General features: G+C 44.5%; 2 protein-coding genes across 4 annotated transcripts; one reads left to right on the plus strand and one right to left on the minus strand.

Moving 5' to 3' along the window:
• The first annotated feature begins 2,026 nt into the window (after positions 1-2,026).
• Positions 2,027-23,411, plus strand: Serinc3 (serine incorporator 3). The gene is made up of 10 exons (XM_051186776.1): positions 2,027-2,179; positions 7,494-7,655; positions 8,982-9,175; positions 11,694-11,773; positions 13,336-13,473; positions 14,485-14,654; positions 17,501-17,591; positions 18,155-18,335; positions 21,512-21,736; positions 22,463-23,411. Exons 1-10 carry the CDS (start codon positions 2,141-2,143, stop codon positions 22,599-22,601), a joined length of 1,419 nt encoding a protein of 472 aa, XP_051042733.1. The 5' UTR covers positions 2,027-2,140; the 3' UTR covers positions 22,602-23,411.
• Positions 23,412-27,123: 3,712 nt separating this feature from the next.
• Positions 27,124-45,913, minus strand: Ttpal (alpha tocopherol transfer protein like). Of its 3 annotated transcripts, none has more exons than XM_051186794.1 (5): positions 45,798-45,913; positions 40,203-40,668; positions 35,844-36,037; positions 33,729-33,839; positions 27,124-30,886 (listed from the first exon to the last, which is right to left on the minus strand). In XM_051186794.1, exons 2-5 carry the CDS (start codon positions 40,648-40,650, stop codon positions 30,608-30,610), a joined length of 1,032 nt encoding a protein of 343 aa, XP_051042751.1. In that variant the 5' UTR covers positions 40,651-40,668; positions 45,798-45,913; the 3' UTR covers positions 27,124-30,607. The 3 variants fall into 3 exon arrangements, with proteins under 3 accessions (XP_051042751.1, XP_051042760.1, XP_051042743.1); XM_051186803.1 differs by having other exon boundaries at positions 35,862-36,037; positions 40,203-40,665; positions 45,798-45,900; XM_051186786.1 differs by having other exon boundaries at positions 40,203-40,665; positions 45,798-45,900.
• Positions 45,914-62,108: the final 16,195 nt, after the last annotated feature.

Below are 62,108 nucleotides of genomic sequence, written 5' to 3' on the forward strand. Positions count from 1 at the left end.
GAAGCCCTGGCTATTTTAGAGTTTCCTCTGTAGACCAGACTGGGCTTGAAGTCACTTCTGCCCCTACCCAGTGCTGGGATTAAAGGTGTGCACCACCACATCCAGTGTGACCTTGAATTTCTGATCTTCTTGCCTCTATAGCCCAAGCAATGGGGTTTTAGGTGTAGGCCACCAGGCCTGGTTTATGTGGTGGTGGAGTTCAAACCCAGGGCCAAGCACTCTACCCAGTAAGCTTCACTCCCCAGCCCTTGAATATACTTTTACTGAAAAAAATATCCTGTTGCATTTCATAGTACTCACTGAATGAAACGAGGTCATGAGCACTCCAAGGTATGGTTGAGAAGGTTTTTATTGTAGATATGAGGGAGAGAACAGCCACAGGCATCTGGAAGAGTTAGAAATGGAAGAGAAAGTAGTGGCCAGCAGATTGAACCAGCCTTGAGAGGAGTGGGGGGGGGTGAGAAGAGCTGGGGAGACCTCGGGTCCTGGGAGAGCCTGGAGGCCTGCCTGCTTTGGTATAGCAATAGGTACCACTGTTGGCTTTCTTTTGGACCTGCACTCATCACATCACAACAGGGAGCTTTTGTTCTGGTTCTGTCAGCTTCCTCTTAACTGGGTCACAATTCTGAGTTGTTGATGTAAAATCATGGCCCTTCTTTTAAGGAAATAGTTTATTTTGAGCCAATGTGACCATGCCCTAGGACATGGGTTCATCATGTATCCCTGAATGGTGTCATCAGTTCCTCTTTGGAAGAGAGAGTCATGTGAACTAATCTCTTTCTTCTCTCTCAGCAGCCTGGCCTAGAACTCATTATACAGCTCAGGCTAGCCTTGACATTTTATCCTGTCTCATTCTCTCCAGTACTGGGGTTACTGGCATGCACCACCAATTCTGTTTCTGGCTGCAACAACATCCATCTCCTCCTTCAGATACAAGGTCACACTGTAGCCCAGGCTTGCCTGGAACTCTTTTGGAGACAGGGTTTCTCTGTATTGCTTTGGAGCCTGTCCTGGAATTCGCTCTGTAGACCAGGCTGGCCTCGAACTCAAGAGACATTGGCCTGTCTCTGCCTTCCGAGTGCTGGGATTAAAGGCATGCGCCACCAACAGCCAGCCTTGCCTGGAACTCTTTATGTAGCCTAGGATAGCCTTGAATCTAGTGATGGAATTACAGGTCCTCAGTGCTTATCGCGTGACCCAACATAGCTTGTTTACCTCAGACCTTACAAATATTCCACCTCTTCATAATCATGAAAGACCCCAAGAGTTCGGAGTCTGTCAGGGAGAGACCCTTGCCCCAAGAGACAAAACCAGACCACTGGATGCAAGCGCAAGAGGCTGTTTAGCTCACACAGGTACCTGTGGACGTTTCAGTCTCTCGGGGAACTGAGCGTGCTGTGGTTAAAACATATGCAGTTTATATAGGGTTGGGGTGGCAAGAAGCAGGCTTACAGAAGCAGAAGCATGGTTACACGGATTTCATTGTTCCAAGGACAGAGTTGTTTATTCAGGTTGGGCACAAAGAATACAAAGAATTCAGTTATGATTATCTCAGCATCCCAGATACCATCCTGCTGACCTTGCTTTGGTCCAAGCTGCAGACCACAGATATCTGGTTGGCGTCAGATGAGAGCAACACCTGGTTCCCTCCTGTACTTTTCCCATAACTTGACCTTGGCAAGTTGGCAAGAGCAGTTCAAACAGGCAATATGCATACTGGGGGTCTTTCAATCACAATGTACCTCCCAGCCACAATTAAGCAGTCTGTAGGATGTTTAATACGGACACAGATTTTTCAGAGAACTTCAGTTCGCAGGGGAATATGCTATTTCTCTCCCTGCGCCTTTGTGCCCACTCAGTTCGCCACTGTCCCCCAACGAAGCCTGAGCTGCAAACCCTGAACCCTTTGTGGCCCTTGCCACTCCAAAGCCGTAGCCCCGCCTTCCTGTCTAGCGCTCGGTCCCGCCTTCCTCCTCCTCAGCCAATGAGTCAGTGGCCCGTGGGCGTGGCCACTAGCTAAGAAGGGCGGGCCTTGTTTCCGGCTTGAGAAATCGTCGCGTTCCTGAGGCGACGCCTGGGCCGGCAGTTAGCCACCTGCAGGCAGCCGCTCGGAGCGGTGTGTCTCGGCCCCAGCGTCACCATGGGGGCCGTGCTAGGCGTCTTCTCCCTGGCCAGCTGGGTGAGTCCCGAGCCCTTGGTCCTCCGGAGCCTTGAGCGCGCGGGGATTGGCTGCCCCAAGGCGGGCCCGACCCTCTCCGAGGCCCGCAGAGAGCAGCAGGCAGGCCCGGGCTGCTCGTGGCGTCCAGGCCCCGGTAGGCGTCGGGCAAGGCCGGGGTGCGGCGGCTCGCCTGCCTTTCGGTGTGGGCGGAGGGTCGCGGGGAGCCGGGCAGCCATTGTTTACAATTTCGACGCCCCGCCCCCGCGCGCCTTCCGGACCCCGGGTTCCGGCGGAGTGGGAGGAGGAGGGCGGCGCTGAGCTGCTGAGGCGGGGGTTCGTGAGTGGTTTGGAGGTGGCGTCGTGAAATTTAGGGTCACTGGAGTGATCTTTTTTTCCACAACTCGGCATATGCCAGAGTTCTGCAGAGTTGGATGGAATTTTAAGTCAGCCCCGCTGCACCTCGGGTGCAAAAGGGACTGCTGGCTGTGGCCATTTATTTAATTAGTAGCGCTGCGGCCTAAACATTTTGGGATTATCCTAGCATTTCTCTCCTCTAGAGCTGTTGTGAGGAGAAAGTGAAATTATTAGTCTGTCACTTCGTCGTTGTTAAACCATTTTTAAAAAGTTAAATTTAGGGTCAGGGAAAGCGACTACACCGAATAACCAATCTGTTGCCTCAGAGGAACATGGTACCTTGAACCAGTTCCTAATTGTTTATTATTCCCGAACTGATGTAATGAACCAAGGATTCCGTCTCTGCTTCGTGTCAGTGGCATGTTTTAGTGGGTAATGACGCAGATATTTTGTTCATTTTTCCCTGGACATCATCATTTCAAGTTTAGATTTTGTGTGAAATGATGCAATCCAGGCATTTATATGTTTTTTTCCAGTGTGGGGTTAGTAACAAGAGTTGAATGAGGGATAAGAATAATAGCAAATTAAAGGCTGTAGAGAGCTAGGCATGACAGATCATTTGTTATCTTAGCACTTAAGAGACCCTGTCTCAAAACAATCAGGAAGGTGCAAATACAGCTGTGGGTTTAATCTCCCAACTGCCAGCATCTCCCATGCACCCATCCCCCAAAGTGGGCAGGTCATTAAGGAGCCAAATCATGAAGATACCTATTATTTTATTTTTTTTAAGTATTGTTTTTATCTTTTTTTGTATTTAAGATTTAAGATTGAACCCAGGACCTTGTTTATGCTAACCGCATCTCTGAGTGTCCCTTAAGTTACACTCAGTCCGCATGCTGGCCTCTCACTCAGAATCCTGATTTAGCCACCAAAGTACTGGGATTACAGGTGTGTGCTACAACCCCTAGCAAAGGATTTTAGCCTTTACTTTTTTTTTTTTTTCCCCACTTCATAGCCCAGGTTGGCCTTGAATTTGCAGTAATCCTTCTACCTCTGCCTACCTAGTGCTGGAATTCTAGGTGTGAGCTCCCACAACTGGCCTACCTTTTAACAAAATGCATCAATTTGTCGTTATTTGGGGGACAGGGATTTCACTTTTTACCCCCAGTGCTGGGATTACAGATGTGCACTACCTTGCCTGGTTTTTCTTTGTTTGCTGAAAGGAGCATATGTGTAAGCCTAAGTTCTTAGTGATGAGTAACTCAGGCAGGTGATTAGATCTTGCTTTTTGGACAGCTGACTAAGGTAAAGAGGAATAGGCAAAGGGAGATCTTAGTGTGAAGACAGAGTTTTTTTGTCTTTTGAAAACCTAAATGGGTTGATAATGTGATTTTGTTTTACACCAGCATGAGAACTGGTTCTTCCCTAGCTTCAAAACATCTCTTTAAATGGGGGTTTATGGCCTCCTCATTTTCTAGAAGTTGCTCTTTTAAGTCAGGTGAGGGAAGCTCAGAGACTTGATTTTTTTTTTTGGCTTGAGCAACAGAAAGAGTTGACTTGCCCTTTTTTGAAACAGGGGAAAGACAGAGCATATAGTAGACAGGCAGATTGCACGGAGTTAACCAATTTCCTACTATGCAGAGGTGTAAAGTACAACACTAGAAGTGGCCTCCCCTCTAGGTGTTTATGACCTAGAGAAGTAAATTTATGTAGTGGTTTGCTGGAACTCTATAGCAAAGTACCATACACAGGACTTGAGCAGCAGCAATGAGTGGGAGTGACAGATCCAATATTATGGTATGTCAGGGTTGTTGCCTTCTGAATTTGATGGGAGAATATGTGTTTCTGCCCTTTTGGTTTGCTGGTAGTCTATACTTTCTTTGGCTTGTAAATTTGGGCTTGGGGCCGATAATACCCAGGATGTGAACAATCCATTGAAGACAGAAAAGGACAATAGAGAGTTTATTAGATAGATGCACTGTAGTGTAGCTGCTGCAGGCAAGACAATAGAACCAGTTTGCCATTCATTTTAAGGGGCTCAAATCTGGCAGACAGTTTCATTGTAGTGGTGGTGCCCTGGGTGCTGTATGAGGTTCATTTCTTGATAGGTAGACAGAATTTTTGTTATTCCCTAGGAATTAAATTTTACAGGGTAGTTTGTTTGAATTATCTGTGTAGAGTAAACAGATTACTGGGGGTCAAGCTTCCAGCCAAGTCCGAACCTCTCATTAAAGAGTGGAATAGACTGGACATAGTGCACATGCTTTTAATCCTAGTACCCTGGAGGCAGAGGTGAGCAGATCTATGACATCCAGGCTAGTCCAGCCTGGTTTATAGAGCACGTTCCAGGACAGGCAGGGCTACATAGAGAAACTATGTCTTAAAAAGAGAGAGTTTGTGGAATGGAATTTGTTTTGTTTTTCAAGACAGAGTTACTCTGTAGAAACTGGCTGTTCCCTGGCTGTCCTGGAACTTGTTCTGTAGACCAGCTGGCCTCTAATTTACAGAGAGATCTGCCTGCCTCTGCTTCCTTTGGGCTGTGATTAAAGACATTTGCTCCTACCACCCATCAGGAATGGTTTTTTTTTTTTTTTTTTAACAGTGATATTTGGATGCCCTAAAATAAATTGCAGCCAAAGCTTGTTAAGATTAACTCTTTCTGCTTCTGCTCAGAGGCAGGAGGGTCCATGCTCTCAGCTCAGCCTACTTATAGGCAAAAGTACCTTTGTTCTGAGATTAGAGTAGTTCCACACAGTTCTGTCTTTGTTATTATTCGGGCACCTGTACTGGCCATTCCTAAGAGCACCACCTGTGCATATTCACTACATTCCCTTTTAAAAGGGCCCTGCTGACCTCCCATCCTTTCTTCCCTCTCTCCCTCCCTGTCTCTCCTTTCTCCCACTGCCCTTGGCCCCAGAGGCCTTCTCCCCCGTCCCCCTTTCCCTTTCTATAATCCTTTTCCCCTAATAAGAAACCCTGTGCTTGAACTCTGTCATTCGTTCCCTGCTTTTTAAAAATTACAACAGTCTAAATCTTCATCTAGCTTTAAACCTGTGTTGCAGATCAGTATCTGAACTTATTTTTTTTTTTTTTTTTTTGTGTGTGTGTGTGTTTTGTTTTGTTTTTCCAGACAGGGTTTCTCTGTTTAGCTGTCCTGGAACTACCTCTGTAGACCAGGCTGTCTTCGAACTCAGAGATCCTCTTGTCTCTGGAGTGGCAGTTTCAAAGGTTGTGAGCCACCTCTGTTTGGCTGTTTTATTTTTGAGATAACCCTGGAATGGAATTTGCTTTGTAGACCAGTGTGGCCTGTCAATCATGCCTGATCAAAATACCTGAATTACATAATGGCTAGATTTGTTCTATAATTTTTCTCTTTTTTCCCCCTCCCCCCCAGGATTTTTCAAGACAGGGTTTCTCTGTGGCTTTGGAGGCTGTCCTAGAACTAGGTCTTTTAGACCAGGCTGGTCTCAAACTCACAGAGATCCATCTGCCTCTGCCTCCCAGGTGCTGGGATTAAAGGCTGATGAGTCCTTTCTAAGTCAGGAATTATGCTGGTTATTTTATATTTCAGACATGTTATTCTTCACACAGTAACCTTGTTCAGATAAGTGGCAATAGGCTCATTTTACATCTTAGAGAACTAGATTTTTAAGTTAGCTTGCTCTAATGAAAATGCCTGATACATCAGTGAAAGTTACAAAGATGATTGTAGAGACTCTTGTCATAAGACTAGAGTTATTCATTGTTTTTGGTTTTGTACTTCAGTGTTTTAGATTATTATGTGTAGAGTATTTTGCCTACATTTATGTATGTACATCACCTGTATGCCTGGTACCCACAAATCAGAAGAGGGGGTTGGATTCTTTAGAATTGGTTGTAAGCTACTAAGTGGGTACTGGGAACTGAATTCCAGTTCCCTGCAAGAGCAACAAGTGCTCTTAATTGCTAGGCCATCTCTCCAGTGCTGGTTATCTTCTGTTTTATAGTTGTTTATCAATCTATATTAACCTATTATACTGTGATTCGATAACCTCAAGTATCAAGGCAAGTCAAGAGTTTCTTTCTTACTAAGCATATAATGTCTTGTTTTTGTTGTGAGGTCTTGTTGAGACAGGGTCTTTCACTATGTAGTCTTGGCTGACCTGGAACTCAGTATGTAGACTACACTGATCTCAAGTTCATAGAGATCTACCTACCTCTACCTCACAAGTACTGGAATTAAAGGTATGAGCCACCATGCCTGATGATTACTGTACTAATCATCATTTGGGAGCTAAGTTTCTCAGTAAACAAAAAGTAGAGTTATATTTGTGTTTTTCTTACATTGTTTTCACACAAAATATGCTATCTGTGAATATAACATTTTGAAAATTTGTCATGTTTCAGGCATTGTGTGGCGGGCTCATTTATTAGGAGGGTCCATTTTACAGAAAGAAAACAAGGGTTAGATACATAATTTGCTAAAGTGGCAGAAATTATATAGACTCTAAAGCCTTTGCATTTTTGCTTTGTCTTGTATTGTTTTATGTTTTGAGGCAGACTTCCTATGTAGTCCTGGCTGGCTTCAAACTTGATGCTCTTCTATTAGCCTCTTGAATACTGAGATTGTACATGTGAGTTTCTATGCCTTGCTTTTTTCTTAATTTGTAGCTTTTGTATTCTGGAACTCATGATCCTTCTGCCTCTGCCCTCTAAGTGCTGGGATTATAGGCATATGCTATATTAAACAGGATTCTGTTAAAACTACCAAACCCCTGTTTGCCTCAACAATAGTAAAGGATCTCTTTCCCGCCTCCCCCTCAGACAGGGTTTCTCTGTGTTGCTTTGGATCCTGTTCTGGAATTCTCTCTGTAGACCAGGCTGGCCTCCAACTCAGATATCCGCCTGCCTCTGCAGCCTGAATGCTGGGATTAAAAAGCATGCGTCACCACCTCTCTGGCTAATGAAGGATCTCTTTGGGCCCATGAAATTATTCTTACAGGTCCCATGCCTCTGTAGTGGTGCATCATGTCTGCTCTGCGGTTGCTGTCCCTTCAGCAAGAATTCCACTGTAACTCGACTCATCTATGCTTCCATTCTCATCCTTGGTACTATTGTGTCTTGCATCATGATGACAGATGGCATACAAACTCAGCTAAAGAAGGTAAGTAGAAGTTACAGCATCTTACCATGTGGTCATTTTTTCATTACTTTTTATATTTTACAATACTTATACTGTTATATTCAATCAAGATCATTAAAATATTTTTTAAAGATTTATTTTCTGTGAATGAGTATTTATTTTCCCTACATGTATGTATGTGCTCAAATATGTGTCATACCTGTAGAGTTCAGAAGACCTGTGTTATGTCCCCTAGAACTGGAGTTATGGATGGTTAAGAGCCACCATATGCATGCTGGGATCTGAACCCCAGTCCTCCACGAGAGGAAACCTTGAATTATCTCTTCAGTCCCAGTAATTTAGGGCTTTTGACATTGTTATTATTATAATTATGACTATAAGATAAGGCTTCTTGTAGCCTAGACTGGCCTTGAACTCTTGATACTCTTGCTTTTACCTCACAAGTACTGAGATTCCAGGTTTGTGCCACCACACTTGGCTTAAATTATCTTTGGATGAAATCAGGACAGAATATGAGGTATTAGTCCTCTTGCAGACATAGAAGTCAGAATGAGCATTGCTGGACTCTAGTCTAACAACCCAGAGGAAACAGAATTTAGAGAATTTTTTTTTTTCCTTGTTTGTGTAGGCTTTAAACTATTATATTTTCCTTTGGAAAGAATTTGTTGTTGCTGAAAGATTTTTTTTTTTTTTTTTTTGAGAAAATTGAAATAGCCTCTGGAATGTGGATTAATTGAGGACTGAACCCATAGCTGTGTTCTCCCACTGAGCTACCCTGTCTTCAGAGAAGGGCTTACTAAAGGGCTAATCTTAAATTCACTATGTAGTCCAGGTTGGCTTGGAACTTGTGGTTATCTTACTGTGGCCTCCCAGACTTTGGGATTACAGGCTTAACTGTCATAACCAGTCAGCTTTAAAGTGAGTGAGTGAGTGTGTGTGTGTGTGTGTGTGTGTGTGTCTGTGTGTGGGTTTCTTTTGCTGAGAAGAGACACTGATCACAATACTACTTTTTGGTTTTTAGACGGGATTTCTTGTGTGGCTTTGGAGAGTCCGTCATGGAATTTGTTCTGTAGACCAGGCTGGCCTCAAACTCACAGAGATCCTCCTGCCTCTGCCTCCTGAGTGCTGGGATTAAAGGCATGTGCCATCACCGTGTGGCCAGCTTTTGTTTTGTAAATGTGAGTTGTTTATTTTCTTAGGTAGTAAGATTGTAGTCTATTGGAGAAAGAGAAATTTCAGTTCTCAGTCTTAAAATTGCTGACCGGGTCTCTTATAAATCCTGCTTCTGGAGTAAGATAAGTATTGCTGTACTGTTGATATGCTCATGGCATATCCTTGCCTCCTCAGGTTCCTGGATTCTGTGAAGGCGGATTTCAAATCAAGATGCCTGATACAAAGGCAGAGAAAGATTGTGATGTGCTGGTCGGTTTCAAAGCTGTGTATCGGATCAACTTTGCTGTGGCCATCTTTTTCTTTGCCTTCTTTTTGCTCATGTTAAAAGTAAAAACAAGTAAAGATCCCAGAGCAGCAATACACAATGGGTATGTTAGATTGATTTTTCAATGTTCATGGTTCTTCACCTTCAGCCATTTGAATGGAAGCAGTGGAATATTTAAACAGTGGATAGATGTATACATGAAAGATTATTTATACGTTTTTTTGTTTGTTTGTTTTGACAGGGTTTCTCTGTGTAGACTTGGCTGTCCTAGAACTTACTCTGTAGACCAGGCTGGCCTCGAACTCACAGATATCTTCCTGCCTCTGCCTCCTGAGTGCTGGGATTAAAGGCACGTGCCACAACTGCCCTGCCTATTTATTGTAATTTTTTGGTAGCTTTCTTTCAGGTGCCTGTAGTACCTTGTAAAATAGACATGATGCTTAGACATATTTTTTTTCATTTATAGATAAGCGTGTACACTTGAGATACATACCGTCATACATACACGAGCACACACATAGTATACAAGAAAGATAGAACAGTAAAAAAAATTTTTAAAAAAGGAAAAAGAGATTCTGATTCATTTTTTTGTTTGTTTGTTTTTTGTTTTTGTTGTTGTTTTTGGTTTTTTGAGACAGGGTTTCTCTGTGACTTTGGAGGCTGTCCTGGAACTAGCTCTTGTAGATAGGCTGGTCTTGAACTTAGAGATCTTCTGCCTCCTGAGTGCTGGGGTCAAAGGTGTTCGCCACCGCTGCCCAGCGGGCTTCTGATTTATATATTCTTTTGCTTTCCCCTTCTGACCACAGTTAGTCTTTCACATAAATTTCTTATTTGGAAGCTGATAGGAACTTTGTAAATATTGTATTTGTTATTGATTTCATAACTAATTTTAGAGAAGCTAATATTTTGATTTTGCCTAAGATGTTTTTACTGGGAAAGGTTGAAGGTAGGATTGAAGTTATGTATGTTCAGTTCTCAAAGCTTGATACTTTTTCTGTCATGCAAGCACATTAGTTGGTTGGTTGCTTTGGTTATTTGAGACAGGGTTTTATAAGCCAGGCTGGCCTGATCCTTGTATCTCTACCTCCCTACTAGGATTTCCAGTTTGTGTCACCATACTCAGCTCAAGATACTAGGAAAGGTTATAGACTGAAAGTCAGATTTGGTTCTAGCCTTTTTGCTAATGAGCTCTGTGATTATAGACAAAGTATTTGTGTCCTAGTTTGGTTTTTTTGTTTTGTTTTTCAATGTCTATTTTTATTTTATGTGCATTGGTATTTTGCCTGCATGTATGTCTGTGTAAGGGTGTTGGATCCCCTGGAACTGGAGTTACAGACAGTTGTGAGTTGCCATGTGGGTGCTTGGAATTGAACTTGGGTCCTGAAGAACAGTTAGTCAGTGTTCTTAACCCACTGAGCCATCTCTCCAGCCCCTTGTGTCCTATTTTGTAAATGGAGGATTGGGGGATAATTTCTTCCTTAAATGTAATGATTAGTGACTCTCCATGTAGCTAACACTGTTAGAACTTACAGAAAAAGCATTAACTTTATGTGCTAAAAGTAAGAAAACTCTGAAGTTTACTTATGAATGTAAACGACTTATCTTGCATGCTAATTGTTAGGTTACTGATCTTCTAGCTGCCTTCTCTCACAGTAATCATTCCACTCCACCCCACACCCAGCTCTCACTAGAGTTGATAAGCAACACGTGCTGTGACCTTGCAGTTTACGGAATTCAATTTCCTCCTTCCCACTTGCAGTTACTAGCAAAGCACACCACCCTTGAATTACATGTTTATTTTTATCTAGTGCCATCCTGCCTTGTGACAACTAGCCCCTGTGCTTGGTCACACACACATACTGTGTATTGAAGCAACTCCTCCAAATTCCCCAATAACCCACTACCTGCCAAGAATTTTTCCTTAAGGGTCTCATAGTATGATGTTGTAACTCTTCATATTCTCAGGGAACTGAAGGGAATTGAAGGTCTTTTCCCTTTAGGACCCCCATCTTGCTCTCCATGATAGCTGTCTTTATGACTACCTATGGCTATGATGGTAACTCTAATAATAAAACTTATATGAAGGGTTAATTAGTCTCAGCTTTCTTTTTATTGGACCAATATAACATTGTTTATTGGTTTTTGGCAGTGGTGGTGAGAATGAACCCTAGGCCTTGCATGTCCTGGGCAACCATTCTACTGCTGAGCTAATCCCCTCCCTAAACAGGGTCTCTGTATCTCTGGCTGTCCTGGAATTTACTCTGTAGACCAAGGCTGGCCTCTAACTCACAGAGGTCTGCCTGCCTCTGCACTCTTTTTTGCTTTTTCTTTATTTGGTTTACTGAAGCAGGGTTTTGTTTTATTCTGTAGCCCATGCTGGCCTGGAATTAAGTATCTTCATGCTTCAACTGTAGAGTAACTGTCACATGTCACAAAGGCTTGGTTTAATATATTTTGTATGAAATATTGAGTGGAGAAGACTTGGGTCTAATGAAGAAACAAGCCTAGTTATTTATGTTTCGAATGCTATTTAGGCTTTATTTTTATAATCAGAAATGCATTTTCTCAGTGTAAAAATAAAAGTTAGCATTTCTCCTAAGTCTGCTTTTGTATTTTAATAGGTTTTGGTTCTTCAAAATTGCTGCTATTATTGGTATCATGGTTGGATCTTTCTACATCCCTGGGGGCCATTTTACTTCAGGTATGATTTACTGCTGAGGGGTTGACTTGTACAACTCTGTGATGATTAAGAGCTGCATTTCCATTAGTGATTTTATATAACTGGCCTTTAAGACATGGTGTCCAGTTGAATGATTACATATTAGGACAACAATGGATTAAAACCAGGAGTTATTTAGACCACTTCTCAGCTTTTCTGGAACTGTGTGTTAATTTTGTGCTATTTCATAGTTTGTCTTTTCATTTGGTGAGAAAAAGTCATCAGAGAGCTTGTCAACATGAGGATCTAACACTCATGCTGCCTTTTCCCTGTTTTAATTTCCTTCTGTAACATGGCAACAATTGACATCTGACAGTTTCCTATGTGGTTTGCCCCATTCTTCTAAAAGTAAAGGGAACTTCTGTTTTGGTTTTTTGTTTGTTTGTTTGTTTTCTGAAACAGGGTTTCTCTGGGTAGCCCTGGCTGTCCTGGAACTCACTCTGTAGACCAGGTTACTCTGGAACTTACACTGTAAATTAGGCCTCTGTCTCTGAGTGTTGGGATTACAAGCATACTCCACCACTGCCCCCCTTAGGAAAAGTCTTGTGAAGTTATGTGAGGTTTAGTGAAGTGATTGAATGATACCATCTTGTCCTAACTTATTTATTTTGTGTCTGCCTGGACATTCCTCAGCCTTCCATTCCCCAGAAGCCAAATCTACCTTGGCAGTGCATTTGGACTATTCGTGATCCTGACCATGGTTCAGATATATTAACTAAAATAATTTTGTTTGTGAAAGCTAAAACAAAACTAAATAATTAGAGGAAGTGTAAATAGAAAACAATTGTCATGTGGTATCTGGAAAATATTACTAAGCTCTACAAAAAGACAAATGTTACTCTGACCCCACTCAAACATAGTAATTGTGGGTTTTGTCTTTTTTTTTTGGGGGGGGGGTTGAGACAGTGTTTCTCTGTGTAGCTTTGGAGACTGTCCTGGAACTAGCTCTGTAGACCAGGCTAGACTCAAATTCACAGAGATGGCCTGCCTCTGCCTCCCAAGTGCTGGCGTTTTTGTTTTAAAAAACAGTATACCTCTGAGCTTGACCACCAGAAGACATTTTGGAAGTATTAGCCTACTCTTGATCTGGTCCTTTTTAAAAGGACTTGTACTATTAACTGGTTGTTGGTAACTGTCTCTTATGGATCATTTCACTAGGCTCCCTTTGATACAAACTAAAACAAGTTTTAGAAGGTTTCAGGGTAAAAGGCACTGGCCACAAAGCCTGATGATTAGCCTGAGTTAGACCCCTGTGTCTTACCATGATGGAAGGAGGGGATTGTCTCAAAGAAATTATTCTCATATCTGTTGCACACATGTTCAGTACACACATGTAAAATGCTTCTAAAGGCATGAAATGCAGCTGGCATTCTTCAAAGAACACTTGTAAGTTTGAGATGATGATAATAATCATACTGTATTATTGCTGTAGACAGAATGTCTTTACTGCCTCTCCCTTACTGGAGTTGAAGTCTGCTCACTAAGTTTGATAGTCATTCTGAGATGCTCTTATGGTGAAGAATATTTGTTGTTTTTGTTTGCAGTCTGGTTTGGTGTTGGCATGTTTGGGGCCACTTTCTTCATCTTCATCCAGCTGGTGCTCTTGGTAGGCATGGCTCACTCTTGGAATGAATCATGGGTAAATCGAATGGAAGAAGGAAACCCAAGGTTATGGTATGCTGGTAAGTGTCTACACTCACTTCTGACAGTCATACTGTTGCTTTAAGTAGGGAGTATAATAAAATCTCCAGTTTTAAATATACAAACTCAATGTAAGGCTTCTTTGTAAAAATTGTGTGTGTGAGAGGGTGTGTTGTACCTGCATTTGTATCTGTGCACCACATTTATGCAGTGCCTATGGAGGCCAGAAGAGGGCATCAGATTTTCCTGGGACTCAAACCCATGTCCTGTAGAAGCACAGCCAGAAATGCTCTCCAACCCCTATAAGCTGGTTTGTCAGTTAATTAGGAATTGTGTGTGCTGCTGGAAGGTGAGCAAAGAACATATTCAGTCACTGGACTCTCTCAGTTTATAATGTAACTATCTCTGCTGAGATGCTAAGCAAGCATTTTCAGATTCAAGTTCAATTATACCGCTAATTGATTATCTATGTGAATGGAAAGGAACTGTTTTCCCAGACTAGGGAGATTATCTCATTATTTCTGATGGGAGCCAGGTTTAAGTAGCCAGTGGCTGCAGAATAAAATTGTCTCAAATAGAGCCTGTTTTGTTTGCTCAGATGTCATCCCTGGCATTAAGTTATTACCTTGTAGAGCTCTGTGTACCTCAAGCTAGCCTTTAGCTTGTCAAATGCTAGTTTTACAGATGTTTACCCATCACATCTGGCCCTGAACTGTGCCATTCAAAGACTAGGAATCATCTAGAAAGGCTAGTGTACATATTTAATATTTAATTTAGAGATTATTGAAACTGGAATCACCAAATGTTTTTAATTGAAACCATGAAACCCAGGTTAGGTAATCCAGGTTGTGAGTTTATTTATTTAAAAGTGGACTTTGGAATTTAATGGTGGATCATTTTAAAACAATATGAACCTTGGGGCATCTCTGATTTTCCTACAGCTTATTACTCACCATAGGAATGAATTAAATATATAGCATAGAAGGAAATTGATCTTAATTCTAGCCATTTATTCAGATGGTGGACATTCATACAGTTTTCCTCTCCTCCAGCTTTGCTGTCTTTTACAAGCTTGTTTTATATCCTGTCAATCATCTTTGCCGTGCTGCTGTACATCTTCTATACCAAACCAGATGGCTGCACAGAAAATAAGGTCTTCATCAGCCTTAACCTGATTTTTTGTGTTGCAGTTTCTGTTGTATCCATTCTCCCAAAAATTCAGGTATGATGGTTTTCTGTTTTCTCTTGTGAAAACTTAGAATTAATGCTAGCTAAGCTTAAATTCCAGGCAGTGTTTTAATGAATTTATCCGTATTTAGCTGCTTAACTATTTCTCCAATTATGATTATCTTTGAAATTATAACTTAGTAATCAGGTTTGTGCTATTGAGTACACATATATTTTTCTTGATTCTTTTTTTAATTTTGTATTTTGATGCTCTCACATTATAGCTCTAACTGGCCTAGAACTTATCAGGTAGTCTAGACCTTGAACTTTGGGATGTCCTTGATGGCATGTATTACCATGCATGGTTTAGTTCCTGTATCATGATGACATTTATTTCTGATCATTAAAACCTAGGTAACTTGGGGGTGGTAAGATGTCTCATTGATAAAGGTACTTGTTCCTGAACTTGGTACCCAAATTCTATCCCAAGGACCCATAGGGTGGACCTGGAGAACTGACTCCTGCATGTTGTCCTCTGACTTCACAATACACTGTGGCACACATGCCCCTACACATACGTAAGAAATAAATTTAAACAAAACCTAAAAAACTAGATAATTTGTAGCTTGGTGTGATGATCTACATCAACAATTCTAGGAAGTTTGCGGTCAGCCTGTTCTAAGTTGTTCCAGGCTAGCCAGCGCCATGTAGTGAGACTCTGGCTCAAAGAACTAAAACCAAAGAATTAAAAACTTAAGAGTCTTAAATGTGAAAAGAACATGTGTTTTTTCATTGTTTGGCTTTTTAAGTCAGGGTCTCCTGTAGCCCAGGCTGGCTTTGGACTCCATTTTCCTCTTGCTAGTACTGGAATTACAGGCATGACCCACCAACCGGGCTCAGCTTTCATTCTAAGAGTAAATGGGGAGACAACTTAGTGGATAAAGCACCAAGCATAGGGACCGGAGTTTAGCTCCCCAAAGCTCATGTAAAATGTTGGGCATGGAGCCAGGTAGTGGTGGTGCACTACTTTGACCCCAGCACTCAGGAGGCAGAGGCAGAGGCAGGCGGATCTCTATGAGTTTGAGACTAGCCTGGTCCTAAAGAGCTAGTTCCAGGACTTCCTCCAAAGCCACAGAGAAGCCCTATCTCAATAAACAACAAACAAACAGGGCTGGGATGGCAGTTGTGTCTGTAATCTCAGTGTTCCTACTGTGAGATGAGGTAGAGACATGAGAATCCATAGAAACCTGTGGTAGCTAGCCTGGGAGACGTAATGGTGAAGATGCAGAAAACAAGGCAGCGATTGATAGCCAAACACCTCAATTACTATGCCCTTAAAACACTTACCAAGCCATCACCTGTCCTTATTCACACACATGCACACTCATACATAGACACAACATCACACTTTTTTACAAAATGATAAATTAAGTCTAGTGAGATGGCTCAGCAGCTGGCAGCAAATACTGCTCTTCCAGGACATTCAGTTCAGTCCCCAGCAGCCACATCAGGTGGCTCATCACCTCCAAGGTCACCCACACATCCAGACACATAAGCACACATGATTGAAAAAAAAGTCAGAAACAAAAGTGAGAGGACTAGCCTAAATCTAGGAGGCTGAGGTAGGAAGTTTTCTGCAATTGAAGGCCAGTCTGGCTACTAGATGACTAAACCAAAGGAAGAAGAAAAAAGAATTTAAGAGAATTATTTTAAATGTGAGGAAACTCAAGTGAGTATTATTGGATATGCCTGTAATCCCAGATAGCCTTGCTTTGTTTTTTCTTAAAGTGAGAAAATGGCTGGGTTTGTGGTACATCCCTGCAGTCCCAGCTGCTTAGAAGACTGAAGTGTGATAATCCCTTAAGGAATTAGAGGCTAGTCTAGAAAACCATAGTGTGGCACTTTCTCAGGAGAACATGAAGTGTCTCAGATGGCTCAGGTGATAAGGGTGCTTGCCACATGACCCCAGTGCCATCCCTGGAACTCATAGTGTAGGATCATACTTGAGTTCCCCCTTCCACAACACACACAGAATAAATAAATAGTAATGTTTTAAAGAAAGCATAATGGGCTGGGGTATCGGTTGGTTGGTTGGTAGAAGCTTGCACGGTCTGCACAAAGCCTTGAGTTTGATCTCAGCACCAAGCACACCCATAACGCCAGCATTCAGGAAGTGGAGGCAGAAGGATCAGTTGATGAAGGCCATCATCTTTGGTATCTACTGAGTTTAGGCCAGCCTTGGACTACATGAGATCCTTTCTCAAAAAAGGGGGAAAAATTGTTAACTCACATTTAATTACTAACTGGTCTTGGTGTGTCTTTAGTCCTACAATGCTGGAAACTGGAGCAGGATTGAGTTGGGGAAACAGTATCTAGACAAAAAGAATTAAAAACAAAACAGAAGTTTCCAAGAAGTGCTGGGGTCACTTAGTTGTTTTGTGGTAGAGCTGAGTGGACTTCACTTCATATAAAAATATAGAGTCTAGAAACTGAAGGCCTTTGTGTGATATAAAGGAGTTTTTAAAATTGTGAAATGCTTTGCAAATTATTAGTAGATACATCTCTTTTCTTATTTTCTTTTCAAGTCAGGACTTCTCTGTGTAGCAGCCATGATAGTCCTGGAACTATCTCCTTAGACCAGGCTGGCCCTGAACTCACAGAGGCCCTGCCTCTGTCTCTGAAGTGCTGGGATTAAAGGTGTGCACCACCACAGCCTGGCTGCATCGTCTTTCTTATTTTGTAGACTAACTGAAACTGAAGGGTTATCTGTCATCTTTTAACTGTCAGGAAGAATAAGGTTTTCAATTTCTAGCAATTCAGTGCATCCCTGGGAGGCATGCAGACTTCAAGACAGTCATTCCTTACAGATCATATGGCATTGTTTTTGTTTTGATTTCACAGGAACATCAGCCTCGTTCTGGCCTCCTGTCGTCCTCCATCATCACTTTGTACACCCTTTACCTCACATGGTCAGCCATGACCAATGAACCTGGTAAGGGAGTGTCATACTCAATCATAGAAGTGCTCCTGTGGTGGGTATACAAACTGAAGCTAGATTAGATGGGAAACAAACAATAAAACAAATTGTAGGCTTAAGTAACAAATAAAGCTTGGGATATGCTCCTGTTTGGAAAATGTGAGCAGTCTATTAAACTTCACAAAACCAATGTAGTCACAATAGACATTTATAAAACTTGAAATAACTAGTCAGGCATTGGTGGCGCAAGACTTTTTTAATCCTAGCACTTGGGAGGCAGAGGCAGGAGGATCTCTGTGAGTGAGGACAGCCTAGACTACAGAGCTAGTTCCAGGACAGGCTCCAAAGAAATACAGAGAAACCCTGTCTTGAAAAGCATCCCCTTCCAAAAAAAAAAAAAAACACTTGAGATAACTAATTTTTCTAAAGCTAGATCATTGGGTAAGATGCAAATACAGTATTGATTACTGGGTTTCAGGTTCTTCTAAGCTTAACTTTCCTGTGTTTTACAACACACCTCTGTTCGTTGGAACAAGAGTGAGCCCTAACTAATGGTAACAAAACATTTCCATTTTCAGACCGTTCCTGCAACCCCTCTCTTATGAGCATCATTACACACTTAACGTCACCCACTGTGTCTCCAGCAAATTCAACTACTCTTGCTCCTGCTCCTGTTCCACCATCACAGAATGGACACTCTATGAATTTGGATGATTTTGGGGGCCTAACTATCTTTGTTATCTGCCTTATCTATTCTAGGTAAGTTCTAGGTAGGCGGTACTTAATAGAAGATTCTCATGAAAGCGAATAATATGGGGTTTTGGGGGGGGTTGGGAGTTGATTTTTCGATATGGGTTTCTTTGTGTTGCTTTGGAGCCTGTCCTGAAACTTGCTCTGTAGACCAGGCTGGCTTTGAACTCGTAGAGATCTGTCTGCTTCTGCCTTGTAAGTGCTGGGATTAAAGGTGTGCGCCACCAACACCTAGCTTATATGTTATTTTTAAACCATGGTAAAGAATTAAAACAATGCAGCTCCTTTTAATGAAAAGTCCTTTGGATGTCTTTGCTTACCCAGGTGAGTATATTTCTTAAAGTTCAGAAAAATCCAGTCAGGCTTGGTAGCACTTGCCTTTAATTCCAGCACTCGGGAGGCAGAGGCAGGTGGATCTCTGAGTCAACAGAGCGAGTTCCAGGACAGCCAAGGCTACACAGAGAAACCCTGTCTTGAAAATTGGAAAAATAAAATACACTAAAAAGAAAGTTCAGAAAATCCTCTCATAATTCCTCCTGCTTTTATGGAGGTACCTCCTTTTTACATAAGGATAAAAATCTTAACTTGACTTTAGATGGGCTGGAAATTGGAATCTTGAGAATTATCTTTTAGGAAAAGAAAATATAATAACTTGGCAGAAAGTGTTGGTCAGAGTATATGGTACTTGTCTAAGTCTCTTTTCCTCATTTATATTAAGTAAAATGATAAGTTTATTAGTCCCTAGTACAAAATCACAGATAAAACTTCATTTGTACCCATCTTCCACTTCTTTAATTTTCCCACATAATAGCATGTATTAGATTAGTCATTTTAAAGTAAGAAATGTTCAAAATTAGCCAAGATAAATTTTATTTTTGCAAGTTGGCAAAATAAGAGTGACCACATATAAGTCAGGCAGTGGTGGTGTACACCTTTAATTCCGGCACAGAGGCATAGGCAGGCAGATTTCTGTGAGTTCCAGACCAGCCTGGTCTTCAACCAACAAAACAAAAAGAGCAACCACCTTTTCAATCTGCTTTTACCATGGATATCATTTTGTTTGGTATATGGTATTTTAGTTATTTGTTGTTGTAGTTTAAGTAGCCTTCCACTTTATGTACAGACTTTATTTTTTAAAAACATTTTATTTGTGTATATTTATTGAGGGAGCAACAGTTGCACCATGGTTAATGATGAAAAGTTGTTAATGGACAAGTTGTGGGACATGTATCTCTTCTTCTACTATGTGAGTCCTGGGCATTGAACTGAGGTTATTTGGCTTTGCAGCAGGCTTTTTTGTTGTTGTCTATTTTTTGTTTTTTTGAGACAAGGTTTCTCTGTAGTGTTGGAACCTGTCCTGGAACTCATGTTGTAGACCAGGCTGGCCTTCAGCGCACAGAGATCCTCCTGCCTCTGTCTCCCAAGCGCTGGGATCAAAGGTGTGCACCACTAATGCCCTGTTGGCCCTGATTTTTTTTTTTTTTTTTTTTTTTTTTTAATATTGCCTAGGGTAGGGATTGTTATGCTGGCTGGCTACTTTTAGGCCTCTTGTTGAGACAGGAGTTCATGTCCAAGCCAACTTCACACTTGCTGTGTAGCTGAAGATGAGCTAGAATTGGTCCTCTCTAGCCTTCACCTCTGAAGTGGGTAGGTGTGTGCCCAAGCAATGCCCAGAGGTCAAAGGACAACTTTCAGGAGCTAGGTCTCTCCTTCCCACTCTTAATTCCAAGGGTTGGATTCAGGTTGTCAGGATTTATATGCTGAGCTTTTTTGTTTTGTTTTATTTTTTCTGAGACAAGGTTTCTCTGTGTAGCCCTGGCTTTCCTGGAACTTGCTTTTAGACAAGGCTGGCCTGGAATTCAATTAGATCCTGCCACTCTGCCTCTCAGTTTTGGGGACTAAAGGCATGCACCATCACACCCAGCCTATTGATATATTTATTGATCCTTTTTTTTGGGGGGGGGCAAAGTCTTGTACCTAGTGTGACCTTGAATTCTGCATTTTTCTCCTGAGTGGTAGTATTAGAGTGTGTGCCACCACTCTGAACACATTTGTTTTATTATCTTGAATGACTTTGTTTTATGTGTATATGTTTCTGCTCCCAATCCTATGTCAGCCTTCTGAGTGTTAGCATTATTGGTCCACCATGTTGTAACTTCGTCTGTAGAGATAGGTGGTACCTTTTGTATATAGGACCTTGCTGAAATCAGTTACTGGTTATCTCTTTCTTGTCTAATTGTTATGGATAGAACATACGGTACAACGTAAAATAGTAAATTGAACAGTGGGATCTTTGCTGTATTGTTGATTTTTTTTAGGGGGAACAGTTTTTGTCTTTCACCACTAAGTATGGTATTTGCTGGTTCTTTTCCCACTGGATTCCTATCATTTAAAAATATCTATATTCCTACTTTGATCATTTTCCTTTTTTTTTTCCCCCCCCTCCCTCTGAGGCAGCCTTGGCTGTGCTTGAACTTACTCTGAACACCAGACTGGCTGGAACTCATAGAGATCTGCCTGCCTCTCTGCCTCTTAAGTGTCTTGAGTGCTGGCACTTGAGTATTTTCCTCTTGAAAATGACTGAATTTTGTCATGTGCTTTGTTGATATGATCATGTAGTTTCTGTCCTTTCTCTGTGTTTTTTTCTTTAATCATTAACTCCTTCTTTTGAGCATCTGCAGTGCTGGAAATCCAGAAGGACTATAGCTGATGTTAAGGAGTTCTCTGAACAAGCAGGCAAGGCAGGATTGACAAATGCTGGGGCAGGGCACCTAGAAAGCAGTGGGAAGTGGGAGGAAGCTTCTCACCCAGCCCAGGGAGGGGTGATGTCAGGGAAGAATTTCAGGAGGCCATGGCACTGAGACAGGAGTGAAGGATGAGTAAGTTAGTTAGATAGAGGTATGTGGTATATTATTACACGCATAGCAGAGGCACTTAATGCAGTAGTAGACGAGAGACTGGGCAGTGAGCTTCTAGAATTGAGTCATGGAATTAATAGCAACTACTAAGAATACTGTCCTGTAATTCATAGGCAGCAGGTTATAACTTTGGACAGGGCTTTCAGCAGGTTTTCTTTGTCCAAAGTAGGAACATCCCAGAAATAACCTACATATATGTGGGCCAACGGCATCATTTCATCTAAAATGGCTCCCTTTTGATGTGATTTTCATGGGATTACTTTCCAGCATCCGTACTTCAAGCAATAGCCAAGTTAACAAGCTGACCCTCTCTGGGAGTGACAGTGTTATCCTTGGCGATAACACCAATGGAGCCAGTGATGAAGAAGATGGACAGCCTCGTCGGGCTGTGGACAACGAGAAGGACGGGGTGCAGTATAGCTACTCCTTATTCCACTGGATGCTGTGCTGTGCTTCCTTGTACATCATGATGACCATAACCAGCTGGTACAGGTAGGAGGCATAGGCAAAGATAGACAATACCCAGTCAGCCCTTGGGAATGCCTATAAATCTGTGTGGATCATCCTTATTGCAGAGCCCTTCTCTCTCAGAGGATGAAGCTGTCTGTATTCAGTGTCCTTTTGTGGAGTCCTTTTTGTTTCAGATGGTCTAGCTTCAAACTTCCCATTGTTGTGGTTCTGCCACAGCCACCTAACTCCTGGGATTAAGAGCATGTGCCAACATGCCCTTCTTGAAATAGAACCCAGGAGGAATTCTTTGCAGCCAAATTATTAGTAGCTTTTCTAGATGAGTTATTCAAGAAAGGAATCATAACATAAAGCCACTCAGCCTGACATTGATAATTTTCTTCCTGTGCTTTTAAAGAGGTCATATTAAAGTATTCTGGTCAGAGTAATAATGTCTTAAACAGGAACCATTTCAGGGAGGCTGTTTCCATTTTGCTGCTGATTAGAGTAATTCAGACAGAACATAAGAACCTCGCTGAAAGAATAGTTAGGCCTTTCATGTTAGTAAGAAGGAAAATGCTATTTGAGAGGCAGTCTGTTGGCCATAGTAAGTGAAAATAGCTTCTCAAGTCCCTACTAGGACCATGCTAGAGTTAATGGTAGAAGCTAAGTCTCCTTGGGGGTTTCTTGGCATTGGCCAGGGTAAGTGGAATGGGAGGGATCCATATTTGCAATGTTAAACTTTTCCCCCTCCTATTCTTGTTTTCTTAGTCCCGATGCCAAGTTCCAGAAAGTATCCAGCAATTGGCTAGCTGTGTGGGTCAAAATGGGCTCCAGCTGGGTGTGCCTCTTCCTTTACCTCTGGACACTTGTGGCTCCACTCATTCTCACAGGTCGGGACTTCAGCTGAGCTTCAGAGTGCCAAGGACATTGCTAAAGCTGACAGCCTCCTTTGCTGAAAACTCGTATCCCTTCCACCTTTCATCAACTAAACAATTAAGTGAACGCTTTGCAAATTTGGCTGTATTCATGTTTATATCAAAAGGCAAGACTGAATAATGCTTGATGCAAAATCTGAGCTTTCATATATCTATCTATATACATATATATACACACACATGTTTTTTGTTTATTTGTAAGGCTATAGCACAAAGGGAGCGGTTTAGTGTTTTAACGTGAACTACAGCTGTGCTGTGAAGAGAGTTATAAAGACCTGTAGATTCCTACAGCTTCTGTTTCAAATGGAAGTTAGAAGATTGTTGGATAGTTGAGGCTATCTTTAATATATTTCTATTGCAGTCTCCTTAAAAACCAAAAAAGGAATGCAATAACCCACAGTTCCCATGGTAAAGGTGTTTGCTGAGTGACATAGGCACACTGTTTCTTGCATAGGCTCTTCAGAGGTGTAGCATCCTGGTTTTTGGCAAGGAATTATGTGTTGGCCCTTCCCCAGAAACTGGTGCTGATAAGGCTGAGAGAAGGCTATTGAGTTCCTTTACTTACTTTTTATACTACTCTAATGTTGCTTGATAGAAGTCTGTGGCTTTGTCAGATATGTCATCCCAGTAAATGCTTTGTAGATTTGATTAAAATGAAAGTTGACTTGGGAAACACTGCAGTGTTATGTAATGACCTTGTTATGAGTGTGTAAAAGTCTGAGGCATGTTAGTTTATTAAATTTGCACTATCAAAGTACTTGATTAAAATAGATATTTAGTTTCTTGTTTGTTTGATTTTTGTTTTTTTTTTTTTTTTTTTTTTTTAAAGAAAGGGTCTTTTCTTTGTATCCCAGACTTGCTAGTGCTGAAATGTAGGTCTGGGCCACCACACCTAAGCTTCTCAAGGCTCTTTCTTCATTCAGTGGGGTTTGGTCAGCATTCTTTCTTTCTTTCTTCCTTTCTTTCTTTTTTTTTTTTTTTTTTTTTTTTTTTTTTTTTTGGAGAAGAGTGTCAATCTGACATTTCAGGCAGATTCTTCACTTCTGACACTTAAGATTTGACTAGTAAATTAAGTCTTATGTTCATTTATAAACTAGCCCTAATATTTTCTGTGGAAAAGACCAAAGTAAGTAAGAGGTGTAGATAAGACACTGTCAAGAAGACATTCCTGAAAAGCAGCTCATAAGAAGGAATAATAAAGCAGGCTTTTCAACAGAAACTGGCCCAGTGTTTGGCTTGCACTATGCCCTGTAGGGGTGAAGACATGACAGACACAAATTTTTCTTTCTTGGGCTAAATCAAATGAAAATGAGATGATCATCATGGGAAATTAGTGCTGAAAATCATGAGAAGAGGTCTCTGGATATAGACTAGTACAGTGGACTTCCTAGAGAGAGTGCCCTTAGGATTTGTAACCAGATGCTGGGGCAATTTATCTGAGATTTGAAATTAGAGAAGTAAAGAGGGTTTGGAGAGAAATTGACAGCTTAGACCATTTCCACATTAGTGTTTTAAGTGGATAAGAGAGATTGATTTCTGGGAGATTCTGGTTTAATCTGTGTAAATAGGTTCTATTTGAGACCCTGGTTGTATCAAAAGGATGGAGATGGTCCCTTCAAATGATGACTCGGTTTGGGAGTCAGACCTTCTGGGTCTGTATCTGAGCTATTCTATTATCTAGCTATTGACTGGCCATCTAATGCTTACTGAGTACATACTGTGCTTGTGACCTTGAGCACACCAGTCTGCACCTCAGTGCAGAGACTGAAGATAGAGTCTCAGAGAGAGAATCTACTTTTGACAGTAAGTGGCCAATGTCACTATGGATAAAAAGAAGACTAGATGGTACTTAAAAGGTCAGATTCTTTGGGCGGTGGTGGCGCACACCTTTAATGCCAGCACTCAGGAGGCAGAGGCAGACAGATGTTTGTGAGTTCGATGCCATCCTGGTCTACAAGAGCTAGTTCCAGGACAGCTTCCAAAGCCACAGAGGAACCCTGACTCGACAAAACAAAACAAAAGGTCAGAGATGTTCAGAATCTGACAGAGGCTGAATTTGAGGTGGTTTTCGAGAGTCAAACTGATGGCCAGCTAAGTAGAGTTAGAGGCTAGGGAACCTGGGTTTGACAGGAATTCCTGGAATTACTCTCCTTTAGATTCACATGGAAATCAAGTTGGCCTTTGATCTTAACTATAAGGCAGATACCCTACTCTTAACAGGGTGGGGAGAAGGGAAAGGAAGGTCCTAAATTTCAAAAAAGTTACTCATTCTTTGCCTTATATGATTCAAAGGGTTTTTACATCATGATAATTTTGAGATTAATTTGAATTAACAAGTTCTCTTAAAAAAAAGAGAGCAGTTTCACCTTTGCTTGGCTGCACTCTGATAATGATTTAAATCTGGCTGTTAACATTAACATGAAACATTCTTTCAAGACACAAGTGAATTATACATCAAGTGCAGAACTGTACACAGGCAGGAAGAATGCCAGCATTTTGAGTAATCCTAAAGTCATACTTCACAACAGGATATTGTTTTTAATCATCCCATTCCAGATGAGTCCACCTGATTTTCTTTTCTTTTCTTTTCTTTTTTTTTTTTTTTTTTTGGAGCCTGTCCTGGAACTAGCTCTGTAGACCAGGTTCTCGTCAAACTCACAGAGATCCACCTGCCTCTGCTTCCCCAGTGCTGGGATTAAAGCATGCGCCAGCAATGCCTGGCAAATCCACCTGATATTTCACCACAACCTCATTTGCAGGTTGAGGCTCTTGACTCAGCAATCAGTGGCACATCCTAGGAGTTTATCAAAGGCAACAGCCAAGCTGTCCCTTCAGCCTAGCTGCAACTGGGAGAAAGCTACTTGGCCCAGCTTGAATTAGTTTGGTTTCTAGTTCAGTGGTCCCCAACCTGTGGGTCATGACCCCTTTTGGGAGGGGTGTTGAACAGTTCTTTCACAGGGGTTGCCTAAGACCATTGGAAACACAGATATTTACATTACAATTCATAACAGCAAAATTGCAAATTATGAAGTAGCAACAAAAATAATTTAATGGTTGGGGGTCACCACAACATGAGGAATGTATTAATGGGCCATAACATCAGAAAGGTTGAGAACTGCTCTAGGTTAGTCTTGTTTGGAGATGGGGTCTTGCTCCAGGCTGAGCTGGCTCTGCAGTTTTGTGCAGTTTCAGGAGCCCTGCCCCCCTCTATTCACTAAACACAGAGGCAGACTATAGGCAGCAGCCAACATGCCCAGCCTCAAATTCTATCTTGATAACTGAAGGCATTGCCAGAAATGGCCTTGGAAGCCAGGGATGGTAGTGCATGTCTATAATCCAACTGCTGTCTGCTCTGGGGCATTACCTGTCCTCTACAAATAAACAGCAGGTAGCAGCTCAGTGTATATGGTATTAGCCCCATCCCAGTATCCCCCATAGCATAGACCTGTGTATACTGCTTCTGGGTGAAAATGTTAATATGACTTCTGTCTCTGAGATAAAAATTTGTATGTATGTGTGGTGGGGGTGGAACTGAGCCGCAGCCTCTACAGAGGAACACATTTTTTGCCAGGTAGTGGTGGTTCACGCCTTTAGTCCCAGCACTTGGGAGACAGAGACAGGGAGATCTCTTGAGTTTGGAGATCAGCCTGATCGACAGAGTAAGTTCCAAGAACAGGCTCCAAAGCCACAGAGAAACCCTGTCTTGACCCCCCCCCCCCCAAAGAAATAGAGTCTCACTTAGCTTATATTTTTTCAAGACAGGGTTTCTCTGTAACAATACCTGTCCTGGAACTGGCCTCGAACTCAGATCCTACTGCCTCTGCCTCCTGAATGCTGGGATTAAAGGCATGTACCACCACCATCCTGCTACTTCTTAGCCTATTGACTAAGATGAAGTGGAGAGATGGAGTCTTGTGATGTTGTTCAAGCTGACCCCAAACTTGAACCTCAACTTGTAGAATAGCGGGGACTTAACAGCCTCGTGTCACTCTATTTCACTTTTCTCTGAAGGATTTCCATTCCATTCTCATAGGGCTTGGTTATGTGAGTGTAAAAATGAATGATATGTGGCACTAAACCCATCATGTCCTCCCAAGGGCAATACACTTCATTCATGGTGTCTGAAGATTTAAATGAAATTATGTACTCTGGGTACTTGGCACTTCTGTCCATGCCACAGGAGCTCTTTTGGAATAATTAGATATCATCGGAAGGATTCAGGGTCAGTCCAGAGAAACATCTCGAGTCTTGGGACCTGAAAATATATTCCTCTACCACTATGTGGAGCCAAGTTCATTTTCCTTTATACACAACTAGTGTGTTGTAAGTGTTCATGATCTTCAGTGGCAGCCAGTGACTGCCACAGTGCCCTTCCCAAGCTCATCTAGAGGGCAGGAGGCTGTACTTGGGCCCATGGTTAGGAACCCTGTGTCTGTCTAGGTTACCAAGACTACATCCAGGTTTGTCTCAAGAACAAAACCATAATTCTCACACTCAGCCTTACAGAGATTTTTATTGTTGGAGATCCAGTCATGCATCTAAAATTACATATTTCACCACTTAGAAAAATGCACTAGAAAAATAAACTTTTGGTCAAAACAAACACTGAAGTAGACGATTCCACCATATGTGCCTATACTCAAAGCCAAACTGAATTTCAGTTTGAAGTAAGGAACGTGACAAGGGCTAAAACAGTGGCCTAGACTGTCTAGGAAAACAGTCCCATTTCCACCCATCAGAAGGTGCTCAAGGTCTTGGCCACTGGGAAGTTTCAAGTATTTTACCTGTGGGTTCCTGTGTACTATGCAAGAAGCTGAGGCACATCTGGGAGACTCCAAGGCAGCCACCACTGAACTGCCTGATGGGAAAATCCTCCAGTGAGATTGAAAACACACAGGTAATTGAAAACTAGTAACCGTGTGGTCGTCTCCAGTGGCAAATTACACTGGGCCTTCCTATGGCGCAAGCTCCCATGGAGAAATACTTGGCGGTGCTTCTTGGTTTGAAGCTAAGGATTTCTGAGTCAGAAGAGAAGAAAGAAATTTGCTTGAGATTTACAAAGTGAGCAGATGGCAATACTGAGAAACCTTAGCAAGGTAGCTGGCTATCCTGAGCAGCCCATTGGTGTTCCAGCCCGACACCAACTAGTTAACGTTTCCCTTCCTAAACATTTCACAGGAAAACCTGAAGTGCATGGATTCAAGATGAGGTATTGTAATAATGCCACAACAGCAGTGTAGCTGTTGCTGTCCAAATGCAAAAGCAAGTTCCATGAATGACTGGAAGGGTGAAATGACATCTTCCCAAACTGCCTGCTGGATAATAAGGCTGTCTCAGATATTCAGAGGGAATGCCTGAATTTCTGAAGAAACTGCCTTATAACTGAGGTGCTTACAAACCAAGGGTGGAATGTGAGTGGTTTAAGCCACTCCTGTGCTCAGAGACAGCCAAGATTTGAAGCCAGCATTTACGGCTGTTTCTGTAGATTTATTTGTATCCCTTCATGAAGGAACAATAGGTTTCAGGGAACTGAATTTAGTGGAATTCTGTAGTGGACTTGGTCAAGAGAAGAAAACTCCCATATTCCTAAACTAGCATATTTCAGCACCAAGTCACTTGACCTATATTCTTAAATAACCTTGTTTTAAAAAAGCAAGTAGAGTGTCCTTGTGGCCAGCCAGTGAGGAACAGGAGCCAGAGTTCAGCATTCAAGCCTCTTTCCAGTGATCAAGGGTATCAAGTGGCACATTCAAGGCCATGTAGGAAGATAAAGCTGGACCTCACTCCTATTTTATGTTCACTTTTTGCTCCCAACACCACATAACCTTGAATTTTAGGAAAAGTTCACTTTGCTGTCTGTGAAATGGGTAGAGCTTTTCCCTAAAGTCAGACACTCCCGAGTCCTTGCTTACCTGCTGCCTCTGCCTGTGCTCCCTCCACTGAGGCTCTGCTGCATCCCTGCTCTTCAGCACAGGAGCTGCTTTATTTTACATCAGGAGGCCCTGGTCACAGCCTGCTTCAAACCGGAGGTGCCAAGATTGACCTTTAGTGTAGGCAAGAAGCAGAACAGCATGGGGGAACAGCAGAACCAGGCTCTCAGAGGCTTGACAGAATGGCTCCCCTTGGCCTAACCAGAAAAGCTTGGCAAACTGGGTGCATTTTGCTCTGAGATTTCGCCTTGAGAGCCTGGCTGTCCCTTCTGTTAAGTAGACAAAGGACTAACCAGCCACGTGACAGGATTTAAACCAGGGAAGTTGGTGGGGCTGAGGAATTCATCTTTCCATGTCTCTTTTTTTTCCTTGAGCTCCCTTCCTCCTTAGTACCTAAATAAGCTTCTAATGGATTCTCTCACCCAGGTTGGTGGATTCAGAGCCATCATGGATCTTTTCAGGTGTGTGGGTGGCCATCTTTTTAGGCAGAAAACCTGGCAGGAGCTAAACCAAATAGCAGAAACTCAGTAGTAAATGGTCTCTATGGGTAGTCAAGAGGGGCATGTTTTGGCACTTAGGTTCAGTCAAGACCTAGAAGATCAAGGATTAGCATCTATGGTGAAAAGGATGTTTTCCAGAATTGGCATTTTATGTTAAGTTTCCATTAAGAACTTCTGCATATGTTTTTAGGAAATTTAGTAACAATTGATTTGCCTTTGCGCCGCAAGACCGTGTCTGTAAGCTGTATGGAATGCCTGCTTAGTCTAGTAAATACACAACCAACACTACTTAATACTATTTAACATCATAATTCATGATGAATACCAAAAGAAACAGTTCAAAAGCCCGGAGATAAATCACTTCACTCAATGCTTGGGTTAAGGTTAAAATCTTGACAGGTGTCTAAAGTGCCTAAATGCAAAACTATCTTTCTGGGCAACTGGTCCTTCCACAATAGGCAAACACTTGGCAGGGCTTCCAGGTGAACCAGCAATAACCTACCCCAGTGTGTTTCCAGAGACAGAAAATAGAAGAAGCCCAAATCTGGCAAATTACTGTGGCTGTTTCTAATATGCTACTAGTGTCGCCTGCCTGGAAGAAATTGTATAAGATTTGGCCAGCCTCACCAAAGCCATCCCTTTCAAGCTTACCCAACATTCCGCAAAGGCAGTTGGTTACCATCAAAGGCCTGACCAAGTGGTGACACTCCTTTACATAAGTCTTATGTATGGACCACCAAAAAACCAAGACCCAACCACCTCTAGGTGGTAATCTTTCCAAGTAGGAAATCTAACAACCAGCAGCACCAAAGGCCCCCATTCCAGGTAGCTTCACTTTGGAGATGACAAAGCTGAGGTCCATGTCCTATCCAGTCACACACCTGACTCCTTAGCCACAGTCAGTCCTAGAATCCAGGATTTTATGTTGACCTGTATGATCCCATGATGAAGAGAGCTAAGGCTTTATGGGTTTGGGGAAAGTTTCTATTGCAAGATTCAACCCTGGAATCCCAGGGTTGCTCTGAAGCACCTGGCTTCCAAATCTGATCTTTAATCCTGCCTGGGTCCCGGAAATTCTACCACTCAATTTACAGTGCTTTCCAGACCCATTGATGACAACAGGGGCCTGAAATTTGCTGATGAACAACTGAGGTCAACACCTAGGATTATTGGGAAAGAGACTCTCAACAATTTCATATGTGGCCACATTTCAAGATTGGCAGATTGCTTCAGAGTTGTGATCAATCCAGTGTCTTCTCTATTCACTTTAGGTGACTGACTCTGATTGCTACCAAGATGCATAAGAAATAGATGCAGACAGCTTATCCAGACTAGCAGTTGCAAACATTTGAGAGTCACTGGGGTGGTTTCCTTGTCTTCCCTGGAATAATCCAGGTAGCCAAAGGTCTGCTTGTAATGGGCTCACCCTTGAATCTCTGTAGGCAGCTCCATCACTGCATAATGATGGAGCAAGACTGAGGCATTGGCATCTTAATCTGTGCATGTCTAAGGAATGAAGGAATTATACATGACTCTCCCAGAAGAGTGCTAATAGCAGGAGTAGAGCTGGGACTTCATGGCTCGCATGGAGTCATCACACTGTGCATCTGAGATCAGCCCTTCAGATAGCAGTGGCTGGCCCAGGAGACTGTCACAGGCAGGCACAGGCTGGCAGAACTCTTTTACAAAGTCATCCTCTGATGCCAATAGCACTGCATTCCAGGTGGCAGTGTCCAGCTCTCCAGCTGTGCCCCCATACTCCTTGGGGAGGATATTTCTTGGAAGGTTTGTGTGGAGAGAATTCAGGTCAGACCCATGGAGAAAGAACTAAAAAAGAACAGTACAAAAAGCATACTCAGCAGCTGTGATCACAGGCACAAGACTGCATCTTCCATCATTCCATCATGGTGTTGGGGGCAGGACCACTCACTCTTTAAGGTTCTATAGGCAGTTAGTGTTTGCTGGGGTGGGAGAGGGGCATTTCCTTCATTGTTATGGCCATTGGTATGTCCACTAGTAAGTGTCCATGTTCCTGTAAGTGGTCCTAGATAAACTCAGATTACCAAAACCGACAAGAAGGCAGAAGGAGGGGAGTGGGAGGAGGACAAGAGGGTAATGGAAAATGAAAATGCTATAATGAAACTGATTATTATATATTAATGTATGCTAATTATGCTGGTTAGTTTTGTTTTTTTGGGGGGGGGTCAACTTTATACAAGCTAGACTCATTTGAGAGAAGAACCTCAATTGAGAAGACGCCCCATCAAATTGGCCTTCAGGATATTTCTTGGATGATTGATGTGGGAGGGTCCAACCCACTGTAAGTAGTTCTGGGGTATAAAATAGCAAACAGGGCAGGGAACAAGCCAGTGAAAAGCATTCTTCCACAGTCTGTTTCCGTTCTTGCCTCTAGGTACCTGCCTCTAGGTTCTTGCCTTGGTTTCCTTCAGTGACTGTGACCAGGGAAATGTAAGCCACATTTTCCTCCCCAATGCTGTGGTCATGGGCTTATCACAGTAATAGAAACCTAAGACACTAATAACCCCCCCCCCGCTTTTTTTTAAAGCACAGACACACACGTGCTGAGGGGAATCAGTAATGTGACAACCTCCCTGTGGCAGGTTGCTTAAATAAACATGTGCTGAGTGAAGGAAGGAAGTTCCTTACCCCCAGGAGCCTGGAATACCTTAATTCTCTACTGTAGACCCCATTGAGAGAACCTTCCAGTTAGTCATGATGCAGGTACTTCCCTACCACCCTGCCAGTCCCATGCCACCATCGTTTCTCAGAGTCTCTCAGTGGCCTCCTGCTTGGCCTCTCAGTTTTGAGCCTTGTCCCACGACAGTCCTCTCCTTTCAGTGTGTCTCAGGTAATGTCACTACATTTACAGTCTTCTCATTCTCTCACCTCACATAAAGCCTGTCAGAGTCTGGCAACTTAATTTCTCAGGCTTTGCTCATCATTCTCTCCCACTCAGCTCCAGCTTCGTACCTGCTCTTCTAGTAGGAGTGCATGCTGGACACCCCTCCCATGCCTCATTATACCACGCTGGCCTCCCAGTTGCTGTATGGCTTACATCCTCACCTCACACGGCTTCTCAATGAGGGACCATTCCCTCGGCAGGGCTAGATCCTGGCATGCATACAGTGGAGAGAGCAAGTCAACTACTGTCATGCATTCACCTGTCTTCTCACTGTGAATGCCACTCAAATCAGCTACTTTAAGCTACTGTTGCCTTGACTTCCCCACTGTCAACCAAAATAAACCCCTTTGTCCCTTAAGTGGCTTTTGTTAGATGTTTTTATCACAGCAACAGAAAGGTAGGCTCCCAACCAACCAGGTTTCAAGGCTAACTGACCAGAATTACCTGAGGTGATTTAAAAACCACCACACCAGGCTCAACTCTTTTCTGTTAACATCTTTGGGGAAAGGGCCTAGGAGTCTGGATCTAGACTTTTAAGTGTTAGCTCTTATAACCTTGAGATTCTCTATTTCTATATGCTTATTTGAAAAGAAATGAAGCTGGACTGGACAGACAATTCCAAATTAAGAGTACTTACTGATCTTCCAGAGGACCTGGCTTTGGTTCACAGCACCCCCATCAAGTGGCTCACAACAGCTTGTAACTCCAGTTCCAGGGGGATCCAATGCTATCCTCTGGCCTCCTCAGACATCACACACTCACACACATACACTCACACACACTCTGTGGGATAATCTGTACACTGTAAATTGTTAATTAAAAGCTGATTGGCCAATAGCTAGGCCGGATTTTCAGGGCAGAGAGGATGCTGCGATGGAGAGGGTGGAGTCAGGAGTCTCAAGCAGGTGCAGAGGGAAGCAAGATGAAACAAGATGAATGTGACTTGTTGAAAGAAGGTACCACCACACGGCAGAGAGTATGGGCTTGAGCTATGGGCTGAGCATTTATAATTAATACTAAGTCTCTGAATGGTTATAGCTGCTGAGACACTAAGAAACTACCTACACACACACACACACACACACACACACACACACACACACACACACACTTTAAGATTAAAAGATCCTTAAAAGAAAAAGTGTGGCCCTGTAAACCCAGCCTTTGGAGTGACCTCAGTGTCTCTGGGTGCAAGGGAGGAAGGTAAGAATGCCATTACCACATTTGCATCAGTAGCCCTGAAAAAGATGAAAGGAGGAGGGGCTTTTGTGGGTCAGAAAGGGTGACCCTCTTTTAAAAGTGTTGTGTAGGGTTGACTGTGTAACTTAGTGGTACAGCACTTACTTAGCATGCATGAAGTTCTGAGTTAGCAATGATTGATCTATCTGCTAGGTGACCCATTCCTTCCCTTTCCTAGATCCTCTTACACATAAAATGCAATGTTGGTCCCCAATGTCTAAGCCAGGACATCAGGAAGTCTGAATAGATTACCAATAAGCCTGGGCTACATGAGGCCCAGTAGTAATGCAACACCCTTGTCCTATTCTCATTATTGGCAAACTGTATTCTTACTAGTTCCATTTTCCCCTCATAAAAAGGATGGATCATGTTAAGCATAAGTGCCTTAAACTTCCAAATTAGTTTCTGAACAAAAATAATGATGTTTAGGTGTCAAAATAAATCAAGTGAGAAAAAAAAAATCAAGGGAGATTTTAAAAAGTAACAAATTCAAAGGAAGTCACTCACCCTGTTTGCTATTTTCTCCTTCAGAAATGGTTTTATGATGGCAAAAATGCCTTTAAATATCCGAGGTTCATTTACTATGTGGACTGCTTTTATCCGAATGGGGAAGCCATCCTGTGGGTCGAAGAAATGGCATGTTAGAGCATGGGCATTTTCTGGGTACCATCCCCTCTTCAGCTGCCCTTCACATCTAAACCACAGGCATTCTGCTCTGACTCCCGGCTGCCTCAAAGACAGCCCTAGTGTCAACAAGCCAGAAGACGGGTTTTGAGGAAGTCTGGGTCAGAAGACTAGGCAAAGGTGGCAGGTGTGGGAGGCAGCTCCTACATAGCAGCAAACAATGGTCCAACATGACAGAGAAAGAGATGGAAAATACCAGACCTTCCAGGTCAGAGCTGCCCAAGTGCACTTCCAGAGTGTACAAGATACAATGTGAAACAGGCCTGCTTGAGAAATACCGTGGCCAGAGGAATACACCGGCCTGCACAGTCATACAGGTTTCCTTATCCTAGCTTGGTGGTTCAGGCCTGTAATCATAGCAATATGGGAAGCTGAGGTAGGAGGACTGTGAGTTCAAGGCCTGTCAGAGTTAAAGAGTATGGTGTTTGAATGAGATGTTCTCATAAGCTTGGGCATCTGAACACTTAGTCACACTTGTGGCTTGGTTTGGGAAACTGAGAAGGCGAGGCCCCCTGGAAGACACTGGCACCCTAGGGATAGGCTTTAAGAGCACACAGCCCCACACTGGTTTTAGTGCTCTCTGCTTTGTGCTTGCTATTGAACTCAGAAATCTGCCTCTGCCTCCTACTTGCTGGGATTTGCAGGTGTGCATCACCACCGCCCAGCTATAAAAACTTTTATAAATGGGGCTGGGGCTGTAGCTCAATGGTCGAGCCCTTGCCTGATATGCAAGGTTCTAGGTTCAATCTCTAGATCCATTTAAATAAGGGGGGTGGTTATGTCTTTAAGTGCAGTTCTGTTCACGGGCTTTAATACTTTGGTTTACAGTGACATTCACAAGAAAGGGGCACATTACATCATAGTTACCAAACTTACTTAACTCTGGAATTTTGGTTCCTTCTGGGTGACCTTACATTAGTAGAAAAATACAGATCCAAACCCGACACTGTGTTTATGTGTTATGTGTCATGCACAGTATATATGTGTTATTCAGCAGGAGCTATCAAAACACAGAGGCAGGAGCTGGAAAAATGGCTCAGCCGTGGAGGGCACTGCTGCTCTTCCAGAGGACCTGGGTTCAATTCTCAGCACCCACATGTCAATTTACAATGGTCTATAACCCTAGTCCTAGGGAATCTGATCTGATGCTTTCTGGCCTCCTCGAACACCAAACACACATGTGCACAGAAAATACACACACACACACACACACACACCACACACCACACACCACACACACAGAATACCCATACACATAAAATAATTAAAAACAAAATAAAACATTAAGCCAGGGGTGTATGTTGTGTTTGCTTAGTGTACATGAGGTCCTGAGTTCTATTCCTAGCACAAGAAAATAAAAAAAGCAGACGCTAAGGAAAAATCAGCCGTGATGGAGCTGTGCATGGTGACTCTTTGGCTACATGTCAAGTTTGAGGCCTACCTGAGCACAAGAGTCTGTCTCAAAAACATAAAACAAAATAAAATGATGACCAACAGAGAAGTGATCTGTTTAAGTCAATTCACAGCAAGGGCTTGGACGTCTGTGGACCTTGGTGAAGGACAGTTGCTCCACTGGTCCCTCACAGCTCAAAGGAGGCAGCACCCAAGGGGCATGTCAATATCAAGAGCTCAACCTTTAGCTTTGACATGTGGAGTAGGCCATGTTTTCTCTAGGTCTATGCTACCCCATCTACCAAAAAAGGAAAATCAATTCTTGCCTGCTTCAGAGTGTTCCCTGAACTGTAATGGCAGGGCTTTGTGAACCATTAAGAACAGATAAGAGGAACCTCCCACAGGTACCTTCGGAGTCATGGCAAAGAGGACTGAAGAGTAGTGGGAAGTGGGGTTTGTATAGTCCCCATATGACAGCAGCAAGTAGACAGGTCATGGGTAAAGAAAGTAACCACAGAATGGCTACACTGTAAACAGGGGCCATACCTGAAGGATGCCAATCACCTTTTTGGCTATAAAAGGGCCGAAATGAGATGCTTTTGATAAGCTCACGCCTTTGTAGTCTGCAAGAATTACAATTCCGTTCACTTGTGTTTCTTCAGATTGAATGAGTTTTTCTAATGTCAAGTATATGGCCCGGATGTTTTCAGTGATTGGGTAGTTGCTCGGTATCCATCTGTCTGAGGTCATAAGGATAGACAGCATTACAGAATTAATACAAACAAGTGCTCAGAATAAGATGCATCTTCTAAAACCTGGGCTTTGCAATGGAAAGAAAAGACATTTCTTGTCACCAAGATCCTGCCCAGCAGCTGTTTTCTAGACTCCCAAACCCAGCAGAACATCTGCAGATGAAAACACAACTGAGATTAAAAGTGTGAGCTCCAAAGCCAGACATGCTACCTTCTGACTTTAATAGCTGTGTGACCTTGGGCAAGATGCTTCAGCACTCTTAACACCCCCCCCTTGGTTTTTCAAGACAGGGTCTCTCTGTGTAGTCTTGACTGTCCTTGAACTCACTCTGTAGGCCAAGCTGGCCTCCCAACTCACAAAGATCTACCTGTTTCTGCCTCCCGAGTGCTGGGATTAAAGGTGTGTGCCACCACTTTCCAGCTGAGCCTGTCTCTTAGGTAAACAGGGTAAACATCTACCTTCTTGGCCACCTCTGCTTCCTGCCATCAAGAGTCATCACAAAACCACCTTATTTCCCATTCTGGCCACACAGGTTGCACAGAACTGACTGGCCAATCTGGTAGACATCCTAGTCACAGAACGATGTGATCTAAGCCAGGTATCACAGAGCCAGCCTTTACCTAGGGTGTGGTTCTTAGAAAAGGGAAGATCACTCTTCCCTTACATAGCAGTAAAGCTGTGAGCCTGAGGTCCAGGGGCTCATGAGATCATAGCTGGTCTGAGAATTGATAAGGTGGGCAGAGATGGCATCACCTCTCTAGTTGTCCTGAACCCCCAAAATATAATTGAACCTAGATGTCACCTGAGCAAATGAGTTCTTGTTGCAGTTGGCTTTTGGTCATTTGTTATCTAAACAGTGAGTCCTAACTCACATGTAACTCCAGAGTGTTGCAGGATGGAGCACAGCTATGCTTCATAAGGCCTTTCCTCAAATTCCTCCTTGCAGGATGGATGCTTCATTAATTTTGCATATTTAATGAGTCCTCTTTTTGAGAAAAGGATAATGACAATGATCAATGATATTTTTGATTATTTTGCATATTTAATGAGTCTTCTGTTTGGGAAAAGGATAAAAATGACAATGATATTGTGGATTGTTAATCTCTATTTTTCTCTTCTTTTTTTTTTTTTACTTTTTCCTGAGACAGGGTTTCTCCATATTGCTTTGGAGCCTGTCCTGGAACTAGCACTGTAGACCAGGCTGGCCTTGAACTCACAGAGATCTGCCTGCCTCTGCCTCCCGAGTATTGGTGTGTTGGGATATTTTTTCTTTTCTTCTTCTTTTTTTTTTTTTTTTTTTTTTTTTGTTGTTGTTTTTATTTTTATTTGGCAGGGATGAGGGGATTGAGACAGAGTCACTCTGTATTATAGACTGACCCTGAATTTTCAGGGATCATCTTGTCTAGGCAAAGGCTGCCATGCCTAGCTGGAAACCAAGACCTTATGTCCCATTAAACAAAAACATAAAGACAAAGCTCACTGGAGTCTGGGTTCATATCTGTAACCTCAGCACTTGGGAGGTGTTAGTAGTAAGAACTGGAGTTCAAGGCCACCTTCAGCTGTACAGAAAGTCCAAGGCCAGCCTGGGCAACAGATCAAGTCTCAAAAACAAAATCCCCTCTCCAGATGCTGAGAAGTAGAGTCATGGTCTTCAGTGGTAAGATCCTCTTGCTCAGGTACATAACTCCCAACCTGTGCACATAGAAGCAACCCTAATTAAATGCAGTGGGTCACTACCCACCCACGCATTCCCTGCAATGGGCAACACGAGACATGAACATTGGAGGACTTCTTGGGGCTTGGGGACTCAGAGGGAAGGGTAATGAAGAATAATGGGGGACCATGGTCAAAGTGATTGTGTGTGTGTGTGTGTGTGTGTGTGTGTGTGTGTGAAATCAGGAAAGAATACATTAAACAAAATTTCATTTTGCTAAAAATAGGATATGTAATGTGCACAGAATTACTTTTCATTATGTACATATGCTACATGTACCCCTTTATGTATAAGGGGACATGTGTGCCAGAGCATGTATGGAGGTCAGAAGACAAACCTAGGTTGTAACCTTCCTCCTCCTTTACTTGGATTCCAGGGATCAGAACACAGGCTTGTGGGGCAAGTGCTTTTACCTGCTGAGCCATCTCCTTGGCTCTATACAAATTCTCATAACAAATCTTTGCCAAACTTGGTGATTAATGTTCATGTGAATTAAGCCTGCCTCTATATAACTGGACATCATCTTTTCAATTGCATACATCTTAGAAGAGCTTAGAACAATGCAAAGTAAAACCCAGTTAGGAACACAACTTTGTAGGTATGCATCCTCCTAAGAAGCTGGGTCAGCAGGTAGGGGCCGGATCTCACCCAAACACAAGGAGGAAATTCATCTCACAAGCATAACCACATGCCAGGAGGAGGCAGAGCCAGCATGGTGACATCTGACCATCTGATAACACTCTGAGTTGAGCTCATGGTAGCAAGACAAAGCTTGCTGGCTGGTTTCTAGGTCTCTCAGTGCTCAGAAATCTGCACTGTGTATTTTAAAATAAACACCTAATTTTGGAAAGTGCCTAGCACAGCAGGTGAAATGGCCCCAGCTATGTCTGACACGTGGCTCAGGGTGAAGAGAATGGTCTAGACTGCAAAGGCAGTTTGGTAAAAGGCTAGAAGTGGTGTGAGGCATTCAGGCGGAGGGAGACATATGGAGATGGCTGTACTGCCTGACCCCCCCTCTTCAGGTGACTCTATAGGCACAGGGCTGCCAGCATGTGCTCACTTTCTGGTCTGCTTAGGAGGAGTGCTGTAATCTTTCATTCTCCCCTGGGCTCTGCAATGAAGGGAGCTGCAGGGGCTGCAGTGGACTGAAGGTCCTTCCTCAATGACACCTGATGCCCAAGAGAATAAAACCAGCAATCAGAAGGCTTTCCCCCATTGTAGCTGTTCCCAGGGCCACAATTTTAAATGCTCTCTGTGGGGATCTCCCCTTGCTGCAAATACCTGGGCCAAAGATCCAAGCAGAGCCGAGATAGAAAAACAGGGCTGTGTTTTTCACTGTCTTTCCTGATACCTGAGTTGCCACCTCCTCTCTACTATGAATAGTAAAGTTAATACACTAGAAAGTAGGATAAATAGATGTGATGTTTATTTATCTTTGAGTCTATCACAGTTCTTTGTGTAATGTTAAAAAGATACTTTAAAAAAAATGGACACATGCCTTTAGTCCCAACACTCAGGTGAGTTTGAGGTCAGTCTGCTCTAAATAGCAAGTTCTAGGACAGCCAGGGCTACATAGAGACTTTTTATCTCTATGGATAAAATGGAAAAAGATGCATTTTTAAAAAAAGCTAGACTGAGTATCACTATGAAGTGTGGGAATCAACAATGAATCAAGAGGCTCTGATCACAGCTCAGTGGTACAGCTCCTGCACAGCAGGTGCACACCGGGGTTCCAGTCCAGCACTGCAAAAACATTTTCAGTAAATAAAAATAAATAAGACTTTGTCAGAGTTTAACCCAACAGAGGAAGGAGGGGTAAGGAGGCACAGAGTGGGCACCTTTCCAGGCTTCTGCCCAGCCCACACTGTCTCACTTTTATCTGTCCTCAGCCCACTCAGAGGAGGCGCTGGGAGGGGCTTGGCAATCATGTCTGTACCCACGAGCAAGAACAGATTCCTCAGCCCACTGTATTCTCTCCTTTGGAAATCTGAGTCTGCACTGACAGAAGTTCAGAGTGGCCAGGTGGAAAAAGTATGAAGACGCTGTCTGTGCCCAGCACAGACAGCCCTGGGGGTCTAGGACCTGCTAGGAGTGGCAGCAACTTCAGTGTGGTGCATCTGCTTCTGCCTCATTAGGTCAAATATTCCCATGGTCCTCAGTCTGAGGATGGCTTTGTCATCTGTAGTCAAAGGAGCTTTGAGGCCACTCATAGTGGTACACACTTAAAATCTTAGCACTTGGGAGGTAGAGGCAAGAAGGTCAGGAGTTCAAGATTGTCCTTGGCTGCACAGTGAGTCTGAGATCAGCCCGGACTGTTTTAAAAAGCCAAAACCAACCCCAAAAAGAACTTTCACTAAAACAAGAAAGTGGGGGAACTATGAGAGGAAGCAGGGTACAGGACAGACCCATCTCAGAGAGGCCACACATCCCCCCAGTACCTGGCCGGATGCAGAGGACATGGCAGCCCCTGGGGTCCGTGTGGGGCAGCACTGTGAGGAACCCCGAGTTAAGAACGTCTTTCAGGGCTGAGGGCCTCAGGTTGCTGAAGACCTCTGGCCAGCTCCGCCGGCAGCCATGGTAGTTGACCAGCAGCTGCAGGGCCCGATCATAATCAAACTTTCGGGCCCGCAGGAAGCGCAGCAGGAAGGCGTCATCAAGCGAGGTACTCAGGTATGGGTACTCTTTCCGCACCATGTCTCGAAGGGCCTGCACATCTCGGAGTCTCCACTCGGGCTTCTCCTGAAGCTCTTCTCTGGCTTTGGTGACCAGGTCCTCTGTCAGCGAGCACACATATCCAGGAGGCTCAGGCGGAGGCAGTGGCAGCTCATTTTCGGAGAGCGAGGCCACGGAGGGGCTGGTTCTCTGAGAATCACTTTCCTCTGACATTAGCTATCGGAGTCCCTGCTGACACACAGGCCACAAGTGAGGGCGACAAGGTGTAACATGGGCCTTTGTGATGGCTCAACAGGTGACTTGCCACACAAGCATAATGACCAGAGTCTGATCCTAAGAACCACAGAAAGGTAAAAGGAGACAATCGACCCCACACTCACAAATGTACATACATATATGCTCGCTCGCATGTATTTTTTTAAATTATGTTTACTATTAGTATTGTACTTTTTTTACCTTTATTTTTGAGTCAGAATCTTTTAAATTTATTATTTTATGTTCATTAGTGTTTTGTCTGCACTCTGTGAGGGTGTCAGACGCCCTGGGACTGGAGTTACAGACTTGTGTTGCCATATGTGTGCTGGGAATTGAACCCAGGTCCTCAGGAGAGCAACCAGTGCTCTTAACCACTAATCCATCTCTCCAGCCCTGTGCATGTAATTTTTGTTTGTTTGGTTTTTTTTTTTTTTTTTTGTTTTTTTGTTTTTTTGTTTTTTGTTTTTTTTTTTTGAGATAGGGTTTCTCTGTGTAGCTTTGGAGCTTTGGAGTGTCCCGGCACTCATTCTGTAGCCCACACTAGCCTCGAACTCACAAAGATTCACCTGCCTCTGCTTCCTAAGTGCTGGGATTAAAGGCATTCTCCACCAAGGCCTGGCTGTGCACATAATTTTTAAGGTGAAACACTGCTTACATTGGACCCGACAAGTGGGAAATGGGGGACTGGGAGTTTGGGGCAAGTTACCTCAGGGAGGTGGATCCCATGGAGGAATGGCCTTGGCCTGAGTCACATACTTAAGTCAAATCCAACAGCCAAACACCATGCCTTCTGTGGAAGGGTCTAAATAGAGGCTTGGCTGTCATTGTATAGACATGAACACAAAACAACCTTGAGATTCAGACCCAGTTCAGAACTAACACACACGTTCTCTAAAATACTGATGAGAATATACATTGAATCTTTCCAGAGAACTGTTTGTCAACACTGAAATTCAAAAGTAGGCTGTAGAGAAGGTTCAGCCTGTAAAGTGCTGGATTCCCCAGTCTCCACATACAAGCCAGGGATGGGTGCATGTGAGTCTGCCCCCACCAGGGCTACGGGCAGGTGGGAGGAGGGAAGAGACAATAGCATCCCCAGAGCTCATTGGCCAGGCAGTCATCAGTGAGCTCCAGGTTCCATTAGACCAGCGGCTCTCAATCTGTAAGGTCATATCGGATATCCCACATACTAGATATTTACATTGAAGTTCATAACAGTAGCAAAGTTATAAAGTAGCAATGAAAATAATTATGGCTGGGGGTTCATCACAACATGAGGAATTGTATTAAAAGGTTGCAGCATTAGGAAGATTGAAGACCACTGAGTTAGACTGTCTCAAAAAAATAAGGCAGAGGGCCAGCAAGATGGCTCAGCGAGTAAAGGCACTTGACACCAAGCCTAGCAATCTGAGTTTGGTTTCTGGAATCCACATAGTAAGAGATAATTGATTCCCACAGGTTATTCTCTGATCTCCAGATCCACACTGGGGCATGAGCACCCCCCCCACCAATAAAATAAATAAGGTGGAGATTGATCAACGAAGACACCCAACACTGCCATCTCACTCACACACACACACACACACACACACACACAGAGAGAGAGAGAGAGAGAGAGAGAGAGAGAGAGAGAGAGAGAGAGAGAGACCGAGCTTTATGAACTGACATTTGAAGGTAGGAAAAACACCAGAAGAGAGTACAGAAAATAATTACATTTGTGTAGAAGGAGATAAAAAGAAAAAAACGTATAGTTACTAGTTACCTCTAAGAAACAGATCTGAACTGGACATCTAAGAGGCATTTAAGGTGGGTGTTTGTTTTGAGACAGTCTCACTATGTAGCCTGGGACTTGCACTCCTCCTGCCTCAGCCTCTAGGATTACAGGTATGTGCCACCATGTCCATAGGATTACAGGTATGTGCCACCATGTCCATAGGATTACAGGTATGTGCCACCATGTCCATAGGATTACAGGTATGTGCCACCATGTCCAGCCTGTCTGAGATTTTACAATGAAACTTATTACCGTGATCACTGAAATGTGTCACAACTGCTGCTAAGGAAATGTAACTGAAGGGCTCCAGCTGTAGTCCCTTCAGAGGCACTATACTAATAAGGCCACACTTTATACACAGCCCCCCTCCCCATTCCCAGCCAGTGACTGACACATTCACAGGTGATGTTGATCTAGCTGGATTCTTCCTGCATAAATATCCTTCCTAGAGGCCAGACCTGCATCACTGACCGGAAGGTTCTTTGTCATCTCCCTTCCCTTATCCGTGTGGGCACTCCAATAAACACATACTGCCTGTCCATTTGTTGACCCTAGAGCGTGAATCTGGAAAACCTGCACTAACACACTATGGAATGCAAAACAGACGACAGCTGCCTGCGCTGTCCTGAGAATGAGCTGGCAGCAGGACTCACTTCCTGGCTGCAGAGCCTGAGCCTTTGTCCATGAGCAGGCAGCAATCCTCCCTCTATGCTCAAGAGGGAGAGCAGGGGCCATCTCAGAGTTCTTGAACAAACCTGTAATGTCCTGGCTGCACCTGGCTCAACTGAACTCCCTTTGGTCCACAGCAGCTAGTGACCACGAAGGCCACTCCCTCCAAATCCTAGGATTTCCCACTCCATCTTTTGAATTCCAACCTCTAGTCACACCAGCTTCTTTTGCTTGCTCCCAAAGATGTCCTCATTCCATGCATGTTCTGGTCCCTCTCAATAGTATGTTCTTACTCCAGCTCCCCCCAACTCACACAAATTCACCCTAAGATCTGACTGCATGGCACACATGCATCCAACAAATATGTACCAACTTATGATGTACCAGGTTTCCCCCCAGGCACTGTGCATGCAAAAGCAAAGAAGGAAAAAAAAAAAAAAAAAACCGTCTTGTTGAGCCCAGTGGAGATGAGAGACAATTTATAACATAATATACAGTCTACTATTGTGAAGAAGAAACGGAGGGAGTGGGACCAGGATTGCAGTTTTAAACAGGGCAGTCAGGGAAGGCTTGCCTAGGTAACATTTGAGCAAAGATCAGATACCCTTACTAAACCCAACATAGGGTTTAGTAAGGGTATCTGAAAAATGCCTGGCTTTTCTGAAAAGCAAGATGCCCAGTGTAGCTAGAGCTAAGGAAGCAAGATGGGGAAAGTAGATGGGTCCAGAGGCTTTCTGCTTTCTGGGGTCTACTGGCCAGGGCACTGTATGCCAGTAAGAACTTCAAACTTCTGTGATGAGTGAAGAGGGGCAGAGAGGCTTTGGCATGACTTCTGTTTAAAAGGACCTCTCTGTTGTCTCAAAAACGCACTAGGGCCTGTGAGGTGACTAGCTTGCTGCTCCAGCCTGGCTACCTGGGTTCAGTCCCTGGAATTAAACTTTACAAACCCCATGTGAAAGGAGAAAAGGGATTCAAGGCTATCCCCTGACCTCCACGTGTGTGTGCATCCATGCCATGTGTGTCCATACACCACAGAAAGTAATAATGAAAAGTAACTTTAATTTAAATAGTGGGCCCTAATGAAGTGATGATATAGAAGGTTCAATGACAATCCAGGTGTAAAGGGACAGTGACATGAAGAATTCAGCCTTCACTCACTGCGGGCTGTCTGAGCTGCTTGAACATCAGCTCTGTGGACTAGGATATCCCCAATTCTTGCCATATGTGTACATAACTAGTGTATGACATCACGTAGTCGATGTGTAATACCTTGTAGCACCAAACAAGGTATTAAGACATACAGGCTCCATGCCATAAACACTTTATTTCAATGTACTTCATAGAGGTGTACCGAGCAAGGAATAGGGCAATCCTGGCCTCACTGGATCCACCCTGGGCTGTTTTCATAGGAGTCACCAACAGGTAGGTGCCAGGAATCCCAACCCACTGCTGCCCACCTGAGATTGACTGTTGTGTCACAGGCTACAGAACAAGCCTTAAAGGCCCTCTCCTTTCCTCCGCCACCCCTCCCCTGCCAGGGAAGACAAGCTAATGACCCACCATTCTTGGAATACACTATGCATGAACTTTCTTCTCCATGTCTGCTGCCAACCACACAACTCAGCATCTTCAAGGCCCAGCTTGAAGTGTCACCTACTCCATAAAGCCTCCTCCCTGATGTCCTCAGGATGAGTCCCTCCAGGTTTCCACAGCTCTGGGTTCCTATGGCTCTTTAGAAACTTTGGTTCAGTGTCACAGGTGTCTGCACGAAACCCTTCAGAGTCAGTTCCCACCCGCTCATTTACCAAAGAATCACCGACTGCCTCCTGTATGTCAGGCATTGTGCTGACAGAGGCTAAGGACACAACAGAAAACAATAAAACCTTGCCTTGCTCAGCTGACATCACATTGGACAGGACTGAGGGGAAGAGGCCACACGTGCTTGAGGGTTTTGCTTTGAATCAAGCTCTACACCGACCATCCGTTTTCTAGTTTCTTCCTGTGTCTTGCTGGGGATAGAACCTAGGGCCTTGCACATGCATTACTCTACCACCGGACTCCACTGTCAACTCCATAGTTCAACTTCATCATATTGAGCCAGCACATTTTCATCACTGTTTGCACATTACAAAGGAAGAAACTGACCCCCTACAGTGTGGATCCCAACACAGCAGAGACCTTGCCTGACAGGTCACCACAGGCTCATGACAGCACTCAGTAAACATGGGGGCGGGGGAAGTATGGCATACCCTGCCCAGTGAGGCAGAGAATAGTGACAAGCCCCACCTGGCCTCATCATCTCTATACTCCACCTGCAGCTTCCTGCTGTATCCCCAGGGGCTCAGCAGTGGCTGTCATTCGGGGAAACAACATGACGGGTGGCCCTGGGGACAGGATACAAAGCCTAGCATCCTCCCCACCTGGAGCCGTCTCCCTGTGAAGCATTCCCGTTCTCTCAAAGCAACCGGAGGCCGGAAACCATCTCCCTTTGGAGCCCCAGAGACCTCCGAGCCTCTGACAGCGCTCCAAGGCCCCTACTTCCGGTCGTCGCCCCCTCCCCAGGAGTCCCCATTTCCTGGGGTCTCCCGCCCCCCGGCTCACTTCCGGCAGTCTCTCCCTCCGTCTGTCCCCTAGGTGCACGCACGGGCTCGCGGGCACTCACCAGCCCGGCGGCAGGCGGAGCGCGGGTCACGGCGGCAGGAGCCTCGGCTGGCAGCGCGCGCAGTACCGACCCGCACTCCCCGGCCGGCCCGCCCGGCACTCGCGCCGGAAGTGACGTCCGGGCGCGCGAAGGCGGCGCCCACGCGGGAGCGCGCCTGAGTGAGCTGTGCGGCGTTGGCTTGGGTCTGTCCCCACCTGGTGGCCCCGGCTGTGTAGCCGGGTGTGTTGATGGGGAAGCTGAGGCCCGGAGGAGAAAAGCAGCTGCTCCCCTAGAGCAAACCGCCTAGTGTGCCTAGTGTTCTGCACCATTTTCCTTAAATCGTCATGTTTTTGCAAATTCCCTACTTGATGACAGGGAAGAGACGGTGCTGTAACCGGCTTCAGACCCAGACCTCAGGACTGGCATTCCAGAACTGCTTAGTCCTCAGCTGACATCTGGACTGGCTGCCAGATGAGCCATTTTGGCTGAACGTCCTAGCCTCCTGGCCTCGGTTCTTCTTGAATAATACGATTCTTGCCCTGAACCCGGACTCAGTAACTGTTCCCTGCTTTTGGGCTCACGTGTTTGTCTCCAGCCAGCGATAGGTTGAAAAAGGGTTTACTAGCTCCACGCCTGGCCCATTAACTACCATCACTACATGCATATCCGTGTTTTGTGCCACTGTAATTTGGGGAGCAAATCTCTGAGGTTCCTCTTTCGGGTACAATAAGGACAATAAACCATTTCTAGAAAAATTCTGGTGGTCCAAGAGGATGTCAGATCCAAAGGAATGACCTTTCCCTACCTAATGGATAAGAGGAGTCTTAGGGCTGTGGGAAGGGTCCAGAAGGGGTATCAGGACACAGACAGGGGCGTTGTCAGATGCCAAACTGCATGTGTGGGGGAAGTGTTAAGTGGCCTAGGAATGCTGAGCTGCGTTTATCTGCTTGTTTGTTTGTGTGCTGTTTTTAATATAGGGTGTCATCATGTAGACCAGGCTGGCCCCCAACTCATGATCCTTGTGCCAGGCATGTAAATGAGTACCAATCACCCCAGGTTTCGAGTCATGAGACTTGTGATCCTAGGTTCTCTCCAATCCCCAACTTCTAGGTTGCCAAATAAAATATAGAGCACTCAGTTAAATTTGAATTTAGATAAACAGAAGTCTATTTTTAAGACAGGGCCTTATGTAACATTTGGGACACAGTCGTGCTTTAGAAACTGTTGTTTCTCAGAAAGAAACTCAAATGTAATAGGTGTGCTGTTGCTCCTCTTACCCCAAATCTAACTATTAGTTTCATGTTCCTCCTATAGCAAAGCACTACATAGTGTCTTGAAACAACACGACGGTATGTTCTTGCCTCACTAAAGATACCAGGTAGTGGACAATGCCACATCCTCTCGGGCACCTCTTGTCTTTTTCAGCTTGCGGAGGCTTGTGGTACTACTCAGCCCATGGCCTTCCCCATATCACTGCACATTCTAGCTTGTGTTCTCACAGCTATGACTCCTGGCTCTTTCGTGAGTGAGTGTGTGTGTGTGTGTGTGTGTGTGTAAAAGAGAGAAGGGGGGTTCGAACTCAGAGCATTTTCATGCTAGCGGAGTGCTCTACTACTGAACTACATCATCAGTATTTTAAAAATTGGCAGTTCGTTTGTGGTAGTGTCTCATAGCCCAGCCTGCCCTGGAACTTGCTGAAGTTTAGGCTGACCTCAAGCTCACAGTTTTCCTGTGTCAGCTTTGCAAGTGCTAGGATTATAAGTGTGTGTGCTCATATCTCTTATATCAGTCATATTCACACATTTGAGAAATCTGGGCATTGTGGTGCTTGTGCATTTAGTCTCAGCAGAAGCAGGAGGATTTCTGTGAGTTCAAGGCAGCCTGGTCTACATAATGGATAGCTAATTACATTGGGCTTAATTGTTATCCCAGAATAATCTCCCTATCTCAAGAATCTTAATAATGGTCTGGAGAGATGGCTCAGATCATTTGGCTACTGTTCCAGAGATCCTAAGTTCAATTCCCACAGCAACCTCAATGGTGGCTCACAACCACTTGCCATGAAATCTGGTGCCCTCTTCTGGTCAGGCAGAACACCATGTACAGGGTTTCTCTGTGTAACAGCCCTAGCTGTCCTGAAACTAGCTCCATAGACCAGGCTGTCCTGGAACTCACAGAGGTTCACAAGCCTCAGCCTCCCCAGTGCTGGGATTAAAGGCGTGTGCCATCATTGTCTGGCATAAATAAATCTTAAAAAGAAGAACCTTAATCACATCTAAAACATCTCTTCTACCACATAAAATACAAATTCCAGAGGCTACAATGAGGACATCTCAGAGGGCAGGACAGGATTCAGCCACCCAAATCTGCTATTTTTTAAAAAGATTTATTTATTATGTATGGTGTTCTGCCTCCACATCAGAAGAGGGCACCAGATCTCATTATAAAGAGATGAGCCACCAGGTGGTTTCTGGAAATTGAACTCAGGACCTCTGGAAGAGCAGCCGGTGTTCTTAACCTCTGAGTCATCTCTCCAGCCCCAAATCTGGTCATTTTATATGACCTTGGCCAAGTCATTCAAACTCTCAGAGCATCTAGACACTTGCAATGGTATTAATTGTCAACTCAAAAGCCTCTATCTGTACAGCATTACCTTAATCATGTTCATTGAAATGGGAAGACTGCTTGGGACCATTCCCTGGCTTAAGAAAGGAAGAGTTCCACAGGCAGTAGTGGCACACACCTTTAATCCCAGCACATGGGAGGCAGAGGCAGGCAGATCTGTGAGTTCAAGGCCAGCCTGGTCTACAGAGCAAGTTCCAGGTCAGGCGCCAAAGATGCACAGAGAAACCTGTCTCCAAAAACCAAAGGGGGTCCAGGGGAGGAAAAAAAGAAAGGAAGAGTTGGTTCTATCAGAACAGCAGAGAAGTAACAGTTCTCCTGAGCAAAAAAAAAAAAAAAAAAAAAAAAAAAAAAAAAGGCAATTAAATGGCTCATAAGACAAAAATAATAAACTTTGCTCAAGCTGAACAGATAGATGGTTGTTTTCTAGCAAAGCTTTTAACCCTGCTGTCCTAGGTGTTGAAATTAAACATCTCTTTAACCCAGATCCAGGCCTTCTGCAGGGAGCACAGACTGTAGTTATAGATGTTGACAGCAGGGGGAGATAAGCTTGGTGTGCTTTCCTTAAGCCCAGTGAAGGGTTAGAGATGAAGGGTCTCATAAACAAAACAATTAAGAGATTGAGCAGAAACGGGAGCTTCTGCATCTTTTTCTGTCTTGGACACTCAGAAGCAACAGACCTGGAATAGCACATTGAAAAGACCCATTTCATTTCCATGTGTGTAAGACAGGGCTGTGAGCCTTGGGGACCTCCAAGGAATGGGGTGTGCAGAAATCGGGCCCACTGTGACAGACTATTGCTATGACCACCTACTCCAGAGCAGAAAGATCACCAAAGGGCAGCTAATCCTGCATCTTGCCTTGGAAGGCAGCAAACAGCCTGCTCTCAGAGCTTCGTCTCACCTCCAAAGAAAGAAATCCTAACATCGCTAGTGTGCCACTGTGGCCAGGAAGGCCTGAGCTATTTCTCAGCTGTCTATACTTCACTGGGATTTTTGGCACGATTCAAGAGGCTATTTTAAAAAGAAATGTATAAGCATGTAAATGCAGCTCACAGACACTCCTACCCCTGTTTTTGAGACAGGGTTTGCTGTGTAACCCCGGCTGGCTTGGAACTCACTGTGTAGGGCAGGGTGGCTTCAAACTTTTAGGACTTCTCCTGCCTCTGACTCCCACGTTCTGGGATTACACATATGAGCCACTATACCTTATTATAAATTATACTCTTTTAAAATTACATTTGTTTGTTTTGTGTGTGTGTGTGTTAGAGCACACGCATCGCCGTACATATGTGGTGGTCAGAGCACAATTTATAGAGATCAGTTCTTTCCTTCTACCATGTAGTTCCCAGGGTCAATCACAGGGCAACAGTTAGGAGTGCCATGCCTGTCTTGAAATAAGTCGTTTAGAAATGATTTCTTTTTTATTTTCTGTTTGCGGGTGTTTTTGCTTGCATGCATATCTGTGCACCACTCTCCGAGGCCAGAAGAGGGCACTGGGTTCCCTGGAGCTGGAGTTAGAGATGTAGATGCTGGAAGATGAACCCTAGCCTTCTGTAAGAGCAGAAAGTGCTCTTAAATTGCTGAACCATCTCTATAGACCCTTGAAATAACTCTTCTTTGCTTGTTTGTTTTGTTGTTTTGAGACAGGGCCTCTCTATGTAACAGTCTTTGTAGACCAGGCAGACCTTGAACTCACAGAGGCCTTCCTGCTTCTGCCTTCTGAGTGGTGGGGTTAAAGGCGTGTACCACCACATCTGGCAAAGGTATAAGTTTAATTTGACTTTCTGTATCTGTTTTGTTCTTATAAAATCAAGGTTTTTTTTATTTTGTTTGTTTGTTTTTGGTTTTTCCAGACAGGGTTCCTCTGTGGCCTTTGGAACCTGTCCTGGAACTAGCTCTGTAGACCAGGCTGGCCTTGAACTCACAGAGATCCACCTGCCTCTGCCTCCCGAGTGCTGGGATTAAAGGCGTTCACCACCACTGCCCGGCTAAATCAAGGTTTTTTGTTTTGTTTTTTAATGTTTCTCTTTTAGTAATCTATTATTATTATTTTTTAATGTACATGTATTGGTGTTTTTCCTGAATGTGTGTCTGTGTGAGGCTGTCAGATCTTGGAGTTATAGACAGTTGTGAGCTGCCATGTGGATGCTGAGAGAATTGAACTCAGGTCCATCTGGAAGAGCAGTCAGTGCCCTTAACCACTGAGCCATCTCTCCAGCCCCCTAAAATCAAGGTTTTAAAAAGTGAAAATCAAACTGCTACCTCCCTAAGTATATATGTGCGCATGTGTGTGTGCGAGCTCGTACACACTCAGGTGGTATTGTTTCTGGCAGTAGACCCATAGTAGGCACTCACTAAATATGAATCCCATGTGGCTCATCAGAAACAGCTGTGTGAGTCCAGCAGCAGCAATGTGAACACACACAGTCAGAAATGCTTAGTCCTTGTCAGGGTACTGTCTGTTAGCTACAGAGCACCCGAGATAACAGGCTCCTTACAGAGTTTTTACAAAGGCTCGAAGAAGATCACCTGTGGCCACACAGGAGCTGGCCAAGCATTTTGATTTTTTTTTTGTTTTAAAGTATGCATTTATTTATTTAGCGCATCTGTGTGCCATATGTGTACATGTGATGTGGGTGTTCATGGGCCAATGGCACATGTATAGAGGTCAGAGGTCATCTTTTTGCCAATCATACTTTTCTTGTACTGTGTGAGCCCCGAGGATCAAACTCAGGCCACCAGGCTTGGCTGCAAGCTCCTCTACAGACTGAGCAGCTAAATTGTACCACCAGCTTTGTAAACAGCCCCCCTTTCCCTGCACCTGTTCACTGCCTAAAGGTCCTCGGGGAGAGGTGGGAACTTGTGGGTCACTCCTTTGCCCCTGGCTTTGAACCCTGACCTTCTCACCCACTGCAGCACATACCTCTGGCTGTTCATTGGTTTGACATAGACAGTGGGTGGGAGTGCTGGAGACCGAGTCTAGGGATTCCTATGCATTGTGCCCACAGCATGTGTGGCATCCTGTGCTATTTACAATAATAACTTGCCCTCACTGGCCACCTGCCCTCTTGGGTGTCCCGAAGTTCTCGGGGAGGGGGCAGGGCTGGAACTCAGAGGGGTAGAGGAACTTGCCCAAAGTTACAAAACAGGTAAATGACGGTGAGGGGTTGGGTACCAGAGTTTGGGGTACTAGTTCTTGGGAGTCTAAAGAACAAAACATTCCATGCTCTTCAACAATCTCTCTGATGGGTCTGACCCAGTCTGAGGTCAAGGTTGCCCAACCAGTGGTTTGGAGCCTGGCTTGGCTGGAAAAGTGTGCAGACCTGGACTGGGGATGGGAGGGACTCAGAGGCTTGGCAAGCACAAGAGAGATGTCTGACTTCAATCGGAGGGTCATGTGAAGCTTGTGACCCTCAGGCCTGGCATGCCTTCTGTTTCTCCGTGTGCTGCTGTCTGCTCAAGAGCTCAGAAGCAGGCCCTAGAAGGGAGCCATCCAGGCCTCTGATTAGGAGTAAGGTAGTGCCCAGGGCTTAGCCGTGTGGATTTCCCAGAAGAGGTCAGAGCACAGCTGTGTTTTTTGTGGTCACACATTGATCTCCCTGAGTCAGCATGGCTGCCTGGAGGAACAGGGACAGGATGTCCTGTCTATTCCCAGGGGCTTTGGATCCCAGCCAGACTGAATAATTTCCAAAACATGGCCTGAAATGGTGAGGGGGCAGGGATAGGGGAGACCCCACCCCTTGCTCCATCAACGCCAGCCTAAGAGTTCACCTCAACTTCCATTGTCCTAATAATACACAGCTGGGCCTAGTTCTGACCGCATGCCTGACCCTGTACTAGGCTTTCTGTGTGTACGCAGGCTACTAACCCACAGAGCTACTGTGGGATAGCCTCAGCTCTTCTGAGTTCCATGTGGCAGCTGAGCAAACAGACTCAGAGGCAAGTCCATAAACTCAGCACTCAGAAGGCTGAGGGAGGAGGGCCTCACATTTGAGGCCAGCCTGGAGTTACACAGTGTGACCCTGTTGAAATGAGTGAAGAGGAAGGGAAAAAAGAGGGAGGGAATAAAGCAGAGAGGTCAAGTGACTTGTACATGGTCACACGGAAAGAATTGCAGGTCTGTGTTGGGAGTCCCAGTGTGTCAGGTCTGATGAGGCTGTGTAAATTCACTGGGTCACTCCTGGCATCATCACAAGCCCAGTGGGTAAGTATCACTATCTCCCGAAGGAATGTGAAAAGCCAGGCTGAGGAAGGTGGAAGGGACTTGTACAAAGTTGGAGAAAGCTCCCCTGGGATAGCCATCGATCATTTTTCAAGGGCACAGTGCCAAACTCCCCATTGCTAAGATCTGGCCAGGAGGGACAGAAGCCCTTCCCCTATGTATTAGTCCTGTGTTTACCCACAGGCCTCCTGGGATGGGAAGAGGGAGCAGATGATGCAGCCTCTGCTGTTTCCTGGGGAGGAGGGGGGAAGAGTTTGATGTAGGGACAGCTAGGGCTGTGAGGGAAGCAGCCAGAACATGTGTCTGCATCTGCCAATGTCAGTCCGCACTGGAGGCTTTGCAGAGGCAGAGTATTTGAGGGTCTCCCACAGACTAGGGTGAGCAGAGTCTGTCTACAAGGACTCTGCACCAAACATCTCCTGGAGGGAAAGGAGAGGCAGCAAGGCACAGGGGGTGGATTATTAAGCCTCCCCTGCCCCCTTCCCCAGTATGCAGCACACGCAAGAGAAACATAGCCTCCAAGGCCAAAGGCAAGAAATGCCTCTGTGGTTTCCAATAAATGGGAGGCTTCCAGTGCCTGCTGGGTCCTGAGAGCTGGAAGACAGCCAGGTGGCTTACCCTCCTCACCCCTACAGCACCCCTGACTCAGAAGAAGGGGGTGACAGGCATCCATTCCAAGGCCTCCAGAAAGCCTGTCTGGGCTGTTGGAGGAGGCTTACACCTGAATCGGACTGGGAACTTGTATTGGCAGCTTGGCTGGGTGTGCTAATGTGAGACTGTGAAGTTGTCTACTGAGCAGAAGAGCAGTGGGAGTGGAATCTTCTCACAGAGTTCAGGAGGATGTTTCTCTACAGAACACATGTTTAGTGGGGGTGGGCTGGGAAGACACCTTCATCGACAAGGTACTCACCACACAAATATGAGGACCTGAGTTTGGATTCCCAGCACTTACAAAAAAAAACAACCAAACAAACAAACAAAACCCAAAACCAAAGACAAACAAAAAACCCCAAACAAACAAACAAAAAAACCCCAACAGCAACGACAAAAAAACCAAAACAAAAACAAAAACCCACAAACAAAACAAAAAGCCCAACCCAAAATGGTAGGGTTGGAGAGATAGTTCAGCAGTTAAGAATAATTGTTGCTCTTACAGAGGATCCAGGTTCCATTCCCAACACCCACATGGAGGCTTCCAATTGTCTGTAACTCCATTTCCAAGGAATCTGATGCTCTCTCCTGGGCCTTTATAGGCACAGCACACGTCAGCAAAACACCAATATAAAAAGGAAGAAAAAGCCAGGTGAGACGATGCTTTCTGTAATCCTGTGCAGGGAAGGTGTGACGGCAGGACCTGAGGGTTTGGTGACCAGCCAGTCTAGCTGACTCAGCACTAGGTTCAGTGAGTGATCATGTCTCAAAAACTAAGGTGGAGAATGATGCTGGGAGACACCTGAAGCTTTGATCTAATCCCCATCCATGGTATTCATGCTCTCTCTCTCTCCCTCACATTTTCTAGAAGTGTGTGTGGGGGGGTGGGAGATTAAAAATACAGATCTGCTTTGATTGTGTCAAAGGTCAAAGGTGGGGTTTGTGCAATGGATAGCTTTCACTGAGTGGAAATTTTCCTTTCCCTCTCTCATGAGGGTCTCTCTGTGTAACTCCAAGCTGGCCACCTTCAGTGTCTGTCACATGATACTTCCCACTTGGAAGACCTTCCCTCGTGGATGCCTCCATATTGCCCACCCCACCCCACCCCAGTGCACTACCTCAGAGCTCTACACTTGAACCCAAGGGACCTGGGTCAGAATTCTAGTTGTAACCTTGGAGCCCCGGGTTTGCATCTGATTAATAATAGACAATTCCTCCAGATCTCCTGAGGATCAAATGAGAGCGCAGCCACAATACCATCAGCTCTTAGTAAATCTTTGCTGTTATCAGCCTTCCCATGGCCAATGCTTGCTGACTGCTCAAGTTTCTCAGCCTTTGAATCAAACACTTTCCGCCCCAACTCCATTAACTGACGTAAGAGATGCCCAAAGTTCACCATAGAGGGGAAAGGAAAAGACAATAAAATAATATGCACTCCGCAGGTCATTCAGAACACTGAAGAAAAGCAGACACGCACATCTCCCGTGGTTGTAAGAGCCAGCTGCGGTTATTACTGTTTGTTTTTTTGTTTGGAGACATGGTCTCACTATGTAAGGCAGGCTGAACTTGAACTGTACGCTAGACTGATGGGTGTAAGTACTGTGCTGATTTTTTAAGGTGGAAACATTTTAAGCCCAGGCAATGTCACGATGACACTGTGGTAGTGCTTGAAAAGCCAGGGCATGTTTGCATTGGCACCTGAATCCAGAGGAGGTAGACTTGTTCCCAGCTGAGTCGCCTCTGGCACTCTTCTGGGGGGGGGGTATCATGGCAAGGCTGGAGCTGGACGTGGGACACACTGAGTTAGTGTAAGTTTGGGTACTTTTTTTTTTTTTTAATGTGGCCTTGAAACAAAAGAAAAGCAAAGAATTGCCCTTTGGAATCAAGACTTCAAGCTTGTAAATTGTTGTAGTCATTATGGAAATCAGTATGCAGGTTCCTCAAAATACTAAAAATAGATCTACCATATGATCCAGCCACGCCACTCCTGGATATCCACCCCCAAGGAAGCCATGTCAGCATTCCACAAAGCTATACAGGCTTATTGATGCCCAGCATATAATAGCCAAGATATGGATACAGCTTGGGCACTCAGTTACAGATGAATGGATAAAGAAACTGTGGCAAGCTGGAGAGATGGCTTGGGAGTTAGGAGCACTGGTCAATCTTCCAGAGGACCTGGGTTCAAATCCCAGTACCCACATGGCAGCTCACACCTGTCTGTAACTCCAGTTCCAAGGCTTGACACTTCAAATAGACACATATGCAAAACACCAATGAACACAAAATAAAAATAAATGTATAAAAAAGAAAAAGTGGCACAAATGCACCGTGAGATTGTATTCAACTGTAAAGAATAACGAGAAGGTGACCTTGAACTTCAGATCCTCTTACCCCTTGAATGCTGGTATTACAGGCATGTGCCATCCTATCTTATGAGATGCTGGATATCAGAACCAGCACTCACTGCATGGTAGGTGAACACTCATCAACTGAGCTATGGCCCCAGCCCTGGCTTCCCCAGCACTGCATAAACTCAGTATAGCAGTGCATGCGTGCGGTCCCAACACCAGGGAAGCTGGAGCTAGGAGGACAAGAAGGCCAAGGCCCAACCTCAGCTACATGTCCAGTTCAAGGACAGTCTGGACTACATGAAACTTCATCTCAAACAAACAAAAAGCCCAAATGACAAAACAACCCCCCCCCCGTGAAATTATGTCATTTGTAAAAAAAAAAAAAAATGGATGCAGCTGGAGACCATCATTTTAAGTGAAATAAGCCAGACTTGGAAAGGCAAATATCACATGCTTCTTTAAAAGTGTGGAGTACATATTTAAAAATAATATACAATACATATTAGCATACTATTCGATGTGCATGGGGCATGAGAGAAGAGCGAGGAAGAGGAATGAGAGAAGGTAATGGGAGGGCTGGAGAGATGGCTCAGTGAGTAAGAGCACTGGCTCCCAGCACCCACATGGCAGCTCGCTACCAACCATAGCTCCAGTTCTAGGGGATCGGAGACCCTTTTCTGGATTCTGTGGGCACCAGGCAGGCTGTAGTACACAGACAGGCTAAACACCCATAGACATGAAAAGTAATTCATTATTAATTAGAAAAAAGAAAGAAAATATCACTTTTTAAATATATATGGAGTCTAGACTTACACATATGTGCATGTACATACACACATATGACATGAAAGTAGGAGAATTATTGGGGTGGGGAGGAGGAAGCAGACGGGGGAGGGGAAGAAGGGACAAGTAGGGCAGTGGGTGCTTGAACAAAGTAAAATGATATATATGTATGCAAGCATCATAATGAAATTCACTACACATTTTTTTTTTTTCTTTTTTCTGGAGAACATCTAAGCTTGGATGGAAGGGTGCTATGACAGAATGTGAACACTTGGGGGCGGGCGCTCCAGCCAATCTTCAATAGAGAGATATAAATATATTTGATTAAAAAAAACAATGAAGGGGCCAGCAATATGGCTGGCTATTGAAAGCACTTGCCACTCCAGCCTGAGGTGTTAGGTTCAATCCCTGGAGCCCACATGGTCCAAGGACAGAATCAACTCCTAAAAGTTGTCCTTTGCCTCCCCCCCTCAAGTTCTCAAACTGTGGCAAGTGCGCCACCCCAAATAAATAAACGGGAAAAAATTTCCTAAACTGAAAGTAATGCCACTGTCAATATGCTTTTCATGGGCTAAATTCCTCCTGTGAAATGCGAAGCTATGTTCAGAGGGTCACAGGTCACAGGTCATAGGGTTTTGTTTTGTTTTGTTGTTTGTATAACTCGGCTCTCCTGGAATTCCCTATGTACAAACTGGCCTCAAACTCACAGAAAGCCATCTGCCTTTGTCTCCCGAGTGCTAGGATTAAAGTCATGCACTACCATACCTGGTCCTTTCCTCGTTTTAACTTTGTAAACACCCCAACCATCAGGCATTATTTTTAAAAATTACTTTAAAATGTGTGTGTCTTTTAATTTATACCCAAAGGATTCTAAGTCAATAGCCCACAGAGATACTTTTTGTTATATAGTCATAGTATTATTCTTATAAACATATAAAGGCAATTTATTTGAACTGAATCATGCATTTTTACCATATTTATCTCATATCTTTCCTTTTCTCTCTGCTCTTCTCTCCATCTGCTAGTTTTCTATCATTTAGTCCTCTTTCAGCTTATCAAGGAAATCATTACATTGGTCTTTGTCTGAGTCTGGATTATTTTGCTTATAAAATAGAGCACTTGAGTTATAAACATTCTGTGGCAAATCAAATAGAATTATTTAATTCTAAAAAATGTGTGTGTGTGTGTAAATGTTTGCTCTGTGTGTGTCAGTGCTTATGGGGGTCAGAAGAGAGCACTGGATCCCTTGGAGCTGGAGTTACAGGAAACTATGGATACTGAGACAAATTCTGATAACTGGGAAGAGCTCTTAACCCATGAGCCATCTCTCTAGCCACCCTGCTCCCCATAGCTAGACATGGTTACTGGGACTTTATACACAGAGTGCATCACTTCTCTGGATTTAAAAACTATTCCTATAGCACAATTTATAATATGACACTGCTTAACACTATTAAGTGTACAGCTTGGTGAAACTGGTGCACAAGTTGATGGGGTGTGGGTGGGAGGTTGAGGGGGGCAGATTCAGGACTGGATGTTAACTGCTTAGCTTGGCCGGCTCTTTCAGGATGACTTGTCTCTGGAGAACAAAATGTCATCATTTTGAACTTTGTCCTCTGAGTTTCTCCATATTGTTCAAAATAAAACAACGTGGGGTCTCCAGAAGGTGTCTGTGGCATCTAAGAAAGAGCTGTGAGTTCTGAAAGGCAGGCTGGAATTCTCAGAGGTCCTAATGGCCAAGCTCCTCACAGGCTTGTCCAGGGGGAGACCCCATTTCTGGAACTGGGGAGCTGGGGTCCAGCCCTGGTTCCCTCTCTAGGTCCCTCTCCACATGACGTGCATCACTGGAATCCTGGTCACAGAGTGGCTCTCAGTAAATGACTGCCCGATGCTAGGTCTGTCCTACCCTCTTTCACTGCCGCTGGCTGTCACTGCAGTCCCTCAGGCCTGGGAAGATGTGAACTGATCAACTCTGTGATGTTTAGTGGTTACAGGTGTTTCTTCAGCAAGGGAAATACTGAGCATGCCAGACCCAACCAGATGGGTAACACATGGTGGCCCATAGGAAATGGTCCCAGAAATTATTCCCCTCCTGCCTGGTACATAAAGGAGATATCAGGCCTCTCCCCAGGCAGGGGATGACGGGAGTTTTCTGCCCAGGTCCTGACTTGTGACTTCCGTTCTGTCGGGGCTGGGCCCACAGGCCACAAGTCTTGGTGCTTAGTCAATATCTCACAGCTCAGCCGTTTGCCAGGAGTCCTGTCGTCACTGTTATTTCATACAAGCCTTGTCATTGTTTTGTCACTTTAAAAAAAAATAGCTGTCTTTTAAGCAGGGTGTTTTGGTCATCTTTTACTTTGGAGTTGGGGAACCCCAACCTTAAGGGAAGGCAAGAGGGCTCAGGAAATGTTTTGACTTTGTCCAAAGCCTCTGGGAAAGGCCAAGGTTTGAATTCCTAGTCCCCTCTGAGGTCCAGGCTGGGACCTGCTGTGAGACTCAAAGCTGTGGGAGAGGTAGGAAGTGAATGGTTATCCAGAGCCAGGGAAAAACCAAAGCGAGGCTTCTCCTTTCTGGATGAGCTTGGGCAAGAGTGTTTCCTCTTCCTCATCAGTTAGTGAGGCAGTCCTTGGCTTATGAGGATGCACAGATGACCCTAACCTATGAGTTTGCTTGCATTAGGAGTTGCTTGCATTGGATTTGACCCCAAGAACAATGTCGTGACTCCCTTGACATCTCCAGCCTCAGATCCCTCGGCTTATTAGAGCCCACTCTTGGCTGCCTTAAGCCCTGGCTCTCACCAGCTCCAACAGACCTAGGGTGGCAACCATGTCTTCAGCATATCCGCCATCAGGGTACTGTTACTATGCAAACATGAAGGAAGGCCTTGCCGGGGAGGTCCGTTTGATATAATCAGTAATTTATTAAGATTTGACTATGCACACAGTATACAGTTCGGGCGGTTGAAGTGCCTCTCCCTGATGCACACCCTTGTCTCCAGTCTTCCTCCCCCTCTGCCCATATGCTGCCAATTTCATGGGGTTTGGTGGCCTTAGACCCTCAAGAGGCAGCCATGCTTGCTTGTTTGTTTGTTTGTTTTTTTAAATTTAAGTGTCTGGGTGTTTTTACCTACATGTACGTCCATGTAGCATGTTTTCAATTAGGGCAGAAGAGGTTGGGGGTTCCCTGGTGCTGGAGTTACAGAAGGTTGTGAGTCATGTGTGTGAGCTGCAATCCAGGTCCTCTGAAAGAGTAGCCAGTGGTCTCAGCCTCTGGGCCATCCTCCAGTCCAAGCAGTGATTTTGAAACTATGGCAGAAGAGCCATCCAGGCAGAGAGAACAAGAGCTCAAGAGTCCTGAGGCTGTGGACCAGTGTTGCTGGGTCTGAGGGAGAGGGGAGTCACGTTGATAGATGGCGGGGGTAGTGTGTGTGTGTGTGTGTGGGGGGGTGGTCTTTTGTTTTTATTCTTGTTTGACACAGGGTCTCACCATGTAGCGGCTGGCTCAGGACTCACTGTGTGGACCAGGCTGGATTCAAATTTGCAAAGATTTTGCTGTGTCTGCCCCCTGAATGCAGAGATTCCAAGTGTGTACACAGGGCTTGAAGCCTGGATGCTACTCCATGTGGCCTGATAGGGTGAAGTGAGGCTAAGAGGAATTGTGTCTTATATAAACACTGCAGAATGTGGATGCTGCGTTCCTCTGGGGTAGGCAGGCCAGGAGGGAGGCAAGTATGGACTTCTGGAAGGGAGGACCAGGGCCAGGAGAGGGAAGGTGGTGAGAAGAGGTGGGTTGTGGATGTTTGGGTTGGTGGAGTTGTGAGCAGAGAGACCCTCCCAAGCCACACGCCCTGCTGATGCTTTGCCCGTGTCTGTAGTAGTGTCTGTGATTACTGGGTTAAAGTGCACCACTGTGATTTGATGGAGCAGGCCCAGAGGAGTTGCATGCTGAAGATCTGAATAGAGGGTCCCCACTTACCCTTAAGGAGGGGACCACAGTGGCCTGCTACCTGTTGGGAGACTCTTAATTCCTACAGACATCTGCAAAAGTCAGCATCTAGGGATCACCTTCAAGGCTGCTTGCCTCACCCTGTCTCTTTCTGATGGGCAAAATCCAGAACCTTCTGAATCTCATTGTTTATTTGCCATAAAGCCCTTTACCCATGAAAGTCGGACATATAAAATGTATAGAAAATTGTAAGTTTAGGGCAGGGATGGGGCTCAGTGGGTATAGAGTGCTTGTCAAACATGAAGCCATGGGTTTGATCCTCAGTACCACACAAACGTGTCTTTAGCCCCCACCCATTAGACACCTGGCACACCCCTCTGTCAGCTTGGTGACAGGAAAATGACTTGAGGGCTGGGGATGTAGCTCAGAGGTAGAACACTTGCCCAGGGCGCAGGAGCCCGAGGTTCCACCTGGGTTCCATCCCCAACACTGCACGGGGTGGGAAGGCAAAGGGAAACTCTAGGGAATGGTGAGGGACCCAAGCGCCAGCAATAGATACCAGTATCTCAAGGCCACAAAAAAAAAAAAAAAAAAAAAAAAAAAAAAAAGCAAGCAAGCAACACACCAAACAGTGGTACTGGCTCAGGCCAGCTGGAGATGCAGAAGCAAACACCAAACAGAAGCAGAAACCATGGAGGAAGGAATAATGTTGCCTCAGCCAAAAGTAAATGTAGACATCCAATATCCCCCCCCCCACTGCCTTTGATCTCTGTGGATTCTTTGTTTTGCCAAATTCCACCGGAAGTCAAAAGGCATGACACCTCCTGGTTTGGGAGGAAGGGGCTGGAGGAGATCTGATGGTGCACTCGTGGGGGCCATGGGGGCCATACCAGGGAAGACATCCGCAGGGCATCTGAACACTTCTTGAAGGACACGAAGGGCTGTGGTTTGAATACTGTATCCCCAGTTCTGTGTGTTTGGAGTGTGGTCCCCAACACAGCAGACTTGATAGGTGGAGACCTTTGGGGGAGTCGGTTGGAGATGATCTGCCTGTGGATGTGTGGGTTATAAGTCATCGCAGAAGTGTCTAGCACCATGAATCTATCTCACCACATAGTGCCCTCCACCACGGTATAATACAGATCAGCGGCCTCAGCATACAACCATACTGTGTTCGTAGGTTCCCAACCTCCAAAACTATGAGCTAAACATATCTCTTTATAGGGTGTTATTGTGTCCTTATTTTGTGACAGTGACAGAAAATGGATCAAGGCACCAGGAAATAGGTATTTCATCACAGAGATGAGCAAGTAGCATGCTTGGAGTTACAAAAGCACCCGCTAGCTGAATTGCTTATTTAATCATGATTGTTTGTTCCATCGATTGACTCTGCCGTGTGTACTCGGTGAAAAGTAAATACCCCAAAATGGGCAAAAGGGCATCAAATGGAAAGCAGGTCTCCCTCTCACCCCTGACCCCTGACTATCCCCTCCTTTCCGAAGGCTCCTCTCTCCAGTCGGCTTGTATTCTTTTCCCACCCCAACTGCAGCCCCTGGGCTCTGGTACTTGCCCATATCCTGTGTGTACATAGTCCTGTCTATCCTTTCGCTACCACAGGAGGAGAAGTGGGGGTTACCTCTCTCCGGAACCCCCAGCTGCCAGCACTGTGTCATACAGAAAGAGTTGAGGGGCTGGAGAGATGTTTCAGCAGTTAATAGCAGTTGGCTGCTCTTCTAGAGCAGCTCACAACCAT

Source organism: Phodopus roborovskii, unplaced genomic scaffold (assembly GCF_943737965.1).
Source record: "Phodopus roborovskii unplaced genomic scaffold, PHOROB, whole genome shotgun sequence".
NCBI classification, from domain to species: Eukaryota; Metazoa; Chordata; class Mammalia; order Rodentia; family Cricetidae; genus Phodopus; species Phodopus roborovskii.

Bases quoted from the DNA above. Each gene is read 5' to 3' on its own strand.
- Serinc3 (XM_051186776.1), top strand. From the start codon at position 2,141: ATGGGGGCCGTGCTAGGCGTCTTCTCCCTGGCCAGCTGG. The intron at 2,180-7,493 runs GTGAGTCCCGAG...TTATTCTTACAG, and splicing joins TCTTCTCCCTGGCCAGCTGG to GTCCCATGCCTCTGTAGTGG. The intron at 11,774-13,335 runs GTATGATTTACT...TTTTGTTTGCAG, and splicing joins TGGGGGCCATTTTACTTCAG to TCTGGTTTGGTGTTGGCATG.
- Ttpal (XM_051186794.1), bottom strand. From the start codon at position 40,650: ATGTCAGAGGAAAGTGATTCTCAGAGAACCAGCCCCTCCGTGGCCTCG. The intron at 33,840-35,843 runs GTATGGCCCCTG...TTCGACCCACAG, and splicing joins AGGTGATTGGCATCCTTCAG to GATGGCTTCCCCATTCGGAT. The intron at 30,887-33,728 runs GTGAGTGACTTC...GTTCTTTTTTAG, and splicing joins AGGAGAAAATAGCAAACAGG to TTCTTTCTCCATGGGTCTGA.